Source organism: Gastrolobium bilobum, unplaced genomic scaffold, assembly GCF_033153095.1.
Source record: "Gastrolobium bilobum isolate Gb01-03AN ecotype WA unplaced genomic scaffold, APGP_CSIRO_Gbil_v1 utg18492, whole genome shotgun sequence".
Lineage (NCBI taxonomy): Eukaryota > Viridiplantae > Streptophyta > Magnoliopsida > Fabales > Fabaceae > Gastrolobium > Gastrolobium bilobum.
This window is the reverse complement of record NW_026896253.1, coordinates 1-71,608: the sequence shown is the minus strand read 5'-3', so window position 1 is coordinate 71,608 and position 71,608 is coordinate 1. Positions and strand designations below refer to the sequence as shown.

Below are 71,608 nucleotides of genomic sequence, written 5' to 3'. Positions count from 1 at the left end.
TCCAATCTTCCACAGGTACTGTAGCTTATATGGGTAATTCAACAATGTGTCTCTCATTCTAGTAACAATCCTAGGGTAACTAATTCTGGTGCCTCTGATCATATTGCTTGCAATAGTTCTTCATTCTCTTACCTATCAATACCTAAATTTCCTCATTTTATCACATTAGAAAATGGCTCTAAGGTTGCTGCCAAATGAATCAGTTCTTTCCAAAGAAAATATCACCTAATCAGTTAGCTCTAAAAATGCTCAACTAGAAGATATCTCGACAAAGTCTCTTAGGGGTCCTCAAATTGTCCTACATTTGTAACAAGCTTATTGCATATGATCTATATGCTCTAGCTTGAGGGGGAGTATTGAAAATGATAACAATAATTATTACATCTTCGGAAACAATAGGGATATACAAAGCATTCAAAACATCAGGATCTTAGAAAATAGTCCAGTTCTTGATAATTATTGTAATCGTATTTTAATTTTCCATGTATATAAATATCAGTATGCTGAGTGCAAAACACTCAAGCAATTTACTGGAGTCTCTTGAAATTTATTCTCAAGCACTAACAAGATCAACAATGCTGGTGAAGGCACTGACAAGGGCAGACAGATCAATGGTTGAAGGCTGGAAGCATTATGGTGTCAAATAGTGCTCCAGTCAAGTGCCATATTTCCAATTAGTTCCATTGAAGGCAACAATAAGAAGTTACCATGAAATAGTATTGGTTTAGGTAGTATAAGGGACAACGGCAGTACCAGCGATGCTAATGCATGATAGAAATCACTACAATAATGATAGTGTGGCAATAACTCAACGGAGGAGACCAGGAATACGTAACTGGGGTGTTTTGCATTTGCCAATCTGGTACTCTGAAGTACTAGCAAAAATTGTGAAAACTATAAACTAAAAGGTGTTTGACTTTCCATATCAAAGTTAACTCAGCCTAAATTCCCCTTATTTAAAGAAACACTAATTGAAAGCCCATTAAAAGTCCCCAAAACCGAACTCCAATTCTTATTCATGCTAAGTCTCTTTCCATTGACAAAGGAACCATAATACATTGTGAAATTCCATCCTGATTACATACATTTCATATTGGCCTACAAACATTATGCCAAAGGGTGCAAAGAAGAAATATATAAGTGCATTTGTTTTGTGTATTTCCTGTTTTCATTTTCAAAAAGAAAAAAAGGCTTGACAGCTAGTTTGGTTGGCTTTAATGAAAACTTTCCCTAAAATGGGATCAAATCATTTCTGGAAACAGAAAGTCGAAAACTCGGTCACAAATATGTAATTATAACAAAAAGCAATATTAGCTAACGAGCTTATAGCTCAACTGGTACCGGCCCTAGTCTCAATGCTGGGATTACCATGTAAGGGGTTTGATTCTCCACTAGGCCACCTATTCTCCCTCAACTACTCAGGTGCTGCATCTTTTTATACCAAAAAAAGGAAAAGAAAAAGAAAAAAGAGCACTGCTATTTATCACCCAAAAAAAAATAAAAAATGCTACACTAAGTTTACTATGAAAAAAGGGAATGCATACGGATACATAGATAGCCAAAGAAAAAAGGATACGAGAAATGAACAACACATGTTTCTCAACACAACAACGAGACATTAAAGCATCCACATTGGTTCTGCTACCCTTAAACTTCTTCATTCTTTGAATGATAACAAGCTATGTTACTTATTTCCAACATTACAGAAAAAAAAAATTGTAAAAAGGTTTAACTTTACTATAGACACTGCGTTGGAACAACCCTAACTGAAAAGTCAAGGTTATAATATAACACAACAAGAATGCTTGAATTTTCCGTACCTCAAATCCTGCAACTCCTCACCACCACCGTCACCGTCGGCATCACTGGGCGGTGAAGCGTTAATATCAAGAAGCTGCTTGGACTTGACACCCAACGGCCACCGCTTACTCTTCACCCCGCCGGAGACACACTCGCCGCACACCCACTCGCTGATGTTCGCTACCTGGCGACCACCGCCGCGAATCCCGGCGCAGGCCAAGTGGAAGCAGCGCTCGCAGCCGTCACAGACGACGTGGCTTCCGCCGCCGCCGCCGGGCTTTCCGCAGGCGACGCAGGGAGGGGAGCCTCGGGGGAGGTTGGCGGGTCCGCCGGGAGGAGGGGCGGGGTTCTCGTGGTAGGCGCGGACGATGTCGACGGCGCAGTCCGGTAGGGTTTCCGCGAAGGAAGAAGAAGGGGAAGGGATCTCGTTGAGGTCGATTCCAAGACCAGAGCGAGAGTCTTGCTGCTGCTGCTGAAGCGGCGGCGGCGGCGCGTTGTTGTTGTGGTCGCCGCCGGTGGAATCGTTGAGTTCCATGATCATCGGAGAGTTGGCACTGAGTCACAAGGCGACGAGTTAGGGCTTTGCGGAAGTACCATTGTACGATTCGGTAGATTGTGAAGAAGGGCGCGGATCGAAAGAGGAACTGAGATTGAAGCGAATGTGAAGAGAGAGAAAGAAGAGAAGACAGAGAGAGAGAGAGAGAGAGAATGAGAAAAGGGAAAGACAGGGATGGGACCGTATCTGTATCAAAGCGTAAACTCGTAAATCTCTTTCTCAGTTTTTAACTTTTTATTCTCTCTTCACATTTTATTTATTTTTTTTAAATTTTGTTTCTTTAACTGCGAAAGTTGCTATTATTTATTCTAAAATTAAATGGTACATAAAGAAAAGGCTAACTATGAAGAAATGAAATGTGTGTAAATTTTTTTTTTTTTTTTTTGGATACAATCCATTGGTTGATCAAAAGTTCTGCCATAGAATAGTCTCTTATCCTTTATCGGCAAAGGAAATGGTACCTCCGGTGCGTAAGAACTGAACGGATGAAATTAAGAGTGTGGGATTGAATTTTCGAAAAAAAATTTAAAACTTTAATCTTACACTCATCTTGGTTAGAATTGTTTTTCTTGAGAATAAATATGATTTATTCGGAAAAAAACAATACTCCCTAACATAGTTGTATTCTAGTTAAGTTAAGGTAGATCTTATCTTTTGTTGATTGATTTCATGAGTAAGTAATACTTCAAGCTTTTGTGAAAAGATTTACGTATCATTCTTATATAAAAAAGAGTAGATCCTATTATAAATGAAAGAGAGAAAAAACACCAACGAGACTCACTCTTTTTTATATGAGTATGGTTGAAAAAAAATTCTATAATAAAATAGAAACATTAAACCCATTTTTATAATTTTAATGTTTCTCAAAAAGAGGAATTGAGAGAAAAATAGTTTTATAAATTTTTTTATTAGAGTTTATTGATTACTGACAAAATCACATAAAAAATAACAATATTTTATTTAGATTTTTATGTATATGTCTTTTGTAGAGTTTGTTTGTATTTTTTTAAATAAAAAATATATTTAAAAAATTTACAGATAAATAAGCAAGCATTTTTTTTAAAAAAAAAAATTCAGTTAAAAAAATCTTACCTATGTAAACGGAAAAGTAGATTAAGGTGCGTTGGTGAGGATGTACTTTCTTTCAAGATGTACTCGCTGTTGTGGGGCGACACATGTAGGATTGTGGCCCTGTTTGTTTGGATGCTTCTCTTTTTTGTGTTTTCTCCATTTTGTGTCATGTAAAGTAGGGTTCCATCATCATCAAGGACTAAGGCTGCAACCACGTGTTTTCCTTGTGACTTCTGTGTTTTTTTTTTTTTTTTACTTTAAATTTTTATATGATAAATAATATTTGAAGTTATATTTTTTTATTTTGTTACATGAGTTATGTGTCCTTATCCTTATGTATTTTAGTCAAGCGTTTGTACTTAAAAACGAAATGTAAGCATTAACGGTCTTTGATGTCGAAGACTGACTAAGAAAAGAAAGGTTTGCGTGGATTTATTCTGTGAAATATTTTTCAAAAGTAATTTTCATAGATTGTGAAGTTGTCAAAAGTTAACTTGGAGTCTTAGGTCAAATAAGATATAGAATAAATAATCTTTTGTTTGTTTTTTTATTTAGTATCAATGTTGAAAAATCAACTTTTGATATATGATATGTTTTGTCCATGATACTAAGATTATAAGAGATATGAATAATCGACTTGTTTAATTCAAGGGATCGAGGATTAATACGTTGGTGAGGCCAACATTTTGTCTTGGCAAAATCTGATATGAGTTGGAGTTGAAACTAAATCATGGCATTTGAGCTAGTAGGAATAATTAAAAACATTTAAGCTCTAACTAACAACTATAGTTTTTACTAGAATCATGTGTTTGTTTAGGAATCTCCCTCTTAATGTTTTGAAAATGGGGTCTGCTTGGTAGTATGGACTTGAAGTTTTGAGTTTCATGCAGCAACTCTATTTTGCTTTTGTTAGAGTTCCAAGTTGTAAGTTTTGCCCAAGAGATGTTGTACCTGATTAACATAGTCATAGAGTTATCTATGATCAATCGTTCTTTTGGAGTGTCTAAGGAATCCTATCGTTTGAATTACATTGTTTGCTTTTTCTTTTTTCTTTTTTCTTTTTTGTGAAAAAGATGACATTGTTTGCTTTTTTGATTTAGTTGTATTTTTGCATTTCATGATAAATGTTTAGTGACATGTGAATTGCGGTTTTTTTGACCTTTTTGTCCTTCGTTAATTAATTAATTAATAACCATTTTGTCCCTTATTGAAAATTATCTATCAATTTGTCCCTCTTTAATCGATTAAATCGATTAAATGGTCAAAACTGACAAAAATCGTTGACTTGAAGATTTAATCGATTAAATCTTCAACTTAATCGATTAAATCTTCAAAGATTTCATATGTATCTTCACTCTCCAATGAAACAAAATTCAACTAAAACGATATTTACTCAGTGAAGTGTAAACCCCTAACAGCTAACAATACACCATTAACTAATTTTTAAAAGTGGAGTAAATAATGAATATAAATCTAAAACGAAAAGTAATGATTGATAGATGTATGATTGAACCACGAGAACCAGCTAACAATACACCGGATACTTTGTCCGCATTGGAGAGTGAAGATACATATGAAATCTTTGAAGATTTAATTGATTAAGTTAAAGATTTAATCGATTAAATCTTTAAGTTAACGATTTTTGTCAGCTTTGACCATTTAATCGATTAAATATTCAATTTGATCGATTAAAGAAGGGCAGATTGGTAGATAGTTTTCAATAAGGGGCAAAATAGTTATTAATTAATTAATAAAGGGCAAAAGGATTAAAAAGCCTGTGAATTGCCTCCGTTGATTTAGATGTTTTGAGTTTCATGCAGCAATGATGGTGATCATAGTGTTAATTATGCATTTAAAAACATAGATAGAGATTGATATTTTTTTACCATGTTGTTATAATCCTACTCCAAAGGAAATCCCATACCTTGGTGACGCTAGCATTGCAATGTTAGTCCGGGGCTAGTAAAAGACTAGCGCAAAGCTAACCCTTGCGGGCGCCGAGGTTGCGGAGTGTGATGGAATATTATGATCCTACTCCAAGGTATGAGACTTGGAGTCCCACATTGGTTATATGGGTAATTAATGTGGAGTTTATATGTACTTTGAGCTTTCCTATCTCATGAGCTAACTTTTGGGGTGAGGTTTTCTCAAGGTTCGTATCAATTAGTATCAGAGCCTTCCGTTATATCTACTGACTTCAATCGAGCGGCGCAAGTGGTGACGCTGACATTACAGTGTTCGCCCAGGACTAGTTAAAGACTAGCGCAAAACCAATCCGTGTGGGAGCCAGGGCTGCGGAGCGTAGTGAAATGTTTTGATCATACTCTGAGGTATAGGACTTGGAGTCCCATATTCGTTTTATGAGTGACTAATGTGAGGTTTACATGAATTTTGGGTTTTCCTACCTTATGAGTTAGCTTTTGGAATGAGGTTCTCCCAAGGTTCGTATCACATGTCTTTTGGCCTTCTAGGTATTTTTAAATGGGGCAGTTATCACATGGAAACCTTATTTTCAAGTTTCTCGTTCTTTTTACACTCTCATTGTTCTTTTAGTCTATCTTGTTTTTCGACAACTTGTTGTGCAGAGCAGCTGCATTCCAAGGCCATTTCTCAGTCCAGGGACCTTCATTCCTCCTTTTTCTTATATGGTACTAATTATCTTTTTTTCTTCTCCAATTTTTTATGGCTAGATGGCATAATGAGGGTCGTGGCAACCCTGGTAGAGTGTCAATTCAACCTTTACAGTGCCATATGTTGCGATGGTGATCACTCTCAGGTGTTAAGAATCACCTGGTGTTGGGTTTGAGGTCTAGTACACCCCTGAATGAACCTAGAGTTTTTTGTTTATAGATAGTGTGTGGGCCGCATTTAGGACCCTCCATACCATGTCCACGATTATAAAGGAACTCAGTAACCTTGGAGACTCTATTATATTATGACACCAAGTCGACCAACTTGGAAATTTCCTTTAGGTATCTCCGCATAGATCTAAGAATAATAAGGAATACTTTCCTTGGGCGATACTATATACCTCCCTACATTGTGTCATTGAGCTAAGTGGACCTTGAAGCCACTGAGGAGACCCATAATGCGATCTGAAGCTAAAAAGAGTTGTTGACCATCTCGTCATAAATCCACCTTATCTCGAACATAGTAAAGGAAAATGAATAAGGATCGTGGCCTTTAATGAAAAGGACCAAATCTTCACGCTCCGAGTTAAAGATGCTCACTTTGTCTCCCTGCATAAGACTTTATTATACAAGCTTAGGGCACATCTCCCTTTCACCGACTTGATGTGGCCATTTCTCAACTTGAACTTAACGCTAAGTATATCTTAAGTGCTTTTGAAGATTTTTGCAATATGCATAGTCAAGCATGCTCCATCCAGGCTTTCTTCTTGTTCAAGACCTTACTTGTATCAAGCGATCGTAACTCAAGGAGAAAATATTGGGTGTCATTCCGACCGTAATTTATGTGCATTTCTAAGAGTTATAAGAACAATTTAACGTCCCAGAGATAGGAGGAAAGTGTATCATGTGGCTAGTGACAAAGTGCCACATAGAACCGCACCTTGCATATATAGCGTGCTCATATGTGCAAGACAACCCCGATTAGATAAATTGTGTTTTAAATATATATTTTATGTAATTATTAAAAAGACACTTTGGTTTTTTTATTCAAGGAGAATTTGGGAAAAGAAACAAGATAATATTGAACCAAGCAAAGAAACAAGATAACACTGCAAAAATACTTGAATTAAATCAAACATAAAATGGTCACAAGACACAATTGATTCTGATGCCTATGCATAAAAACTTCAAGAAGTTATCTCATCTTATATGTCTTCCTAATCACTAACTATTATTTACAACTTCATAGTGTCTTATATATAAAAATAGTGATTGGTAAGAGATCAACTCATACAAAGTCACTAATCAATAATTATTGAAGTAACTTAAAACAAAACATGCAAGATGCCTTTTTCTTTTTGGACGCCTATTTATGAACGTAAGTGATTGAACTAGTAGTATATAACCTTTTGGTTTGAGTGCATCACTAGATGTAAGTCAAATCTTAATTGATGTACATGGTAGTCAAGTGAACAATATGTGATACACATACAACATAATTGAACTATAACATAATAGTTGGTGAAAATTTTGTATTTTCTTAAAAAATGTACATATCATTTATTGTCTATAATTTATCAATATACAACAACACTCTTTAAATATAACACAGGCATAAATCCCAATACACATCTTTGGGATAAGATTAATAGAGTACTCTATAGAGAAATAGAATTCAAAAGAAGAAAAGGAAACAACAAAAGGGATGACTTTTTCATATGAAAACTTTAACAAACACTAAGGAGGCTACCTTATTTTACAACTCGAGAAAGAAACAGGGGAATGAGAGAACTTAAATCTCAATTCTAGGTTTGGAAAGAGGATTTCAATAACATAAATCATCATGCACAATCAAGATCGCATTAAAATGTAACCTAAGATACTAAATACAAGAACTCATGAATCTCACGTCTAGGTATAGAAAGAGGATTTCAAACATAAATCATCATGCACAACCAAGATCACATTAAAATGTAACCTAAAATACCAAATACAAGAACTCGTAACCTAAATGCACATGTAACAATACCTTATCCAAGCATGAATTCTATTTTCAGAATCCACAGGGAACCAAAAATGAACAAATTCAAATGAAAGATAAAGAGAGAAAGAAATACCTGTTAATCCTGCACAACGATTGGGATCTGTAAAATTGGAAAAAGATTGGAATGTCCAAAATACACAAGGTGTCACGAGTATAGGCTTTAGGAATGGGACATCGAGTAGAGGTAGTGGTGATGCGAAGGGGAGGAGAAAAGGCTAAGGAGTTATGCCTTTTAGTTGTTGTGCGGCGATCTACCCATAATAGCTAGGAAAGGGTTAGACGATGACTATATAAGAAGGAAAAAATCGTAACTCACAGTGACTCGGCCCGAAGCCCATCTTGACCAAATACCTAATAAAAATTCTAACATGTAAACTAGTCCAGCCCTAACCTGTTACAATTCATATTTAATATGGGGCATGTTAAGCAACTTGGTGGGTTAATTAATGTAGCCCAACTTATAAAAAATAATGGGTTAAATGGGTTGGCCTAACAGGTTAGATCCATCAAATGATAAAAAATGCAATCATTAAGGATTATTTGTCTTAAATGAAAGAATAAATGGATAAAGATATTTACGAGAGGTTTTGCTATAAGAAATCAAATCCTTAATTTCAAATATTCTTCAAAACATCAAATTCAATTATATCGTCCAATATAAAAGACCTTGAACTAGTCCAAGATAAAAAATAAAGCAAGTATAAAAGGGGGACATTGTAAAATTTTGTTTAGAATCTTTTGAAAATTGTATGAATTAAATTGAATTGAATTAATTTGATTTAGAAATTGTTTTGATGTTTGGAACCCTTTTTAAAAATTATTATTGAAAACTACTTTTAAATTCAAGTTATGTCTTTGGAAAACATTAAGAATTACACATTTATCACTTGTAATCCTAGGATCTTTGTCTCCTATATAAACCTATACCAAAGGGATTGTATATATGTTGATTCTATTTGTTTTTGCATATGCCTATTTTTTTGTTCTATCGTATGCTGATTTAGTTCCACTAGAAAGTGTGGGCGGTGAAGGTCAAACTTGTGATTTTGTGGTCACAGAGACTCTGATATTATGATAAACAATCATCTCACCTAAAAAATCAAGCTATTAAATGATAAGTCTTCAATGATTTGAGAGTAAATATCCTTTTGGGTAGGGGTGTTCATAAACCGATTCAAACCGCAAAAACCGAAATAATCGAAAACTGAAAAACCAAAAACAAAAAAAAACTGAAAATATTTACTGGATTGGATCGGTTTTTGGTTTTGATGTTGAAAACTGATCCAATCCAAACTGATCCAAACTTATTTTCACCAAATTGGGCCTATCACAAATAATAGCCCAGAGTTGTAAACCCACCTGTTACCGTTAGCCCATCAGCTTGAAACGCAAAAAAATTCTAAACCTAATCTAAACCGAAGCGAACCGCGCAGGAGAAGAAGTCACGCGAGAAGCTTCAAGTTCTTGTCGAAACCCTAAAACCCATTCCCATTCCTATTCATGGCAATCTCCTCACACAGCTCATCGCCAGCAGCTACGTCCCCTCCTAGCGCTGCAGTTATGTCAATGAGGTTAGATCAATGTGGCTTTGAAGTGCTCTCTCAGTTTTGGTATAGTAGATCACGAATCATCAGGAACTGCAGTGGGTAGGTTTTTTTTTTCTCTTTTGGTTTTTGCTTTCTCGTGTTCTGTTCTTGGATTTCTGTTTCTTGGTATGGGCATTCTGAAATTATGATTTTTTAATTTGTTTTTGTCTTTTGCCTTCTGGGTTTTGTGAATCTCTGTTTGTTGTTTGCTTTTGGGGTGTGAGGGAGGGTTGCTGGGGTGGGTAAATTGGGATGCAAGGTTTGTGTTGTGTCCATAATTGGTACTTCTCTCTCTTTCTATTTCTCTTTCTCTCTCTGCATATGTTTTGGTATTTAATTACGGTTATGGATGTTTGCTGTATTGGTACATAGTTATGCTCATCTTGTATAATGTGCAATCGCTTATCCTCATTCGTATCTAATAAGTGAGGATTTCTTATCTCCTACTTGTTCGTTGCTTGTCTTTTATTTTTATTTTTTATTTATCTTTCGTGTTCAGTTCAGCTTGCAATCTGGCTTTCAGGAAAATTGAATATATTCATGTCTGTTGGAAGTTTTTGTTGCTTACGGAATCAAAGCCGAGGAACTAATCATATAATCGTCTCTAACCTGAATTTCTCAATTTCTTATTTTTTTTTTAAAGTTTATGGGGTTTGAAATTTAAGGTGGAAGGAAATTTTCAGAAACTTTTTTGTTGAACAATGAGTTTAGGAATTTTGGTGCTATAATATAAGCTCTCTTAAGAAATTGGAATAGAACTTAAGCTTGACTGTGCAATTATGTTTAAAAATTTTTTTGTTTCAATCCTGGAAGGACAGAGCTTAATTTTACCATATATAGTTTATTTTGTAGTTGTTCGTTTGATATAATCCTTGGTTTTCTTCCTTTGATTGTTTTTGGTGTGAAATTTTTAGTCTTCCTTTTTCAAGACTCGATTGGTTTAAGTCTTCTGATTTGGTGTTTGTTTCCTTGTTTCTTCTTCACTCAGTTTTTTAGACATATTAATTTGCAATTTGCATGCTTGTTTGATTTTTCTGAATGGTGAGATAGAGACGAATGCGGCTTCTGAATTTTCTTTCCATCAGATTTCTTTTCTTGAACATCAAAACATAGTTAAAGAAAGTAAACACAGACTTAAGAATAAGTTTCACCTTTTATTGTTAGTCTCACAGAATTAGTATATTCGGGCACATATTTAGAATGCTCATACCTACCAATGTGAGTGAGACAATTTAGACAGTATTAAATTCCAATGTTAGAATTCAGACAATTTAGAATGCTCTCACAAAATTACTCTCACAAAATTTTATTTATTTATTTATTTTCTAATTTGACAACGTTTACATCATTGTTAGTAAGCTACTTTGTTGAGTAGGCAACAACTTCATAGTAACAATGTTTGAAGTAAGTTGTAATTACTTATAAAGCATAAATTTTATCTTTGAATTTTAGTTTAACTATGTTTATTAATTATTTTATTTCATATACGTGCAGGCACAAAATAATGAAAATAGTGAAAGGGTGATTAGTGAAAATGCTGAGTCTGAGTCTAGAAATTGGACAACATCTGAAACTAATGAGCCTCAAAGTCAAACCAATTTAGTTCCAGTTCCAGAGAAGTCAAATGTGGATAGGAATGGCAAAAAAAGAAAGAGTGGAGAAGCTGGAGAAGCTTTAGCTGAAGAAGATGATTCGGGTAAGAGAAAACCTACCAAACCTAGGTCTTGGACTTGGGATCATTTTGAAAAAGAAATTAATCCAAAAACATTAATCCCGAGAGCTAAATGTAAATGGTGTGGGGCTACTTATGCATGTGATACACATAAAAATGGCACAACTAATTTGAAAAATCATTTGTTGTCTCAATGCAAAAAGTTTCCAAGAGATTCAAATGATTCTAGTCAATCAATTCTTAGTCTCCAACAATTTAAAAAAGAAGATGGGAAAGGAATTAGTAAAGCTTTTGTTGGTGTATCTTTTGATGTTGAAGCTGGTAGACAAGCTCTTGCTAGAATGATTATTGTTGATGAGTTGCCATTTAAATTTGTGGAGGGGGAGGGATTCCGACATTTTATAAGTGTTGTGCAACCTAAGCTGGATATTCCTGCAAGAATTACTGTTGCTAGAGATTGTTGGAATCTCTATTTAAATGAGAAGAAAAAATTGAAATCTATTTTTAGTGTTCCGAATCAAAGTGTGTGTCTTACAATTGATTGCTGGAGTTCTGTGCAAAATCTCAATTATTTGTGTCTTACTGCTCATTTCATTGATAATGATTGGAAATTGCATAAAAGAATATTGAATTTTTGTTTGATCAAGAATCGTAAGGGTGAGACTATTGGAAGGAAAATTGAGAAGTGTCTTCTAGGTTGGGGAATTTCGAAAGTTTTCACTATTACTGTTGATAATGCGAGCTCAAATGATCTTGCTATTGCTTACTTGAAAGCTAGAATGGAGGATTGGAATGCACATCCGTTGAAAGGTGAATATTTGCATGTTAGATGTTGTGCTCATATTTTAAATCTTGTTGTCAATGATGGATTGAAAGAGTTGCATGCTTCAATTACTAAAATAAGAAATGCTGTTAGATTTGTGTGTGCTTCCCCTAGTCGTATGGATAGATTCAAGACTTGTATAAAAGATTGTAGGATACAAGAAGGCGACATAGTTCAATTAGATGTTCCTACTAGATGGAACTCCACTTATATTATGCTTGAAAGTGCATTGAAGTTTCAAAAGGCATTTAAAAGGTTAGGAGAACGTGTTGCTGAATTTGTAATGATGCAAGGCGGAATTCCAAATACGGAGGATTGGGATAATGCACGGGTGTTTGTGAGATTTTTGAAAATTTTTCATGATGTCACTGAAAAAGTGTCTGGTTCTTTATATGTGACCTCTTCTCAATATTTTCATGAGTTTTGCATGATATTGAATAACTTAAAGACATGGAGCAGGAGTATGGATCTATTACTTGGGCCCATGGCTGAAAAAATGAGAGCTAAGCATGACAAATATTGGGGGAACATTAAAAATATCAACATGATGATTTTTATTGTTGTGATACTTGATCCCCGATATAAATTACGATTTGTGGAATGGAGTTTTGAGAAGCTTTATGAAAGGGATGATGCAGAATTTTTAAGCGCTAGAGTTAAGGAAACTTTAAACAAGATGTTTCACAGCTATAAAGATTTTCATGGAAAAATCTTTCTCAATCATCCACCAGAGATCTCCATGAGCTACAAGACACTGATTTGGCAGCATTTGACGACTCTTCATTTGCTAGTGAATTTGAAAAGGACATAACTGTGAGTGAGAGCTTGAATAAAAATGAGGTGGATCTGTATCTCATGGAGCCACTAGAGAAAGGAACTCAAAAATTTGATATCTTGAATTGGTGGAAGGTGAACTCTAGCAAATAGGGGTGTTCGCGGTTTGGATTGGATCGGTTTTGGAAGCAAAACTCATCCGATCCAATTCCTTCGGTTTAATCATGTAATAATCCATTTGGTTTAGATTTTTTTTTAAATCCGATCCGATCCAATCCAATTTTTTTCGGTTTGGATTGGATCGGTTTTCGATTTTTTGAATATCCTAAAATTAGTTTCATGATTATTGTACAAATAACATCTTTTGTATATATTGGCTTTGTAAATTTTTTTTTTTGAAATGCAAAAATATTAGAAAACAATACTATAGTTGATGAGACGTGACTAAGTTTTTTCTTGGGTTTAGTTGATGAGTTAATGGGTCTGAGTTTAGAAATTTTTGGGCTATGATTGGAGAAAGGACAAGTAGGTAGAGGATAATTAATATATTGGATCGGTTTGGATTGGATCGATTTTTGCGGTTTTTTTTCGGTTTTTGATTTTTCGGTTTTTGGTTTATTCAGTTATCGATTTTTCGATTCAGTTTTCGTGGTTTGAATCGGTTTGGATCGGTTGATGAACACCCCTACTAGCAAATATTCTACTCTTGGTCTAATAGCTAAGGATGTATTGGCTATGCCAGTATCTACAGTTGCTTCAGAATCTGCATTCAGCACTGGGGGTAGAGTTCTTAACAACTACAAGAGTACTCTTACTCCAAAGACAATTGAAGCATTAATTTGTGCACATAATTGGTTCCGATCCACTCCTTTTCCAATGATGTAGAAGAGCTTATAGAAGAATGTGTAAAGATGGAGAGAGGTAATTTATTTTATTCTAGTTGTATAACTTTTTAATTTTATATCATCTTTTTATTTTTTAATTGTTAAGTTACTAACAATATTTTATTATAATTTTAGATATTTCTCCAAATACAGAAGTTGATGATGATTCTGGTGAGGATTCTGATTAAAAATTGATAGTGTAAGTTGTTATTTTTTAATTTTAATTATTCAATGCTATATGATATAAAAATCAGTTTGTATATATTAGGGGGGAGGAAAAATCAGAAACCTTACTTGAATATATAGAGGAACCTCTAGGCTAATGACTCACGGATATTCGACTACAAAAGAACTATGGGATAATGACTCACAGATATATAATGCTCTTCTATATATAGTTTAAGCATAATTATTTTCCATATGTTTAAATAGTGAGTATCTGTACCCCTATCCCTATGTGAAGTATATGGGTTTTATTGTTGAAAGATAACTTAATTGTTTTGTACATGTACTTCGATTAATGAAAGATAACTTAATGTGAAGTATCTACTATCTAATTGTTTTATTGTTGATTTGTTTTGTGATGCAGGATATGGGTTTTAGTCTCTCTGATTAGTGTTGGATTGTTGTTCCTTTGTCTAGAACATATTCAATCTACAGCTCTTTAGTGTATGCCATTTTTTTTGTTATTCTGTAACAATTATTTTCATTTTGATCACTTTGGTTATTGCTAAGTTGAGTTTTGTCAAGTTTTAAGTGTTTGTTTATGCTTGGGACGACTCTGCTACCATTTGCATGTATTAAGCTGTTTCTTCTAGAATCTGAATGTGTTACTCCATCTATACTTGAATCGAATCATTGTGTGCTGAAAATCACGGATTTCTAAACCAACGTATCATGTTTTTTTGTCACTGCTTTGTTGATGATTTCGATTTTATTCAAAAAATTTTGCTACATTGTTAATATAGAAAACGCAAAGCTAGAGAAAATATGAAAAAAATGGAATGGAGATGATAAATTGTTTTCGAGTTTTGATTAAAGGGAAAGAAATTATTTGAAAATGAAAACCCTTTTCTATTCAAAAGCTGGTGGACTTTAGAATATAATTGGATGAGAAGTGTTTTTTTGCCTATTCGGAATTCTAAAGCTCCTTCTAAGGTCAAAGTTTTTGTTTTTTTGGCTTTTCAAAAAATCGAAAACCGATCCAATCCAAATCGAAAAAATTGGATCGGATTGGAAAAAAAATCAAACCGATCGGATGATGTAATGACCAAACCGAAGGAATTGGATCCGATGGTTTTTTGCTTCAAAATCGATCCAATCCAGACCGCGAACACCCCTATTTTTGGGTCCTCAACAAAAAACATGGAACCTATTTTAATCCCTTAGGAAAAAAAAGTCAATTTGTAATCCTTCTGAAATTTCAGTTCTTTGAAATTGTGGTCCCTCAGAAATTCAAAGAAGACTCATATTAGTTCCTCAAAAAAGACTAATACAAATATTTTTTTTAAGGGATTAAAATATGTTATGTATTTTTTGTTAAGGACCCAAAATAGTATTTTTTTTTGGTAAAAAGGACCCAAAAGAGTATTTACTCATGATTTATATTATATCTTTCTTAGAATTGATTTTCTAAGATATTATTTTATCACTGCTATAGGCCTAAGTTTTGATTGTTACCAAAAATTTATAGAAATATATATTTCATTTTCTCAATGCTTACAACATCTGTCTTTGTCAAGTTTTCTTTTTATAATAAAAAATAATAATGAAACCTCATGCTTCACCCGCATCCCTGAGTCCTATCAGTTCTACAAAAATATTTTCAGTGCTACGGATGTACCCAACACTCGGTACATCCTCTACCAAAAATGGCAAAAAGTAACTCATTTATATTTATCTTTACCTTTATGGTTATTTTCTTCTGTATCCCTTTCTTTTGTCTTTTTGGCAAAGGAATACCTATTTCTGGTGCACACAAAATATGCTCTAACTCTATACTTGAAATGGTCAATGTGAGGAATAATGGCTTATAACATGTAGGGTATTTGCAAAAAGGCTCTAAATCCAAGTCAATTGGGACTCTCTTGAATTCCAAAGGTGAGATGCTTGGAATTTGTTTGGGGATCCTTATTCAAAGTAAATAAGTAATAAATAAATTTGGGAGTGGTTATACTTACTACTGAAAAGTTTTACAACTTTTATTATTAAATTAATCACCGTTGATTTTCTTCAATCTTCAAATTATACTTTATTGGGAGTTAATAATTAATTAATAAGTGTAAATCAATTAGAATTCTCTCAAATTCTAAAGGTGAGTTGCTTGGAATTTGTTTGGAGATCCTTATTCAAAGTAAAGAAGTGACATAAAATTTTGGAGAGTTTCAAAAATAAGACCTTTGGATAAGGTGTTCAAGGTGATATTTTTATCCAGAATAATAAAAGTGAGACCTTACCATGAGATAAGGTGAGATATTACTCAAATGTAGAAGGTTAGGCATTTAGCTCAAAGTAAGTTAAGATAAAAAAATCAATCTTTCAATAACAACAAATAACTAAGGATGTATTTGGCATATGAAGATAACAGTTGAATTAAGTGAAGAAAAGAAGATATCTAGGGGGCGTTTTTTGGGGGAATTTTTTAGATTCCCGAAAAATTGATATTGAGAATTCTATTTACCCATGTTTGATATAAGAATTGCAAAAAAATTTCTGAGAAAATCAAATTTCCAGGATTAATTTTTGTGAGGTAAAATGCCAACTTAAAATATCACCGGATGGGTGGTATTTTTGGATTTTCTCCCGGTGGGGATATTTTCTAATTTTTTTTGGAGATAATTAACCCTATATCTTTTTCTTCGTTCTTCTTCTTTCGTTATCAGAACCTTTCCATCGCTGCAGTTATTCTAATCGAAACCATGTGAATCAATTAGATTCTAAATCGGAACGGAACAAATGCGCCTGAGATAGCAGTAGATTCAGCAGGAACCCTAGATCTTTCTGGTATTACGAGATCAATAAACAATATATGTTCAAAAAATGCAGTAGTGATGGTGATCCGACGAGAAATTTTGATAGAAAACATAATGCAATTGATAGAAAATTCGGGGGGAAATTTAGCAGAGATTCACGCAATTTTGTATGGTGGTCTTCTGTAGGTTGCTTATGGGGAAGGAAAAAATGATGGTTATGGGGAAATGTGGTTGATGGTTGAGTTTTTGTTTGAACTGATAGAGGTGAGGTTATTTTTTGTAAAATCTCTCTACGTTTTTAATAATATTTGATAATTAACTAAACTTAGAATTAGAAAATTTGAGTCAACATTTCTGATAATATTTTGACCTATCAAATATATTTTTGGTCATATTTTCAAAAAATTTATTTTTCTAGCATATTCTTAATATTAGTGATTCTCAGGTACAACTTTTTTTCTAACTTTTTTTCTCCCTCCACCAAAAGGTCTCCTTATAATCATAACTTAAGATATAAACTTATAAAAGAAAAAATGATGATGCGAACTTATGAAAATATCAGCTCAAATAAGGATAGTTGCCGGCTTTTTCACCCTTTTGCCCCTTATTAATTAATTAATAATCATTTTGTCCCTGATTCAAAACTATCTACCAATCTGTCCCTCTTTAATCGACTAACTTAATTTTTAATCGACTAAATGGTTGTTGACTAAATCTCCCTACTTAATCGATTAAAAAATCATACTGACTTGTTTTCCTTTGTTGTATGTTGGGAGATTTAGTCGACTACATAGGGAGATTTAGTCGACTAAATCTCCCAGAAGTCATTTTTGCCTGTTTTAACCATTTAATCGACTAAAAATGCAAGGTAGTTGATTAAAGATGGGCATATTGGTAGATAGTTTCGAATCAGGAGCAAAATAAATATTAATTAATTAATAAGGGACAAAAAGGTAAAAAAGCCATAGTTGCCCGATTAAATTATTTTTCTCGAAAAGAATAGCAGTTTATCATATAGGTCACATATCAACAAAACAAAACATATTAATAGGGCTAGCAGTACAATACTAGTAACAATTCGAAGGAGGGACATAAAAGTAAATCAAACAACTAACTCCGTTGATATGATTGATCAATCATAATTTGATAAACCCATATAATTTTAATACAATTATTTAACTCATTAATCCTTGTCTAAAATGATAAAGCATCATTTCAAAACTCAAAACTTGCACCTTTCTCGTGTTGGAGTGTCATTGATTGTTCCAGAAACAGGCGACCTAACTTTAAAAAAATAAAAATCAAAAAATAACAAATAAAATTTCAAAATTCAAAAGAAGCATAGTACTTAAGAGAATGAAAGGGTGATTGGTAATTTAAGGCAAAACGATTGGGCCAAATAGGAAAATAACTTTTTTAAAAAAAGAAGAAGAAAAAAGGTGAAATTAATTTGGTTCACCTGAATCCGCTGCCCATCACACATTCACATGCAAATTGCAAAATATAAAAAAATGCAAAATGCAATGTATTCTTATTGAAATTAATATTTATCATATTATAAGAAATAATGTTATCTCTTATATATACATAAAAATATATAAAATTATATATTTTTTTCTCTTCTCTTCATATGACTCTAATGTTTTTATGTGTATAAAAAATGAAATAAAACTATCTCCTGTAACATAAAAAGCATTAATCACAACTTTATTATAAGCCTCCAATTTTGCCGGCCCCCTTATACGGCGTCGTTTTTGGGCTCCACCACTCTTTGTCTATTTGCTTCCCTTGCCGGTTACAAAAAACCAAAGTTACTTCGTTTTCTTCACACTGAGTTGACTGAGTAATCGCAACTCGCTGACTCGCTCTCTTCTCTTAGTTACACATAGCATTCTCTGCATTTTCTCCTTCGATCACACTCTCTCACTCTCTCTCTGAATCTGGTAACCTCTCTCTCTCTCTCTAGTTTCAGTCTAATCGAACACGTGCTTGTGATCCACACGCGCATGGCGAGTACTGTGGTTTTGATTTTTCCATCTTTGAATCGAATGCGATGGTGGTAGGATTTAGGATTGAAATGCGAGTGCTTATTTATGAAGATTCGGGGAGTGTAGTGCAGCACAGACCGAGATCTTGCTATTTAGTTTTGTGCAACACCGATTTTTTTTTTTTTTGGGGATTTAGTTTGATTATTGCGCAGCTTCAATTTTGCATTGAATCTGTTGGTTTATCGCTTTTATATTATCTGATTCCTGGTTCTGTTTTGATCTACTTATTCATGCTGTGTTAATTGGTCTTAACTCTTCTTAGTCATGTGTAATGCTTGGAATTATGCTTTCTATTTTGTGTATAGAAGTGTGTGTGTGGGGGTGATTTGCAATATATATGGCTTGAGTGTTATGTTTGAAGTAGAAGTTCAGTCTTAAGATTGGAATTGGCTGTTGCAACCATGGATTTTCTTGGAAATTCAATTTTTGAATGAGGATGAGAACTAAGAAAGAAGGACAACGGTGTCGGGATTCGAAGTTTGGGAGAGATATGGAAAATCAGGAGTGAATCATTTTTGTTCTCTGGACTAATGGAGTGAGGCTTGTGAATGCATTTTTTTGTTGTTGTTATTGCACTGCACTGTATTTCACTATTTTGGTGACTGTTTCTTCGTTGTTAAGTTCAGATCTTATCTTAAAAGTTTGGTTTTGGTTGTTAAATTCATTCTTTATCTTGTTTTGAGAAATTAAATGGTGTTTTGAGCAGTTCTTAGTGTTGATCTTGATGAGATGTCTTGTTTTTTCATCTCAGCCTGAAGTTGACAGGGATGTCAGAGAAAGCTCTTAGGGATCTCAATACAATTCTTGGAACTGAAAGGAAGAGTGAGAGCTCTGGTAAGGCATGTTTAACCAAGCCTTCCGTTGATAATGCTGATGAAAATATTGAAGAATGGCAAAAGAAAAAAAATTGTTCCTCCTTAGTTTCTCCACCTGTTAATGGAAGTCAGACTGTGACTGCGAACTCTGCTGTAGAGATTGGAAATGTAGAAGTAGAATACATCGAATCTGAGAACTTGAATGATCTAGAAGATATTGATACTTGTCTCAAGGTATTATTTTATCCATTGTTTTTGGGTCAAGGGAATAGAGGTGTTTTTAAAGTTGATAAACATTGACATTGGTCTGGCTTAATACTGTCCGTGTTTTATTTTTCTTTTTAATTATTTACCTTTGATTATTAGCTTTATATAAGAAATTCAACACTTCATTATTTGAATATAGTTATTTGATTTTGTTACAGACCCTCTTAGCTGGACTTGACTCAAAGGATTGGATTCTGGTTTGTGATGCACTAAATAATGTACGCCGTTTATCCATATTCCATAAGGAAGCAATGCTTGACATGCTGTAAGTATGGAACTTGTTTAATTTTTTTTTTCATTTAAGTATTGTTTTTTAAATTGAAATATCATAGATTAATATGCTATGTTTTTGTTTTATTAAATTATTCATTTGTTATCTGGTAAACAGGGGGGATGTGATCACATTTATTGCGAAGTCCCTGAAAAATCCTAGAAGTGCTGTTTGCAAAACTGCCATTATGACATCTGCTGACATCTTCAGTGCATATAATGATCTTATAATAGATTCATTGGATCCTCTGGTAAGTTAATATTCCTCGTGTACAGGTAAATTTGCCGATTTAACCATTATGGAACTCGTCTTACACTTGATAGTATTATTAGCATATTAACATGTTCCATGTGAAATGAATATGGTGGATGCAGCTAGTACAGCTTCTTCTCAAGTCTTCGCAGGACAAACGCTTTGTATGTGAGGCAGCTGTAAGAGCCTTGGTAGCAATGACTACTTGGATTTCTCCTATTTCTTTGTTACCAAAATTGCAACCATACCTTAAGCACAAGAATCCTCGTATTCGTGCAAAGGCATCAATGTGCTTTTCTCGAAGTGTTCCACGGCTGGTACGTTATATTTATGACATGCTCATATTGATGACTTTTGCTTTCAATTTTATTCTTATAATTATTTGCTGTAAAGTGATTTTTTCTGCAGCAAAAAGAAAAGAAACAAAAAGGAAAACTTTAGGGAACAGATAAATGATGCAGGGAAAGAACCTTCGTCACCATTGTGATAATGACTGTAGTAGTAATAGAAAAACTTAGGCCTATATGTTGATATGTTTAATGCTTATCTGCTAGTGGTAATAATGATCGTAGGTCTATTTTAAGCTTACAGTGTGATGCACTGAAATTGTTCATAAAACAATCAATCAACATATATGTACTTTAGTATGTTTTTTTCTCTCTCTCTCTCTCCCTGTGTGTGTGTCCACACACGCACACGCACACGCACACGCACACGCACACGCACACGCACACGCACACACACATGATTTAAATGACTGCTACTTTTTAAACATACAAGGGCAATGAATATGGCCAGCCTATTTTTGCGACTGGATGCAGAGCATTAACATTTGCTGTTTTGTATGCTTGTACTTTATTTGAACAGGGTGCAGAAGGCATAAAGACATATGGGATTGACAAATTGATCCAAGTAGCTGCATCCCAGTTGAGTGACCAGCTCCCTGAGTCCAGGGAAGCAGCTCGAACTCTACTTCTTGAGCTTCAAAATGTGTATGAGAAATATCACGATCTCATGCCAGCTACAGAGGTTGAGCATCCAGAGATGGGATCTTGGGAAAACTTCTGTCAATCAAAACTTTCTCCTTTAAGTGCCCAAGCAGTACTTCGAGTGACCAGTATTGCTCGAGAGGGTCTTGTTTCATGACACATGCATGAACTACAGTTAGTGTACTTCATTATTTGCTGGTTTGCTTGTCCTTTTCTTCTGTAAATACATTGCGACAATTGAGATGATTTGAGTTGCTGTCGGAGCACGTATTCAGTCCAAGATTTATGATGATGTATTTTCCCCCCTAGCTGTGGTTACTTATGCCACTTTTGATTGATATTTGACATATATAAATTACGTTACTTCACTGTCTCCTTCCTGATTTCCCTCCTTTTGCAATACACGCTTGTAATTGGTTTGCTTTTATTATATCCACTCCTTCAATGTAGATGTCGGGGTCTAAGGACTCATTATGTGTTTCTCAGTTGCGTTGGTTATGATCACCTGATACCAGTAATCGTGGATCTCTCCATAGCAATGCCATTCCATAGCAATGCCATTCTATTTTGAATCGTTTTCTTATTAAATAACTCAGAAAGTTTTAGATTATGAGTGACCCACTTTTTAGATTTGGAGAATAACTTAGATTATTAGGAATAATCACCGGTAACGTCAATGATGCAGAACTGAACAACCATAGGTAGCCTTTGGTGCTTTGTTTTGTTTTTCTTGTTTTTATTCTTTTTAATAGAATTAAAATATATTAGTTTTTCAACCTTATGTTCTGTTGGGTTTTATTGTTGAGAATCTTGAGATGCACCAACTTTAAATGAAACTTTCATGTCCTGCTATATCTAGTTTTAACATGTCTATCAAACACATTCATAATGTTGGTTTTGATCATCCTTCCGTTTAAAATTGACCAAACAAGTCATCGATGTATCCATTTACACAATTGATTTATGTCTGCTAACTATCTTTTTGCTAGGTGGATCAAATTTAGTTTGGTGAAAACATACTGGAACTGAGTGAAAAGTTTTGCTATTAGATTTTGTTTTGCAATTATAATAGAACACATCTCAAATGTGCTGTTTTGTTTTTGTCCCACATTTCTTTTCAGGGGTTGTAGATGCTTGATCTTAACTTAACGTCATGAAATTCCCACATAATCTGTAATTAAGTTCACCAACTTTTGATGATTGATTATATATTCTATAGTAGATGTATCATCAAGTGACCTATCAATTTACTGTGCAAAAGCTGCAAATAGTGTGAAAAGATCAATTATTAGAACTGGTAGAGGAATTTTTAAGATTCTATGAAGGGAACATGACATACCGTGAAGATGAGCTGTAGTTGTTGTAAGCCTTATATTCAAATTTGGCCACACATATTTAATAAATGTTATCTTACAGATTTATTTAAAAAGAATAAAGTATTTGATTGGTTTGCTATACTGGAGATGGCTGGCTACTGTAGGGGTATCCAAATCATGGGGTATGAGTGTATGACTATTCAATGTTTGCACAACTTGTAACAGAACAATGTAACCGACGATATTAATTATTATTTGAAGAGTTACTTTGATGTGCCAAATGGAAAATTTATGTACCATTATATCTTTTAAGCAATGTTATTAAAATTGGCATGGTCATTGATCTGGTCGAGGTACTGGTGGTTCAATCAGTGGGTCACTAGTTTAACTGAATGATCCGGTAATTATATGTAATTTTATAATTTATATTAAAAAATTATAAACATACTCAAATATCTAAAAAAAATGACAAAAATCTCAAATATTTTAATATAAAAAATAATAAATCACATATTATTATCCAATAAAAGATCAAACAAAAATATAATGATCGTGATACGAGGCTTTAGGTTCAGAAAACGACATCTCTAACTATAAATCAAATCAAATTTTTCTGTATAGTGCATAATTGAGATAATATTAGTGTTGTAGGTACATAACTTATGTAAGTCAATAAGCAAAAAAATTCAAATATGTCCATTATGATTTTTATTTTTTAAAAAAAAATTGGATTTTTTTTTTTGAATCGGGCCGGGTCACCGGTTAACCGACCGGGTCACCAGTTTTCATGAAAACCGATCGGGTCGCATCGGGTCGCACTGGTTCTGATGCATGGCCGGTCCGTTGCTTCAACCGGACTGATTATATAATCGATTTACCGGTTCCTGAGTCGACCCGGCCGGGTCGGTCCGAGTTTCTTAACACTGCTTTGAAGGACTGTTTTTTTTTTTTTGGTAAGAAAGGACTAAGTGTTTATTTCGTAAAAATCGGGTTTGGGATTTACATTAGGGACATTTGAAAAAATAATTCTTTTAAAATTTAATTTGCAATTTTACTAATCCCTTCAACTATTTTATTTGGGGTAAACTGGACCCTTCAACTTTAAAATATGTTCTAATAGTTAACTTGTTGAAGATAATTCTTGTTTTTCATTTCATTTATGTTTAAATTTTCCTTTGAAATGGAAAATTCTAATTTTTAAGCCAAAAGTGAAAAAAAATGAATTTTATTTAATGGTTCAGTTGGATAAAAGGATCAACTCATACACAATACAAGTGTTTTTATTTGAAGTATAAAAGCTGATATTAGAATATGAACTCAAAGAAAGTGAAATAATATATAACACACATAAATCCAAATAATATGTCCAACTCATATTAAGCCGAATACTATATAGTACATACATATACACCCAAACGCACGAAAAAAAAAAAGTGTTGCATAAGTAGTACTCCTCAAGAGGTGAAAACAAAAATTGCAATTTTAAGGCTCTGTTTGATTGTTGTTTTTAAAAACAGTTTTTTAGTTTTCAGAACAAAAAAACAAAAAAACTCGTTTGGTAAAACCTGTTTTTGTAAAAAATGTTTTGAAAATTATAACTGTCTTTTGTTTTTAGAATCAAATTTAGAGAACATGTCTGAGTTGTTTTTGTTTTCTGTTTTGGTTTTTAACTTTAAAAAATTAAAAAATATAGAAAAGAACTGTTTCCATAACTATTTTACAAAACAATTTTAAGAACAAAAAAAACCAGAACACAATCAAAGAGACCCTAAGTTTGTTACGAAGATGCGAAAGTGCACAATGTGATTAAGCTTCAAATATACATTGATTTGAAAGGGGGCTACCAATGTTATTTAGCAGAAAAATATAAGATTATGCTTAGAAAATATCTAGTTCTGCTGAAGTGACACTTTCTTACTTTTAATCCAAAATAATAATCTTGGTGACTTCTCATCCAATGCCTAAAGCTATTGGTGGGTAAATTTAAAACAGACATTAGTGGATTAGTGTTTTTTACTTGATACTTAACCAAGAAAACAAACGTTAGAAGTCACCGACAAACCAGAAGAACAAGATGTCTCTGAACAACAGAGAAAATGCTGATGACATGTAATTGTCATTCTTCCCTTGATATACTGTATAATCTAACATCACTAATGATAATTATGCAGAATATGTAATAAGATCCTATTCCCATGTGTTGTTCCTTTGTTGTCATCTTTTTTTAATCGTAGAGTAATCAAAAGGCACATAACTTTCTCCAACGCATTGAAACCAAAATGGTAAAAAGGAGCATAAAAAAGGTTAAAAAAGAAGAAGATCTGAACTGAAAGTAACTCGTATATATAATAAAAAACAATGAAACTAACATTGGAAACATAAATTACGCACGAGATGGATCATATGGAAACTTCATAACAGAATCATAATCGGCACAAAATTCAGGACCTTCTCTCTTCATCCCCATTCTCCCCTCTCCTTCCCAAGATGAGCAGCTAAAGAGTACAACAAAGAGGTCTAAGAACACCATCCTACTGTTCTTTCTTGAGAGGCTGTGTAGATTGCTGATCATCTTTTGTAGACTCATTTATGCTAGCTTTGGCCTCAGCAAGAAATTTAGGATCAGGCTCATGCTTATCTGCAGGTTCTCTCATCGCCAAATATATGTAAAATGCTATGACTACATTAACAGCTATGACAGCAAGAAATCCACTAACTAGTGTCATAGAGTAGGGGGACAAACTGGATGTTCCTGTTACAAACAAGGAAACACAGTAAGATAGTTTTACAATTTCCACTCCATATTTCTTTTTCTGAACTGTAGTTGACAAACGTTGAAGGAAAGAAACAAAAACTGATGAGATCCATTCTCCCCAGGCAAAGAGGGTGAAGCATATTTTTCTGCCGTTGATTTCAAATTGATCCAATGATAAACAAACAGATTGTAAGAGTGGTAAGCCTAAAATGGTGGTAACTATAAAAACAAAGGGTAACTCTACGTTCGAAGAGCCTCAGTATGGGAGCATTTAGATGCCAGTCCAGGTAGACAAGTACATACAATTTAAAAAGTCAATAATTTGCTTAAAGAATTAAGCTGATCCGGGCAGAATTTTTGAAGTACTGACTTAAAGCAGCGATCACAAAAAGCATTGAAAAAGTACCATTTTCAAACGTGCTAAAAAATCACCATAAATTCTAAGTTAAAGGAAAAACTATCCATTTCCACATAGTCTTACATAAGTATTCAGATCAATATTCTAGATGGTTTAAAAAGACAAGTTCTAAGTTAGGCATTGTTTAAGAAACCATAACATTTTCCTTCAAGGTCATCAGTTGTCAGTACAAATATTCTCACTATCAGCATTTGAAAAATAAAATAAAATAATATGAGATACAATCTTTTCAACAAGAAAACAGAAAAACAAGTAACTTTGAAATAATAAGAAAACATAACATAGATCTTTCCACTAAAAGGAACTTCACTAGGTCTTCCCAGTCAAGTTAATAGAGAGAAAATATCAATCATACAGATTAGAGTACAAGCCAAAACCCCCTTCAAAATAAATAAATAAACAAATGTATAAAAGGTTAAGCACTCTAGAATCTTACCAGGAAGAAGATTATGGTTAAAACCATATAATATTGCAATAGGGGCTGCCCACATGAGCAGTGATGCAATGAAAAACTTCTGAATTACTCTCATTTTGTCTCCAATCCCTATATATAAAAAAGAGAGAGCAGAAATAGTAAAAAAAAAAAAAACTTTAAAAAAATAAATAAAAAATCTTGTTCAAACTTTACAATTCCAAACAGATTAATCAATAAAGTTTCAAATGAACTCACAAAAATCAAAACTTTGAATGAGGTAAATGCATACCACACTCCTGATCGAAACCTTGTTCTCCTCTGGTGTTAGAATCTCGTTGCTACCACCCCAATATGGAGCCCGTAGTCAAACGAGAAGGTATGTGACTATGCTTCGATCAAACACTTCACTAGCGAGCACTGATTCCAAGCTTCAATGGTTGAGCAGTGTGAATTGAAAATTAAAGGAAGATTCAATTGAAATGAAGAAACGGGATTTAGGGATTGGGGTAAAAGAAGAATCAGCAAAACGCACCGGAGAGCAAGTTCCGTAATGGGCCGGCCCATTATTTCAAGAATTAAAGAGCTGGGCCCGAAATCATGAGCCTGACCCATAGGCTAAACTATATTTTGACACCTATACTCATTTAGAAAAAAGGTAAATTTCATAAAAATAATGTGTTTGAATTAAATTCAAAATTTTCTCAATTTTTTTTAAATAATTATTTTCTAAACATTTGTCTACCAAATATACACTAGCTCTTTTTATTTTTAAATAGTAAAAATAATATCTAAATAGAATAGGGAAACCCACTTAGGACACACTTATAATTCTTTCAATATTTTTGGAGTCATTTATTTTAGGGCTATTTATCATTTTCCTCTTTTTGACATAATCATCTAATTATATCTTTTATATGTCATCACATTGGAAATATTTATGGTACAACAGTCACACACAACATTTCATGCGACCAGCCAATAAAAATAGAGTAATATCTGTGTTGTCTGTACGGAGAAAAAAAAAAATATTTTTTTAGTCTAAATATGATTTTCTGAATCGCAGATGCGTACGACAACTGTATAAAAAATGATCTCCACCACATTATCCTAATAGTTTAAATAAGGACTCAAAATCTTACTATTCTCACCCTTCATGTATGATGCATGAAAATGGATATGTTGTTTCTTGTATGATCCTCGGTCTATATGTCAAAAATGAAAAAAAAAAAAATCACAAAAATAAAGAGCATGGCCATTTAAATATGCGACAACCATTTCCAGTGGAAGCAGCAAATTACCTTCCTGCAGAGGGCTATATACTATAGGTTATAGGCAAAACTATCCATTTTCTCATAGGTTTACATAAGTATTCACATCAAATTTTTTACATGGTTTAAAAAGACATATTCTAACTTAGGCAAGTTAGTAAAATGTGTTTGTGGTGGTGTGACCCTATGTCTGTGTGGTCCACTTACATTGTTTGCTAATGATAATAGATTGCATAATGGAGTATCTAATTTTGGTTTTGGTCTTCCATCAACCTCACCTATGTTGTTTACTTCTAAATTCTGATAATGGAGAACCTATCTCATCTGCTTTTGGTTTTGGTCTGCAATCATCAACTAAGTTTTGTTTTTGGTCTGCCATCAACTGAGCCCATCTTCAGTGCACACTTGAACATACTCTATGATGGAGGAGTCTATAAAAAGATACATTTTCAGCTTCATGAGTCCCTGAGCTCACTCTACCACAGAGCTGCACACCATAGTTTGGAAGGTAGAAATTTTACACATCAGAGTTACAAAGCCATTCAAAGCATCAAGAAAAACAATGGTGGGGATATTTTTAATCTATCATATTTCGCATTTCATTATAAATTAAAACTTACAAGGCATTGTTTAAGAAGCAATAATATTTTCCTTCAACATCATTATATAAAAAAAGAAAGTAAGATACCATCTTTTCAACAAGAAAGCAGAAAACATAATAAATAAGGAACATAAAATACAGAAAAACAAGAAACAAGGATTGCTTTGAAATAATAAGAAAACATAATATACATCTTTACACTAAAAAAGCCTCACTAGGTCTTCCCAGGTCAAGTTAATAGAGAGAAAATATAAAGCACACGGATTAGAGTACAAGCCAACACCCACTTCAAAATAAATAAATAAACAAAGGGGTTTGATTTTCTCATGTTAAATGAGAATTCAATTCTCTTGTTGTAGAGATAAAAAGTATGTAGGACCCATATATTAGAAAAAAATTATATGTAGGATCCATGTCAGCACGAAAATCGAAGGGTGTGTAAGAAAATTTGAATTCTCATATTAAATGAGAATAATAAAACTCATAAACAAATGCATAAAATCTTAAGCACTATAGAATATTAGCAGGAAGAAGATTATGGTTACAACCATATAATATTGCAATAGGGCCCGCCCACATGAACAGTGATCAATGAAAAACTTCTGAATTACTCTCATTTTTCTTTCAATCCATATATATACATATAAGAGCAGAAGTATTTAAAATAAAAGAAAAGGAAAAGAAAAAAACAGAAACTTGTTTATGAGCACTGATTCGAAGCTTCAAGGTTGAGCAGTACAGGAAATTTGAACTGAAACGAAGAAACTGGAATTGTTATATAAAAAAAAAGGACTCTTCATGCTTGTTTATTTTAGAAGTGTTTTTTTACCAAAATTAAAGTTATTTAAATTTTAATAAAATATTTGATTTTTAAAAAAAATATTTGACTTTTTTAACTTCTAAACAAAGTAAATTTTTGAATTTTTTTTGTGATTTCTACTTTTTTAAATTAAACATCTAAAGTGACTTTATAATATAAGTATGTTTTTTCTTAAAAAAAATAACTTTCGGTAAAAAAATATACAAAAAAACCCATCTAAACGGTCTCTAAAAACTGGGCCAAAACGTTTCCATAAAATTAAAAGCTGGGCCAAAAATTTATTAAAATATAACTATTTCACTTAAAATAATATAAAATTATATTATTTAAAATGATAAATATTTTTTAGAATATATATATAAATTTTTTTTTGAAAAAAATATTTTTTTTCATTTTGAAGAACATAACTTTATGTTATTTTAAGTCATACCATTGTATTTTGGTAATTTTTTTATATTTTTTCTCCTCTGTAATACTCTCTTTTTCTCTTTTATCCTAATTTTGTGGCAGTGAGAGGATATAAAAAATCACAAAGTACAATCGTTTTATTTATAACGACATGATGTTGCATCTTTTAAATTGGCAAAACACTTTTTCTACAAATTTTATAAAAACACCTAGGAAGCCAGGAGAAACTAACTTCCCCAAACATTATTTTAAAAAAAAATAAAAAAACTTTGGAAAATAAGATTTAAATTGAACTAAAATGAATTTCCAATGTAATAAAATTTAGAGTATTTAAAAAAGCAATGTTTCATAATAGGTAGCTTGGGAAATAAAATATTAAAACGGGATATTTTGATATTTTTTAAATTTGTTTGAACGTTCATTTAAGCTATTAATATTGAATATAATATTTGTCATTTTTTTTTTTTTGATAACATTAAGGGGCGAAGCCCCAAACAAAAACAAACTAACAACCAAAAACAAAAAATAACTATCCAGGGTCTATACCCCTACAAGAGGAGATTCCCTGAAGATCGTGATCAAATAACTGAGCAAGGTGAAACGGCATAACTCTATGACTCCAGAATCCAGTATCTTTGTGAAGAGCAGACTTGGCTAACCAATCAGCACAGGAATTAGCTTCTCTTGGAATATGAGAAAGCGTTACCTCCCAATCCTGACCGATGAGTGCTTGTATCTTAGCCACTATACGAGGCTGACAAGCTGCATTGCAATCAGCAAGCAAAGAGAATACTTCAGAAGCATCTCCTTCTAGTTCCACCTTCTTAAATCCCAGTTGCCAAACCAATTCCAGACCTTTTAGAGTTCCCCAAAGCTCCGCCATTAAAGGAGTGCAAGCACCAATATGATACTCAAAGCCTCCCAACCAAGAGCCATCATCAGATCTGATAATCCCACCACAAGCAGCCACCTCAGTATTCCTTTCAACTGCCCCATCAATATTAATCTTCACCCAATTTAACCTTGGAGGTTTCCATAAACTCATACGAGTTGGATGAATGCTAGTAGTAGCCATAGCCTTCCTACCCATGCAGTTACGAACTTCCTCTATATACATAGCATTTTAAATAATATAAAGTTATATCATTCTAAGAGAGAGATAAACACAAAATAAAATTTTTTATTTAAAATTTAAATTAAAAAAACCACTCACTTTCTCCTCATGATTTTCATTCATTATGTTAATCTCTCTTTTAAAATGACATAATTTTTGTCATTTAAAATGACAAACATCAATTTACAAAAAATAAAATAAAAAAAATGACAAACATCAAACCCATTAATATTTTGAATATTACTGTAAAATGTTGAGTAAGTAACACTGTAACATACTAATGACAAAAGAAATATTCGTATCCGAAACTTACGAAGTAAGGGACGGTCATCAATGTTTATAAAATTTCAGAATAACAATTGGACACAATTATACGCATGGTTGTGAAAGAACTTTGGAAAATCAGTGTATCGACGTGTATAATTGGGTCTCTACTTGTGATTATAAAACGAATATCATGCATGAAGGAATTGATTTCCTAAGTCCCAAAAAAATGGGGCTCCATGAGGATGACCATAGGTTAATTCTATTATCTGTTGCTACATGTTACTTCTAAATATTCCAACTTATGTCAAAAGAAAAATAAAATAAAATAAAAATTCATCCAGTAATAAAATATAGAATAAGACCTTAATCTTTGACTTGCTGATATTAGTTTTATAGTAGGCTTAAAGAGTTGAAATTTGTAGGTATATCTGGGAGAGCCTACTCATCTCAAAGAGACAATTACTGTCGATATAAAAAAAAATCAATAGAGAAAGAAAATATTTCATTTTTGGCATGTAAATAGGAGCATACCATTAATATGTTTCAATTGGAAATACTTATGCTAATTGCCATGGTTGATAGCTTCAGCATTTGACCAAAAGAAACAGTAACAAAAAGCTTCTATCCAATGGTGACAAAACCAATCTTTTCCATTTGCTTGTGGGTCCAATCAAATTTGATTTGTGACTATTATTATTACTCTAGTTGAAATTAATCAAATTATCATTTCCAAGTTTTTTAACTTAGGACATGCAGCCAACTGGTAGCCAGCATTAACATAAAGTAACTTAATAACCTTGAATGTTTTTATTACCATTGTTTATGTAAATTATTGAATGAAAAAAAATCAAGGTCTACATGGAAAGTGAAAAGAAGGGTGATTTTCTATCTTTCTCTCTCAAAATATAAGATTTCAAGACATTCTATCTGTAAAATAACTGTAAATTTGCATTGGCCGGCAACAAGACTAATGGTATACAAGAAGCAAAAGGGTGATGTTAGTTTATTTTTTTTATGTTTCCAATTGGACTATGCACCCAAATCTTTGAAATTTTTTTCACATGAATGTTCTAATAACAAACAAAATAACAGGCTTTCAAACTCTTAAAAAGACAATCTACAAGACATTCCAATTATGTGCTTTCTTTGTGGTTGCACACAGACACACATGAATGTTCTACTACCAAACAAATGTTTATGCTTCTTCATTGCAAATGTTGCTCATTAGCACATCTCATAGCTACTGGTCACATGTTGTCAGAGTTGCATTTGGTGAACGCACCCCATTAAAACGTTTAGTTACATTCAGTTCTTAAGGTTCCTTCTAACAATCATAGGATGCATAAACTTCCAATGGCCTTTTGGAATTGGAACAGAACTTTGTTTCCAACATCTATCTTGCTAGTTTGCATTTTCATTCTGATCACAACTATGAAGTTTACAACTTCATGGTCTCTGGAGACAGGATGCAGCCTTAAAATTCAACTTTCACATTTGTTGAATGATTCATGTTGTCAAGAGGGAGGAGAATGGCATGAGCTCCTTCACAGTAAGTGCTGTGGAGTAGCATTTGATGCTTACCTCTATGCACTGGGTCAGCGAGCAAATCAAATAGGGAAGGTTTACTTGGATTCCACTGAGCAAAGAAATTGTCTGTCTGGTATAAATAGTTTTGGTTGTGGAATTGAGAACCTAACAAGTGGTGCTGGTGGATGTTCTGACTTCTTGGTTGATGATGTTATGAATAAATTAGGAAATGAGCTTAGAATTTTAGAAGAAAATTGTCAACTTATGACTTTAGGGAATGAGTGGGAACAACAATCATGTCCTTCCTGCATTAGGGCATGGAAAAATATAGGAGGGGCAGATTCCAAAAACACCAAAATCAAAGGTGAAAAAATTGATTTTGATGTCTGTAGAATTGCTGTACTTGTGACATTGATAAGCAGCAAAATTGAAAATGAGATGTATGTTCACACAGTTCTGAGATGCCTTGGAGCATCACATATTTATATAGGTAAATATAAGCATATACTTTGGATTAGTTGTTGAGTATCTTATATGTAAGGCTACTTAGTCTAATTTGTTTGTGATCAATCTTCTTTTCTCTAGCAGAGAATGAAACCGCAGAAGTCAATCAACAAATGAAGACTAATAAAGGTGCTTAAATGTTATAATATTAATCATGTTTCCAAATATGCAGATTGTTGAGTGCTCTTCTCTTCTTGACCATCAACGCCTTTATGTTGAATTAGGTATGTGGATTCTGATTGGAGCAACCATAGGGGTTATAGTGATAGTAGTTATCACTGTATACATATTTTTTCATAGATATTTCAGATCTGCCCCACCAAAAAACGAAGGTAAGACTTTCAAACTCATATTAGATAGCATCATAGTTAAAGGGTATTATATGCTTATGCAATCCTTTTTTCACAGTAACATTTGGAGACATGTTAAAGAAAACTGCTTGTCCAAGAGTTTCTATCAAGGAAGTGTATGCTGCCACTAAACATCTGAATGAAATGAATATCATTGGGGAAGGAAGTGCAGGTGAGATTCTTTTTCTCTCTTTGTTGAAAGCCGGTGGTGAGAAATTTTGGTTTAATATATTAATTAAAATTTTATCATCAATTGTATAATCTATACATAAAATATTCAAATAGTTTCTGTTGAGATATATAGTCCCACATTGGTTGTATGTGCAACTAATGCAGAGTTTATAAGGTCTTGGGTACTCCCACCCTTTGAGCTAGCTTTTGGGGTAGTGTATCCTAAGGTTCTTTACATGGTATCAAAGCCTCGCCTCCCCCCACTTTCTTTTGTGGCGTTTCTTAGCACAGGTAGGCTGGGCCTGTTGCATTGTCCACTCTTCAAGCCCAATGGGCTCTCGTGTGAGGGGGCGTGTTGAGATATATAGTCCCACATTGGTTGTATGTGCAACTAATGTAGAGTTTATAAGGTCTTGGGCACTCCCACCTTTTGAGCTAGCTTTTGGGGTGGTGTATCCCAAGGTTCTTTACATGGTATCAGAGCCTCGCCGCCTCCCACTTTCTTATGTGGCGTTTCTTAGCACAGGTAGGCTGAGCCTGTTGCATTGAGTGCAGAGAAAGCCTCTCGTAGAGGGTTTGCGTCCACGTGCAAAACCCTTGGAGACAAGGGCAGATGGGTCAATTGAAGAGGGAGCAGATACTGTAGGCTCCATAGCAGTCTTAGGTGGAATGCGAAGCAACGTAGACCAATCACAGTCCAGCGATGGAACAGTAGTAGAGCCCAAGATCTGATCCCGGTTGACAGAGTATTCCGAGGGCAAACCATAAAGAGCCATGAGCATGAAGAACGTGCTGCGTTGCTCAAGTTCTTTAGCAGGATCTGCAGCAGGCGGCAACAGTTCATTGAAATCATGAAGGAGGCCCTGAACTTTTCCCAAGTAAGCAGACATAGAGACATCAAGTTGTTGAGCAGCAATAGTAGTGATCAAATTTTGACAAACGCCATAGAGTCGCTGAGCGTCATTGGTATAAAGTGACTTGGCCTGACGCCAAACAGACTCACAAGTGACGTGAGCACGAAAAATCTGCTTCAAGGACGAGTGAATGGTAGACTTGATGATGCTACATAACTGAGCATCAACCTTTTTCCAATGAGGGCATACATCTACCGAGATGGACTCAGCCTTAGTAATGAGATGGTCAGTGCAGTCCTGTCCATCAAGCCAAAGTCGGAGATCAGAAGCCCAAGAATCATAATTGGAGCCATCCAACTTGTCGACGTGCAGCGGAACATTAACATAATTAGAAAAAACAGGCGGGTCAGCCTTTTGAGAACCCTTGGATGCATCGTGGGGTGAGAAATCAGCCATGGGTCACCTGAAACCAAAAAGAACAGCAACAAAAAAGCAAAGAGACACCTGTGAACAGTAACCAACAAGGGAAAGGACACCGTAGGAAACCGGAACGATGTCAAAACCACAAATCGAGGACAGATCCAGGGACGCAAGTCACGACGAGATGGACGGTGGTGGTAGGACCGGAAGAAACAGCCTCACGCGCCTCCACGCGCGGCTGCAAAATAACTGGACGCAGCCCCTTCGTGACGCGCGTGAGAGCGCGTGGAGAAGGATCTTCGAACGGGTCCAAGACAGACAAGACCGCCGTGTCTGGACGATCAGAACCGTGTATGGTTCGCCGGAAAATTCGTCAGAGACGGCGGTTCCGGACAGCGGCAGTGATCAGAGAGGTCCTTTGACGATGTATGGACGCCGGAAACTGACAGATATGATTGTCTCCGAAAAAAAAAAAAATTTACTCAGCGGACAGTGGTCCACCGAAAAAAAAAAAACGCGGATTAGGATTCCTCTTGTTAGGCTCTAGATACCATGTAAAGAACCTTGGGATACACCACTCCAAAAGCTAGGCTGGGCCTGTTGCATTGTCCACTCTTCAAGCCCAATGGGCTCTCGTGTGAGGGGGCGTGTTGAGATATATAGTCTCTCATTGGTTGTATGTGCAACTAATGTAGAGTTTATAAGGTCTTGGGCACTCCCACCCTTTGAGCTAGCTTTTGGGATGGTGTATCCTAAGGTTGGTTCTTTACAGTTTCTATCGTTTCAACAACTTAAGCTACAGGCATTAGATAAGTGTTCTAGAGTCAAAATCTTGGCTCTTCTCCTTACCAAATCAATTGAAAATATCAACTTATTTACTTAAATTGTCAAAGTTTGATTAATTCTGTACACATAAAGTGATCTTAAATCTGGACTTATCTTTTAGGTAAGGTCTATAAAGGCAAAATGACAAGTAATCAGCATGTTGCAGTAAAGCACATAATCAATGATGATGGAAATATGGATACTTTTGTGAGAGAAGTTACAAGTTTATCTCATGTCAGACACCCAAATCTTGTTGCTTTGCTGGGTTACTGTGTTAAGGGAGATGAATGTTTTCTTGTCTATGAACTATGTCCCAATGGGAGTCTCTCTGAGTGGCTATTTGGTAATTATAATTTATCCCTTGTTGTGGTATGATAGTTTGAATTTGTTTTCTCTTCTATCTATGATCTTTGAAGATTTGACAAGTGAATACATCAGGCAAGAACAAAGTGCTGTCATGGATACAGAGGCTAGAAATTGCAATTGATAGTGCTCGAGGTCTTTGGTTTCTACACACATATCCAGGAGGCTGCATAGTTCACCGTGATATCAAGGTATATCATAATAAACATCTCACACATTCTAATTTGCAGTTTTTCTTTGCAACATGACATGTTGCAGATTTACTATTATTAAATCTTAAGATACAACTTAAGAGAAGGTTCTACGTTTATACATTTAAAACCCAATGAATCCTGTTCAACTAACCATAAATGCAATGATAAGGTCAAGTCTCACACTAAGGACTTATGATCACATGCAATTGGTAATTTCTTTCAAGATCTCTGTCCTCATTATATAACCTTTGAAATAGTGACTGGATTTTGTTTCTATATTTTTTTTCTTTCTCATTTTCCAATTCTAAAGGTTTTGCTTTTAGTACAGTAGGAATGGGAAAAAGAAAAAAGAAAAAGAAGAAGCAAAGAAACTAGTGCTAAGAAATTGTAACTCAAATGCTCACCTTTGTGCAACTCTTAGATGATAGTGGAGTTTAATAGAATGACATACATTTCTCATGCAGCCAACAAATATTCTTCTTGGGTCTAAATTTGAGGCAAAGCTATCAGATTTTGGACTGTCTAAAGTTATTGAGGTGGGTGAAACGTATGTTAGCTCAGAAGTGAGAGGAACTTTTGGATATGTTGATCCTGAGTACCAAAGCAACCACCATGTGAATTCATCTGGTGATGTTTACAGCTTTGGCATGGTACTTCTACAAATACTCTCGGGAAAAAGGGTATTAAATTTGAAACTGAGGAAACCAATGTCACTGAATAAAATGGTCAGAAACCATAAGTCTTAAATCTCTTACTTTTGTTTCATTCATTTTTTTTTTATTTTGACCCCTTGTGCCAATTTTGTATGATATACTTCATTTCTTAGGCAAAAGTACTCACCAGAGGTGGCAGCATAACAGAATTTGCTGATCCTAAACTTCAAGGGGAGTACTCAGAGGAAGCATTTGATTTTACACTTCAGTTGGCTCTATCATGCACAGCCCTTAACCAACAACGTCCATCCATGGAGCAGGTTGTCAAAAGACTAGAAGAGGCCTTATTAATTTCAAAAGGGAGGATGGTTTCTACTACAGAAACTCCAGCAGACAATAAATCTATTCCATAGAGGAGTAATTTTTATAATTGGAGTTTTGGAAATTGGTTAACAATTTTTTTAAAGTATTTGTCATGAGAAATTTATTTCTTTGTACATGATTTATAATGGAATTTTGTTTTGAGATTCTGTGATCACTTGAAACTCTTTCTGTTACATAATAAAAATAAATGTTTCAATTTCTTGAGATGTTTAAAAAGGATGGCATCCGTAGAAGTTATTGTTTACTTATGCATTCTGGATGATTCCCATTTAAGGTCCATTACTTTAGAGTGAAAGCTAAAATGTAGGCCCTTTATTTTGGTACAAAAATCTAGGCCTATTTAATCTCCAATGTTTTGCAAACTTAGTCAAGTACAATTCAGCTATGCCTTAGGGAACATCAATACTTAGGTGTTGGAAAACTACAGCCATGTTGGATTCTTCAAAGAAGTGACAGCAGCTTTAACTTGAAGGTAGCTGCTAAGGCTGTAGATTCCCCTTACTCTCCCTTGTCCACTCATCTTAAACCCACCAAAAGGTATTGCTGCATCAAAGACATCATAGCAGTTGATCCATACTGTTCCAACTCTCAATGCACGCATCAAGGTGTTAGCAGTGTCCATACTCTGAGTAAAAACTCCAGCAGCAAGGCCATAGGATGTTGCATTGGCCCTTCGTATAACCTCCTCTAGATCCCTATGATTTGTTTCAAACACAAACAAAGAATAACTAGGATTTAAGAAGAGGAACTATTGAAGAATGTACAAACATGATGCCATTTTGACTAGTGATTCACAGCATGCTTACTTGAATTTCAAGATAGATTGTACCGGACCAAAGATCTCATCTTTTGCTATCAACATGTTGTCCTATGATAACAAACAACAAAGAAATCATTTTGGTTATTTGATTCTGTTTTATAATTATGTTGCTACTTGTCCAGAAATAGAAATATTATTGGAGGTACAATGCCTGAACATCTGAGAAAACAGTGGGTTGGATGTAGTAGCCTTTAGAGCCAATTCTTTGACCACCAGATTCTAGTGTAGCACCACTTTCAATGCCTGATCTTATGTATTTCAGGATCTTCTCGAATTGTACAGAATCAATCTGAAACATATACAACCATCAATGCCATCACCCTTTTAGATGCTACTTACTTAACATTTATCTAAACATTAGTTTAAAAGAAATGAGAAGAATTCTGTTTGCATGAATGAACAATTGCAAAACGATAGGTTCCTCTACTTATTGAAAACAAAGTTTTTGAAAAACTTGGATGCTATTCTTATTTGGAACAAGGGTTCTCCTTGACTTGAGGTTTATTGGAAAAGAGAAGATAGGAGATAGTCATAGATATCTACCTGAGGACCTTGCTCAACCCCAGTTTTAAAAGGGTCTCCAACTACACGTTTAAGGGCTCGAGCTTTTGCCTTTTCCACAAATTCAGCATATATGCTTTCGTGAACAAATGTGCGAGAACCAGCACAACAACATTGTCCCTGTAGAGCAAAAAACAAAAGAGCTTCAACCATATTGAATAACTATGCCATAAATAAAAATCTTGAAAATGCATTGTTCTCATAATGAATAACAAAAACTCAGATTATCAAACCTGATTAAAGAATAAAGCAGTGTGTGCAGCCTCAACAGCAGCATCAACATCAGCATCCTTGCACACAATGAAAGGAGATTTTCCACCTAGCTCTAGAGTTACTGGCTTCAGATTGCTTTGTGCAGACAACCCTAGTACAATCTTCCCGGTTGTACTTGATCCTGTGAAAGCAAGCTACAAAAAAAACAACCAATTTTTAGTTTTCAATTAGTTACTAGGCCATATAGGCATAAATTAAGAACTTAAAAGTTAATGCATATATGCATTGGAGTTATATCAACAGATCAAAACAACTTTCAAGTAGACAGAATCATGAAAATGAACCATATATTTTGTGATGTCTCATGGGAATTTTTCAAAGAAATCTTTTGAAGTACCTTGTCAACATCCATATGGCTACACAAAGCTGCACCAGCAGTAGGACCAAAGCCAGAGATAATATTTAGAACACCAGGAGGAAGTCCTGCCTGTTAAATCAATTCCATCAATGAGGACTATCACAAATGTATAGACACATACAAAACTGTTGAGATATATAAAACCATTAATGTAGCCTCACCCAACAACTTAAGCTTTTGGATTGAATTGGTTCTTTATATGGTATCAGAGCCTGTTCGATCCTCATCGCCCCCCACTTTCTTTCTAGTGAAATTTCTTTCTTCGCACAGATAGGTGGGCCTGTGCATTGTCCACCCTTCAAGCCCAATGAGCTCTCGTGTGAGGGGGCGTGTTGAGATATATAAAACCATTAATGTAGCCTCACCCAACAGCTTAAGCTTTTGGGTTGAATTGGTTCTTTACAAGAACCACAATCTCTTTGCTTAAAATCAATTTTGATATTACAAGTCTAGGTTCATTTCAAACTGCACCAAAAAATTTCCTAGAGGTTCAGATAATAACCGTGACAATAATAACATTGAAGACTTGTTCACATTCTCTCTGCTGGAAGAGTTAACCTTTTTTTAAAGCTAAGATCAGGTTATTGATCTAGTATTGGTAACAAATGTGTGGTAACATTTTTCTATTTTATTTTAACTAAGATTCTCACAAAACTGAAACCCAAGCCAGTATGCACATACATGGAAACATATATAAGTGTTTGTGGTAAACCTACCTCAAGAAATAGCTTTGACACATAAAGGGCAGAAAGAGGTGTCTGCTCTGCAGTTTTCAGTACAACTGTATTACCACATGCCAATGCAGGTGCAACCTTCCATGAATAAATAAGAAGTGGGAAATTCCAAGGAACAATTTGCCCTGCTACACCAATAGGTTCATGCAACGTTTGTACATGGTGTGGTCCATCAGCTGGAACTGTTAGACCATGAATTTTATCAGCCCAACCTGAAAGAAAACAAAAGGGAAAGCCAAAGAATGTAAAAACTTGCTATACAATACTATAACATCATGGATTAGGAGCTCAAAGATAATGTAATTACCCGCATAATATCGAAACACACGTACCACCATAGGTATCTCAATGTTTGCAGCCTGTTCATAAGTCTTCCCACTATCCCAAGTTTCAATTGCTGCAACTTCATCTTTGTGTTTTTCCAATAAATCAGCAAAGCGAAAAATTACACGTGATCTTTCCTAGAGGATATCATCAAAACATAGGTTAAAATTTTAGTATATGAAAAACATGTAGCATCTTGTACCCTCCAAAAAAAAATTTGCTAATCAAAAGAATGCATGTTAAGAAATTTAAAGAAGAAAAATGGATTTGACAATGTTTTACTACATAAGCTGACATCCTTGGCCATGGTCCCTCATCAAAAGCCTTGCGAGCAGCATGCACAGCACGATTTACATCTTCACTGTCACCTTCAGCAACGTTGGCAATTATATCTCCTGTCCTAGGATCAAAGGTTGGAAAAGTTTTCCCTAACAAGGGTGAAATTTTTAAATTAAGTTTATGTTTCATAGAATTTTTTTAAGCATTCGTTCATATGAATAAAACAACAATTATTTAAGATATTAACCAGAAGCTGCATCAACAAATTTTCCATCAATCAGAAGCTGACTATGATCAATTTGCATAATTGGTATGATAGGATCCACATCAGCAGCGGCAGCAGAAGCATCAATTCCACTTATACTTCTATGCCAGCGACAATATAGGCCTGAAAATTTAGTCAATAGCCATCCAATTTTTTAGAAAATCAAATTTAATAATGTATCTCCTATAGTTCTATGATATAACATAATGATATGTTCATGCAATTCATGTGACCCTTCTATAGATTTGTTTGTTAAGAAAGTATAGATTTGTGTTTATGACAGCATATCAAGTGAGAGCAATGCCGAGACAGAAATTTCTTTGGAGAGGGAACAAAGGGTCAATATACAATCAGATTCCAAAGACTCCAAATGTTTAGAGAGATATAATATAAAATCATTGAAGACCCATAAATTTGAGTTTTTAGGTGATATGGTTGCTTTACATGGTATCAGAGCCACCAAAGTGACCACGGGATCACAAGTTTGATTTTCACTGTCCCCACTTTCTAATGGAATTAAATCATCAAAGGTAGAACAAAAAACATGGACCTATGCAATATATACGCTTTAAGCTCAATACAAAGGGTTGAAGGTTCAATATAAATTCGGGAGGGGGAGTGTGAGAGAGATATAATATAAATCCATTAAAGGCCCATCACTTATTAACTTGAGCTTTAAGGTGAGATGGCTACTTAACACCAAAGTTTTCTGCATAAAGAATAATAAGATAAAAATTTGGAAGGCTCAGCTTGAAAGAGCCAACTTATATTAAATTTCATTTTATGTGTGAATGAGACCTAATACAAAAGGTTGTATGAGATTGAGGGGGTGATCGTCCTCCCTAGCCCATCCTTGGTTCCACAAATGAGTGAGAGTATGCCTCACAAAGTGAGAAGAGCATCATCATGCATGTGTGGTCATTATAAACATAAAATGTAAATTCAAAACCTCACTTCAAGTTTAGAAGAGTATGAAGATTTTCGTTTTACTTAAGTAGATATGCTCAAATACACATTATAAAGGGAGAGATAGTGCTATTACCTAAACAATGTTTAGAAGCTGAGACATACCGCAGAGAGGAAAGAATTCGATTAGCCATGACCTGCATAAATGTTCTCAAAGATTTCAAGTCTTTTTTTTTTTCAAATGCAGCCTTCAGTTGAATTCTCACCACACTTCTTTTAAGAGTTTTAAGTGTTACCAACAAAGCAGAAAGGAAGAGAAGGTGGAGAGCAACGAGTAGTTGGTACTTGGTACTAGTTAGTCATCATTTTGCTTGTACATGCAATCGAGTGTATAGTGTCTTAAGTGACTTACGGATGACACTATTTCTCATGAGTGAGACAGCAAACAAGTTGAAAGAGTCACATTCTATAGATAGAAACAATGATAGCCGCCATAATAGGGAATATGGAACATCAAATTGCATGTATATGTATATGATATCAAGCATAATTGACACCCACTTGGCTTTCTGAACTGACTAAAATGATCACTCACCAATTATTGTTGGGTAAGAACATGTTTGGTAAAAAATTTGGAGAAGTAATTAATTATTTAATTTTATTGTTTTTTCTTTTATAAAAAAACCAATTCAACCCAAAAGCTTAAGCTGTTGGGTGAGGGACTCTTTAATGGTTTATATTATACACTAACACGCCCCCTCACAAAGAGCCCATTGGTCTTGAAAGGTGCATCAGACGCAGCCTATCTGTGCTAAGAAATTCCACAAAGAAAATGAAAGGTGGCGAGGATCGAACTCGGGATACGAGGCTCTGATACCATGTAAAGAACTAATTCAACACAAAAGCTTAATAGAAACCATTAAAAAGGCCCTCATCCAATACCTTAAGGTTTTAGGTTAAAGTGATTCTTTACATGATATGATATCAAAGCCTCTGTGACTAAGTGGTCACGAATTCGATTCATCACTGCCCTCCACTTTCTAGTGGAATTAAAATAAACACAAGGTAAACAAAATTGGGCCTGTGTAATATCCACGCTTCAAACCCAAAGGACTCTTACGTGAGGAGATGTGTTAGAGAATATTATAAACCATTAAAAAGACACTCACTCAATACCTTGAGGTTTTGGGTTGAAATGGTTCATTACATAGAATCAGAGCTTCAGAGGCAATAAGGTCACGAATTCGATCCTCACCGCTCCCTACTTATGGAATTAAAGGTAAAAACCAAAAAAAAATTTGGGCCTATGTTTTATCCGTGTTTCAAGTCCAAAGGGCTCTTACGTGAAGAGATGTATTAGAAAATAATAGAAACCATTAAAAAGAATCATCAGGTCCGTTTACATGAACTTATAAAATGACGTTTGGTAGAAGAATTTTTTTTATCGGAAAAAATAATTTTCGGGAATATGGTGAGAAATTTTTTTCCCGAATAAGTTACTAAAAAGTGTTTGGTGGGCTAAATTTTTTCCAAAAATATTGGGTTAATTTTACTGATTTTATTGATAATTTTCGCACCGCTTGGGAATTTTCAATGACATTTCTTTGTACAAAAGCAAATGATGGGAATTTTTTTTTCCCATCTTACTTTTACTTTTCCTCCTTACAAACATGGACAAATAATTTTTCCCACCTCATTTTCTTTGAAAAAAAATTTCACCTCCTACCAAACACCCCCTAAAAAAGAACTTTTGTGACTTCTTTTTTTAAAATGACTCTTTCTAAAGATGAAATATATAAAAAATACTTTTAAATAAAAAGGCTATTGAATGTTAAAATTAATAAGCACTTTTTATATATAAAATTACTAAAAAAGATGTGTCATAATAGTTGTGGTAATGGGGTGGTCGGGTGGAGTAATTGGAGCGGGCTTGAGATAAAATTGGATTTTCAAAAAAATATTTAACTTTTAATTTTTAGAAGCAAAGAATCTTAACTTAAAAAAAATATCATTTAACTTTTTTTTGTTGTTGTAAATTCTCCTTTTTTTAAAAGATGCTATACAAACGTATAAAATTACTCAAAAGAATTTTTTTGAAAAAAAAAAACTTTTCTAAAAAAAAAATCTATCCAAACACACATATAAATATTTTATTATTATTTTCTTAGGCCACCTTCCGTTATTCTTGGCCAGTATAAAGCCTTGTCAGTTGGGCCTTTCTTCGTCATTGTACAATACAATGGTTCATGTTGTTCTTTAGAATGTTGCACTTGGTTCTGAAGCATTATACTTAATTGGCCAATTATTTGAAGAATATAAATTCTTTCAATAATGCAAGCAAAAATTCATGCACAAAATTACCTGCAGCTAAGCAATGATGGGTCCTCGAGCTTGAAAATTCTAGGAAAAAGTGTTTCAGATTCAGCCAAATTTTTTTTTAAAGGTAGAAGGGTTGCAAGAAGCTTTTCTCTAAGCCAGCAGCTTTTAATGGATCCTCACAAGAAGTTGATTTAAACAAAAAAAAAAAAAAATAGATTAGAGGAGATATGTCATCATGCAAGATTAAGGAAGAACACCAATTTCATTGAGCAATTTAAAACAAAATTTCGTATTGCCTACCAAAGAAGGAAAACTGAGAATCAAATCCAAATTGGAAGCAGTTGACTTAATGTGTAGTATTTTAGTTTTTAAACCAATAATCATTGATTCAAGTGATATAGAGTTTGCACGTAGTATAGACAATTTCACCAGAGTTTGCCGAAAGAAAATAGTATTGGAAGAGTCGCCTCTAATATAAATTCAAAAATACTCGAATTGAATTAAATTAGTTTAGATAAAAAAAAAATATTTGTTACCAATATACTAAGAAAAAAATTCTATTACCCAAGAGTTGTTAATCCATTGGTGATCCAGTTAGATTGAGTTCGATTCTTAAAAAGGGAGAAGAGACTCCAACTCGAAACAAGATTAGTCGAGTTCACAAGAACTCCAAACAATAGTTGCTATATAAAAAAAAAATAGAAAAATAGGGAAAAATTCAAAAATTTCTATGACTGTGGTATTGCTTTGAATCAGTTACATCTCTATACTTTTGTTTTAATCACTTAATCCCCTATCGTCTTTTTCTTCCATACTCCTCCCACTGTCAGAAACTTGATAAATATGCATACTTTATCCTTCTTAGATGAAGAAAATAAAGTGATTAAAAAAAGTAAGATCAAATGTTATGAAAACTTAGAATACTTAATAAAAGACTAATTAGAGGGTGTTTGGTAGGAGATTTCTTTTAGGATGACTGGAAAAGTTGATATGAGTTTACTAGTTGACCATGTTTGGTAGGAGATTTTAAAAAATTTGCCCATCATTCAATTTGCATAACAATCTTAGTTTGTGTGTAAAATTGAAAAAGTTTGTCGTTTCAGAATACTATCCATAAGGTGGTATTCTCATTACCCCATCAAACCAAAAAGTAAGAAAAAAAATAATGGACACAAATATCCCTTCTCAAAAAATGTGCCAAAAGAAAGTTGTAGAGAGAGAATCTTATTTATATTTAGTCAAGGGTTAATTTGATAATTTCATCCCATTTTTCATCAATATTTTATCTTCAACCAAATATAGACTCAGAAAATTTAACCCAATTTTTTCGGTATTATTTCGACCTACCAAACAACTTTTTTTTTTTTAACTTTCTTACCAATCTCACTTTTTCACCATATTCCTAGTAATTTATTTTTTTGGTAAAAAAAAACTTTCTTCTCTACCAAACGCTCTTTAAAGAAAAAAAATCAAATGTATCTACATAAAAAAATAGAATAAGAACAAAAAATAGAAGAAAAATAAGAACAAATATGTTTAAAATCACAATAGTGATATAAAAGACTAAAATTAAAGAAAAATAAAATAAAACATAAATGAAAAAAAATACACTAAAGACAAAAAAAAATAGAAGAAAAAATTAAGATAAAAAAATAATACAAAAAAAATCATAAATATGAATTTTCAATATATTTGATTTTTTTTTTCCGTTTGTGTCCTTGTCTATTTTATTCTTTTTATTTATATATCTTTGGACTTTTTTATATCTCTATTTTATTCTTTATCTTTTTTTTAAAAATTATTTTATGAAAATCTTTAGTAAATGGGATGGCACAAGGCTAAAAAAAATCAGAATAAAATAGACCAAAAAGTGAAAAAATAAAAAATAGAAAAAAACCAAATATATATAAATAAAAAAGAATTAAATAGAACAAAAAAATATAAAAAATAAAAAATATAACCAAATATATTAGAAACTCATAACTGTGATTTCTTTTTATTTTATTTTTTTATCTTAATTTTATCTTTTATTTTTTGCCTTCAGTATTTTTTTTTCACTTAGAATAATTTTATTTTTTTAATTTTAGTCTTTTCTGTGACTGTTGTGATTTTTAAATATTTGGCTTTATTTTTTCATCTATTTTTTTGTCCTTATTCGTTACTTTTGACTTTTTTTCTACTATTTCTTTTAATCTTTTATTAAGTGTTCTAAATTTTCACAATATTTGGTCTTTTTTTTTTTCTAAGAAAGGTTATATATATATATATATATATATATATATATATATATATATATATATATATATATATATAATTAAGTTCCTAACAATATTAAGGAGAGATGTGGACCAAAAAAACTACGGAAGGTTAAGTGTTTAATATATATATATATATATATATATATCAGAAAAATGTTTCTGCACTTATAAGTTATAAGTTATCTGTATTTACTTCCAAAATGATGTCGTCTTGGGATTGAAAAATTAAAATATTATAATTATAAAGACTATAGTAACCCTGAAATAAATTAAAACTACAAAAATACCATAATTTCTGTCGCAAAACGATATCGTATTGGACTTACTGTAAATAATTATCTGAAGTAATTATAGAAAAACGAACCCTATATATATATATATGTGTGTGTGTGTTATATATAAAAGGGTAAGTAATTCAAAGCAATATCATAGAAAGGTTTTTGAACTTTTCCATAAAAATTATTTACTTTATGAATTTACATTCTCAGCAAAAAAAATCAAAAATAGAAGGACATCGTACATCAAAATAAAGACATTGTCTTCTTTTGCTGCATTTTGCACTTTGCAGAGTGCATCATAACCTCAATTGCAGATTTGAATTTAATAGGTAGCACCACCACCAGGTTGTCAAATTCTGCACATAGCAAAAGCCCATGTGTTCGAACTGAGACTCCACTCTCTAAATTGTTGAGCACGTTAAAGTGTTTTACAATGGACCAGACCATGACAGGTTTTGCATGTCTACCCTATAAAATAGCCTAAATGTCACGGGGTTAAGTTTTTGGTAGAAACGTTTCTTCTTTTAAGGGATATAATTTTGTGTCATTTTAGATTTCAACCGTCGATTTTAATTAATTAATGAATATAATTTATTACGAATTATTAATTAATCAATAAATTTAAGTTTGACCTAATAAATTATAATCGTTAATATATAAAAATCAATAATTAAGATCTAAAATAATATAAAGTACAAATGTTTTTCCTAAGTTTTTCTCATATAAATAATGAAAGAGAAAAGTATTTCTTCAATCACCGGAGATAAAGTTATCTCCAGTGAGTTTAAAATGACGTCATTTTATGATTATAAGATTAAAAAATTATAATGATAAAAACTAATATAATCCTATAATATATTATAATTAAAAAAATATCTTGTTTTTCAACCAAAATAATATCATTTTGAGCAGGGAGAAATACTTTACACGTAATGAAATATGAAGAATAACGTACCCTCCTCTCTTTACAATGTAGATCACGCGGCAGTATAAAAGTCGCGAGGATCAAAGCATATATTTAACACTAGTCTTACATTCATAATAATTATATATGACTTCAAAAATGTGTATTGTGATGCCTCAATTAATGATATTTTATAAGTGTTGGCATTATTGATTTTTAAATTTAAAAGAAATTCTTATATAACATAGACTTTGTCAATAAAAACTGCCACGTTATTTTTTTTTACCATTTTTTTAACATAAAAGTTTGGATTAGAAGAAGACACATTCCTTGCAAAATCATCTTATTTTAATTAAATTTTAATTTTATAAATAAATAAATATTTAATGAAATCCAATTTATTTAAATTTTGAAAATTCTATTAATAATTATTGATAGAAACTTTTATTTATAAAAAAAGGAACTATTACCTTCATTATTAATTATTGATTCTATCTTGCGTATATTTCACATTAACTTTCATCTCTAATAAATTAAAATCATCAAATATAATATATATATATATATATATATATATATATATATATATAGAGGGCAGGATCCTTTGACACCGGTGTCAAATTTGAAGTTTGACACCTCAGCTGAGAGTCGTTAGATCAAAAAGATCAACGGTGTCACATACTTGCAAATCAGAGTCGTTGATCTTTTTTGATCTAACGGCTCTCAGATGAGGTGTCAAACTTTAAATTTGACACCGGTGTCAAAGGATCCTGCCTCATATATATATATATATATATATATATATATATATATATATATATGGGTTTGATGTTTGTCATTTTAAATGACATAAGTTATGTCATTTTAGGAGAGAGATAGACACATAAAAATAGAAATCACGAGAGAGAGAAAATGAGTGGTTTTTTTAATTTAATATTTTAAATAATTTTTTTTCTGTGTCTGTCTCTCTATTAAAAGGACAGAGTGTTATGTCATTCAAAATGTACACGCATATAATGACTTGGGGAACACACTTTCAGGTACAAAATTGTATTGTGGCGGTTATAAACCATGAATGTACATGTATTGCATAAATCTTGGTTTAGGGTACCCGAAACTTGTGTTCTTCATTTAACTCTCTTATGAGCACCTGTTCTGAATTTCATTGGACATTTTAGACCCGTTGGACTGTGATTAGACACAAATTGAAAACAAGAATGTAAAATAACCATGTTCCTTCATTTGGTAAACAAGAAAAATGACATAATTACGTAATCGGTTCTCAACATGATGGGAACATTAAATAGTTCAGCTCATAACCATAATATTACATACACTACAAATGTCAAATATGAAGACCGAAGTCAATTACATAACAACACACACTACAAACGTAAAGTAAAAAACATAAACCCTAAATCTAATCCTCCTCCTCCTCGGACGCCGTATCCTCGTCATCCTCGTCTGACACATCAGTCCCCTGTCCTGCAACATCCTCAACCTGCTATTTTCCTCTTCCAAGCTCTAGACGAGCAAGCCTATCTTTAACACCCTTGAACCGTCCCTGTATATGTCTAAATCTTTCATTCCCTTTCTGCACGTGACTCTTCCTCCATTTTTTGTGTTTCAGCGCCATTTTTCCTATTTTCTTCAGCGTGGCGTTTATGCCCTTCATGACATCACGCAATGAAAACCAACCCTCAGGCTCAGCTATCTCCTGCTGGTCACCCTCATCATCATCGTCATCATCATCCTCCACCTCGGGGTCAACCATGTCTACAACTGGAGCAACATCAGGAACCTCAACATCAGCCGCACCTGTGAACTGCCACACTCCTGTTTGGGGGTTCTTTGTCATCTTGCACTGCTCCAGTAGACGTTTTCCAAACTTATGATTATACCCTGTGGTCTTCTTCAAGGTCACATTACCCATGGGAACACCAAAATGCTCCAATATCCTCTGAACAAGACAAGCAAATGGAAGTGCACCCTTGTGTTTGGCCTTATACATCATCCAACAGATGTAGTGCCTCCAGTTCACCGAAGTACCATGTCGGATAGCCCACATGATGGGAATGTCATGCTCCAACACCCTGGAATGATTGAACGCTCGCGGAAACAGAATATGGGTGATGACATAGTGTAGTATGCGGGACTCCACAGTAAGCAACCCCACCGTATAGGCAATGTGTTGCCCACGGACTCTTCTCTGCTCCTGCACGACATCACCTCGTGTATATCCTGGAAGTATGGTCCCGCTGTCTGCGTCATATTCCACAGTCTGCGCAGAATCAAAGTCATACCCCAGTAACTCCAACCATACCGGAGCCGTCATGATGATCTCCACCCCGCAGACCCTAGACCTCAACTCACCCTGTACGTAGCTGAGGTTATGGTAGAAGGCCCGTACATGCAGCTCAGAATATGAACACGACAGTTCAGCCAAGGTCCTAAAATGTGATTCCTCCAACCACCTCACAATGTTAAAACCTTCTTGTTCAAAAAAGGCTGTGTCAAGTGATTTGGCCCCACATATCGGTCGGTTAACAAAGTCACGGACAAATGATTCATGAACCACGGGGTCATTCTCGAACAAGTATCCGAATGGAAGGTCGACAGCAGCGGGCTCTTCCTCTTGTGGCCTTGACGAAGACGGACGGTCTTGTCGTAGCTTCTGTCGTCTCTCATTTCCAGTGCTAGACGATCTTCTACGGCCAGCCATGGGAACAACTGTACCTACAATGCAAGTGGAAACCATATCAATGAACAATAACAATATCAAAAAATTTAAAATTCAATATAAAAAACAAAACCTAATCCTAAAATAAAACAGAAAACAGAAACCCTAACCCTAATCAAAAAACAGAAACCCTAACCCTAACCCTAGCACATCACAAAAAACCATTCCTAGCCCCTAACATAAAAACATCAACCCTAACACTACAACCCAAACAAAACAGCAACATAAACCCTAACCCTAACCCTATCCCTAACCCTAACCCTAAGCCTAAGCCTAAGGTACCACATCAACCCTAACCCTCACCCTCACAACAAACTTAACACCCTACCCCTAACCTAAATCCACAAAACCGCAAACAGAAATCAAATGCATGGAGAAAACAAAAAAAAAAACCTAAACTTAAAACCAAATGCAAGTCAGAATACGTTACCTAAATGTCGATTTCGCAAGTCTGAACCAAGGATGCTTCAATCGCACCTTCAAGGGTTGAGATTCAGACTTGGTTGGAGAGAGGGGACGGAATTGAGCGATTTAGTCGATTAGGGTTTGAAAATAACCCCCTTTGCGAAATGGGGGGTTTTTTAAAAAATCTGATCTGCGACATTTAGTCGACTAAATAATGTGCTTAGTCGACTAAAAGTGCAAAGAATGTAGTCGATTAAGGTGAGTATTTAGTCGACTAAAATTCGCGTTTCATGATTTCTGAGTTTTGCTCATTTAGTCGATTAAAAGTGAAACTTAATCGACTAAATGGGAGCAGGATGGTGGATAGTTCTGGGGGAGGGGCAAATTGATTATTAATTATTTAATAAGGGGCAAAATAGTCAAAAAGCCTAACTTGTATCTAAAATAATTTCAAAATACGATTATTAAATAATATACGGACACATTAGTGTGTTTGATTTTGTGAAGTTTTAAGCTTTCATACAAAAACTTGTCTCTTGACTTTTGTCTAAATAGTGATTTTGGAATGTAAACCAGAAAAATTGCTGGAAGAAAAATAAAATAATTAAGAGATCTTTCCACAATTGTTTATCGACATTTTAAATCACAATAGTCGGTTCGATCTGAGGACTATCAGCCGGCAGACGGCTGAATGATCATACTATATACAATTATACGCAACTCATACAATCAGTTGCACTAAATTGATGCACAACATAGCTACAACGTGACAACCTCAGGTGGATTGCACCAAAGTTGATGCGCAAGCATAACTAGTTAGGTATTAATTTGAGCTTAACTCACCAAAGTTTTTCATGTGGCAGTACAAGTTATCGTTTGCATGATATAAGGATATACTAGCTGCTACGGGCCAAGTTTTTGTGAGTTGATTCTAAATTAATGTACAACTAGTTGCGTGTCAATTTGGACGCAACTCGCCAGAGATTGCTATGTGGCAGTTTCGCTCAAATTGATGTGTAATTGGTTTGGTATCAATTTGAGCGTAGCTAATTGCATTAATTGCGTAAAATATTTGAAAATAACATTATTTCTGCTATTTATTATTTAAATTACAATTTTTAATTTTTTTTATCTACATTAAGCAATTTAGAATATAAAAAAAAAGCAAATAAACACATTTAGTGTCAAAAATCGACATAGTATGGAGAACGAAATTAATATTTCGAACTTGTATAGCATAATAAATATGTGAAATAGTTTTAATTTGAAAATAGAAAAACAACTTATCACTTTCACTGATCTAGACACACAGTTTGTGGACTCTCCTTCCATAGCAATTATAGAAAACAATATTTCATTGAATAAATCATTGGATTCTGACCTTGCATACACATATATATACATAAATTATATATGTAAAGATATTGATAGAAGTGTCATAACAAACCCGGATTTTTAGGACTCTCTTGATCTGAGTGAGATACCATAACATGAAAAAAAATGTTGGCTTAGTCAGCTTATCGTTGTTGACTGTAGTTTGAGATGATAATGCATCATCTTTGCACCATTAAAGATTCTCAATGAGATTCTTAATCAGTATGATGATGATAATGTCAAATGCTATGTCTATGTCTAATTTAGTGGCATCATGTACCCTTTCTGGCCTCCAAAATGGCTCTGTAGGACCCATTAGTTTGTGACCACATCAACCACTCGCAATTAGTGTTCAAGATTTGACCATGTGCCTTTCCCTTCTCCACCTGTAACGTTTCACCAATTTGTAATTTTCTCAAACTATGCATCCCCCAAACAAATTTATAGGTGAAATGCGATCAAATTGGATCTATCATATATATATATATATATATATATATATATATATATATATATATATAGGTAGGATCTTTTGACACCGGTGTCAAATTTGAAATTTGACACCTCATCCGAGAACCGTTGAATCAAAAAAATCAATGATGTCACATGCTTACAAATCAGAGTCGTTGATTTTTTTTATCTAACGACTATTAGATGAGGTGTCAAACTTCAAATTTGACACCGGTGTCAAAAGATCCTACCTCATATATATATTATATTCTTAATTTAAGAAATAATTAATATCAACTTTTTACCATGTAGGTAGATATTTTAATGATTTCTTGTGTCCCTTAAAATATGATATACCAAATAATTATTTCTTATAATTCCTTTTTCATTATTAATATTTCCGAAAATCTTAAGAATTTTTATATTCGAATTAATAATAATACAAAAATAAAATTTTATAAAGTGTAATACACAGCTAGAAAAAAGAGTGATAAGTTTTGAAGGAAGAAAGATTGCCTTATTGTAAGATTTAGGTAAAATTTTTAATTTATAATTATGCCTTCTTTTTCATACTTATTTTATCTATTTCTCTTCAACGTCATTATATCATAGTCTCAACTGACTTTTATCATTTCTCTTTCTTTTTATTAGTGGGTGAGATTATGATCTAACGATATTAGAGATAAGTAGATAAACTAGACATAAAAAAATAGACATATTATTATATCCTATAAAGTAAATATATCAAATTTTAATATGTAAATAGTTAATTAAGTATAAATAATGAAAATTTTAACTAAATTAATGAATATCATTTAAAATAATTAAAATCTAAAGTAATCGCGAAAGGTTATAATTAAATAAATAGGAGTATAAATAGCTAAACTCCATTTGTATTCGGTAGTAACATTGTTAAGTAACAAATTAAACTAAAGTGTTAACCTTTTGCTTTTCTTCTTTTGCGTTAGACAATATCCCACCATACACCCTGCTTCTAGTTTCTGCTTTATATAAACAAAATTGAAAAGTAGGAGAAAAAGGGGTTAGATTTTTGAAGAAAAAGCCAAAAAAAGAAAAAGGGGATTTGCTTCTTTTTAAAGCACAATAATTGGGATTTGATAGGAGGAGGTAACCAAGTTGATCATAGATATTCCAAAAACTTGAGAGACCATGGACATCCACAAGATTAGCACATAAAGAGAAAGTGGTCACCTGAATATGAAAGCATGCCATAGAAGGCCCATCTGTAATTGTAATGTGTACAAAATTTCTTGGCATTTTTCTAGCAATATAGCCACCTGTCTCAATTCTTTCCACATTCACAAGTTACCCTCTCATATAAGAGTTAATGCCCTTTAATTTCCCTAATGTCACTTTCACTTATCTTGCACTTTATAATATAGCAGAGAGGCCTGACTTTTCTTATCTCATCTTCAAAGTCTCTTATAATTTATAATTAACTCCCTTTTACTATAACATTGAAAGAACAGACCAAGCATTAATGGATCTATATAGGGTGTTTGATAGAGGAAAATTTTTTTAATAAAAAAATATAATTACTAGAAATATGGTGAAAAAATGAATTTGGTAAAAAAAAGTTATAAAAAAAGTTCTTTGGTAGGCCAAAATTTTATCGGGAAAATTAGGTTAGATTTTCTGAGTTTATATCTAGTTAAAGGTAAAATATTAATGGAAAAATGAGATAAAATTACTAAACTAACCATTGACTAAATACAAAGAAGACTCTAGCTCTCTGTATAAAAAAAGAAGATTCTCTCTCTTCAACTTTCTTTGACATGTTTTTTTAGAAAGAATATTTGTGTCTATTGCTTTTTTTCTACTTTTTAGGTTGATGGAATAATGGAATGACAATTTTTTTTTTAATTTTACACATAAACTAAGATTACTATGCAATCTGAATGATGGACAAATTTTTTAAAATCTCTTACCAAACATGATCAATTAAAAAACTCATCTCAACTTTTCCAGTGATGCTAAAAGAAAGTTTCTATCCAACACTCCCTAATAGTATTTTAATTGGAGTTGGTGCAAGAATGGTAGTGGGTTTTTTTTATAATCTTTCTTAATATTATATTAATGTGATGATAGGTTAGAGACATGCTTAAAATACATAAAAAAATTGGATTCTAATTCTACATATAGGACCTAAGGTCTATTACTCCATTAGACCCTTGTTGTAATTTGTAAAGAATATATCAAGATTAGTTTATGAGCCAGTAACTAACAAAGGATTGAGACAAAAAAAAGGCCCTATAAGGGTTTGTAGTTGTGCTGTTCCATCACACTCACGTAGCTTTCTTCACAAATTGCTTGCGGGATTTGGGTGGGGGGTTAAACTTCTCGAGGCTTCTTACGAATCAATGTGAAAATGATTTGTGCTCTATGTAATATGTTTTATGCGTGCTGAATTTAAATAATATGTTTTACGTGTGCTGAATTTAAATTCTTTATTCTACATGCTTCGCTCAATGATTGTTAAAATCTCCTTCAATGAAAGCTAAACCATTTTTGGTAAATTAAAGTTGCACAAATCATTACAATTTATACTTACAACTTACAAAATTTTAAAAAATTTATCATGTAGAACAATAAATTCTCCGACTAGGATTTTGGATGTTTTCGAGGGAAAAAAAATCTTTGTATTATAATTATATAAAACGGTATCAAATATTCACATTGATGGTTTATATTTCTTTGACCCAACCAAACATCCTCTAATAAGATAATGTTAATGAATCTAACATATAATAAAATTCATACAATTAATGGTATAATCCAACTACAACAATCATCTTCTGTTATTCATGTAGCATCCAAAACTTGCCATTCTTTCACTTATCAAAGATAACGGTGAAAAGGAGTAACAGAAGAGTTTGACATCATCATCCAAAACAAACTCTATGTCATTTAGTAGAACTTTGAGAATACGAAGTCTACTACTTTTTGTTTTTGGGTAGAGTAATGAGGTCTGCTAATTATTAAAACAGTAAATATGTATTTGACTAATACTTGTTTTAAAATGGAAAAAAGCACAACTCTGCATGTAACTTTTCAAATGAGTGTTTGGGATAACCTCCGCACTATAATGCATATTTACAATTATAATTATATGATATTAATGTTTCTCATGTTATATGAGATAAATTTATTTTTTACATATACATAAGAGTATGTGGGGTTCATATTTTTTTCTCTCTCTTCCCTTCCCTTCACATGGCCCTCGTACATTTTTAAATGTGTGTAGGAGATAAATATCCTACAACATGAGAAACATTAATCTCTACAATTATTTAATGCAAACTTACTCTAATGTGGACATGAAAATCACTGATATAAGTATACTAAAAGGGTTGCTTTTACCACCAAACACGTGAATTAACTGACACCATGTTATTCCAACTTAATCGGTAATCTTAAGTTCAAGTCGATTAATCGATAAACATGTTGATCTGGATAAATATTATACAAATACAAGGCCCAGAATTAAAGCTTTCACAATGAAGCAAAGCCTTAGTCCAAGAAGGCTGCAAGCTCCACAATATTAAAAGCACCATGACAGACAGGAAACTCCACAAACTGCTATAACAGCAAGCTCATGACAGCCATCAAGCTGCACAATATTAATGGCCTTATCTCATCAAGCTCCTCAACATTAAATATGGCAGCTCTAATACTTTTGCACCAAGACAAGCAAACTGCATTTTATCTCAGCCACCCATAAGAACCAATAGAGAGGAACCTTTGACTTCACCATTAAGAAAGGCACCCTCCAAGTTGCACATCTCTCCACTATAAATACATGTATCAACACTAAGGTACATCATTTTCTCCTACATAATTAAACCTGTTTGAACCATATCTGACTCGAGCGTCGAAGTGTCTTGCAGGTACACCCCCCATCGCGTTCCATAGAAGACCCATGGGTTAAAGCTGCTCCAAACTGCAAGATGCTCTGATCCAAGGAGGTTCCAGGCCTTTGTGTAGAGGAAGATCACATGATCGGCCCAGTTGTAAAAATCTATTCCGATCACATGTGAAGCAATTTTTTTTTTAAAAAAAGGATTGGTTTTTAGTGTCGGTTATTTTAGGCAATCATAAAAACAACCACTAAATCATATGTTTTCTCATAGTTTCCTGACTATCACATTACAGTCGTGAGAAGAGGCCATTGGCACATTTAACATATGGAAAGGAAAATATTTATCCTAATTGATTTAAAAATAAACCATTTTGTTAAAATAATGAGAAAAGACGCATATGTTGATATGCACATTTAAGTTATATATGCGATTATGCTCGATTTGGGCTTGCACGGGCTTTTGCACAAGTCATGCATCACCCCATGTTTTGATTTGTAGTGCATGACACATTGCAAGTGTGGATTGACTTTTGCACAATTCATGCATCATTTCATGTGCAATTTGAATGCACACACGTGTCTCATCACATAAGGGAATTAATTTAACAAAATATTTAATTTTTGAATCAACAAGGAAGAATGTTTCCCTTTTAATATTATTATGGTCAAAAGGCCATAAGATGTATGGAGTATTACCGGTTCAATCCAATTGAACTCTAAAAAATCAATTCAATCCAAAAATTTAAGTTGTCGAGTAAAGACCCATTAATATTTTTATATACTTTCCTAACAGGCCCGAGAAAGTGGAGGCGAGGTGAATCGAACTTATGATACCGAAACTCTGAAATCATGTAAAGAATTAATTTAACTCAAAAACTTATATTGTTGAGTGAAGACTCATAAATGATTTTATATACTTATATAAGATGAACAATATTAAAATTTTGGCGGGCAAGTATTTTTTTCAAAATTCGAATTAGTAAACTATTGCAATATCGAGAGGAACATTTTAAAGTCTGTGTCATTCCATCAGGGAAGTATCATATTCTTGTGGAACATGAACAACTCCGCTGAGTCATAACTTGGGGAATTGAAAAGTGCGACAAATTCTAGATGCAAAACTTCAGGGTTGCTCCAAAGTCTTCCTTTAGCCTAATTCCACTTAAAGATAAATAAATAACCTTTTTCTATTTAAGTATTATATCAAAAGCAGCAAGAATCTTTATGAATATAACTGGAAATTTGAGCTCGATCGAGGAATAAGGAAAAGATACATTTTATCGTCTATCTTTATACAATGTATGATGCAAATCGATAGAGGAATAAGGTGCAATCTAGCTTTATATCATTCTTTTTTTCTTTCTCTTTTTTTGGGTGTGGTTATATCATTCTATTCAGCACTGTAAAATGCAACATTCGATGTTTAGATTGTGCGAGGTGAATACAAATGACTCATTCTGATTTTGTATCTTATTAATTTTATAAAGAATATTTTGTAAAATTCTGATTTTTATTCTGTTGTTGAATAAAAATGACTCATATTTAGTTTTTTTTTTAGTTCAAATACAAAACAAAATTTTATCAATAATCAATTTTGTGATATATAATTATATATAATATGGAGTCTTAATGAAAAAAAAGAAGAAATTTTTTTCACTCATTTGATTTTAGGACACATTCCATTTTTTTACTTCAAAAATATTAACAGTACCGTTAGACTTAAATTCTTAAATCAATTTCTCATCATTACTTTTGTACATTACAATGTTTTAAAATTTTCTAAATCAATGAAGAAAAATAATATTATTTTTAATTAATAAAGAGATCATGGTTGTTACTGAAATTTAAATTCATTGAAGAAAATTTGATTATGTGTATTAAAAAAAGGGATTTATAATTCTTCTGTTGCAGCAAACTTACAAATCTTCTGCTACAGACACAATTTACAAATATGGCCAACAAACAATGGAAAAAGAAAGTTTAACACACGTGGGGTCCATTTTTTATTTTTATTTTATGCTAGAATACTGATCTGCTGTTACATAAGGGATATATTACTCTTAAAAAAGGTATATTGTTTAATATATTTTTATTCTATTTTCTAAATTTTTTTGTTATCATTATAGTAAAAATATAAATATTATTTTTTAATTAATTAAAGAAATATAATTTTATTACTTTAAAAATAATTTTTCAAACTTAATAAGGGAAATATTGGTTATATTTTCGTAAATATTTTTTCTCTTTTTATTGTTAATGTTTAAAATTATGGTCCTGGGATTTTATGGTATTGGTGTGTGTCATTAATTTTAGCATTTTGGAAGATTTAAAATTTGAGTAAACACCTTTTTTTGTCCCTGGCAATATCTATGAAATCTTTTTTAGTCCCTGGCAATAAAAAAGGACCAAATTGGTCCCTAACAGTATGTAAAAAGGGCCATGTTAGTGACGGAGGAGTTGACATAAGAACTAACGTGGCCCTTTTTTCATAATTTTAGGGACCAATTTGATCATTTTTTATTGTCAGGGACTAAAAAAGATTTCGTAAATATTGTCAGGGACCAAAAAAGGTGTTTACTCTTAAAAATTTAAAAAAAAAATAATATTTAGAATTAAAAAAATATATTTGACATATTAAAAAATATAATTTTGTGTTATTTTAAATAAAATAATAATAGAGAAAATAGAATATAAAAAATCAATAAATATGTACCAAAATACCGTCATTTTATTTAAAATGACAAAAAAAATTTCTAAACAAATCATCTAACATATTTTCAAGAATGAAATTTTTTTGACGAGATATGGAGAATTTATAAATTTTTTTGACGAGATATGGAGAATATTTATAAAATATTAAAAAGATAATATTACCTTAAACAAGGTTATATTAGAAAATATATACACACACATGGAAACTTAATTAACAAAAATATGGAATCTTAAGCGTTTCTCTTTTTTCGGAACGTATAAGATCTGTGGGATGAAATTCTGGATAGAAATGTCTTTCTATTTTTATTTTTTATTTTTTAATGACTAACACATGAAAATCATTTGACCCCAAGATTAAATGCAATTTCCATTGTTTACATCAAAAGTATTAAGGTAGCATAAGCCTTAACTCTTAAGTCAAATTCTCATCATTAATTTTACTATAAAATAATAATTTAAAATTTTCCAATTTATTCATAAAAATATAATATTATATTTTGATCAAATTCTGAAATGTTTAAACTTTAAAATAAAATAAAATTAATGACAAGGGATATGTAAAGAGATTTATAATAATACCTAGGTGACTCTTATAAGTTATATTAACCTCTTATCATTCAAACAGTATTTAATACTATTTAAAAAAATATATATATATATGTATTCAATGAAAGATATTAAATGCAAAAATCAGTTTCAGAAGTGGGCCATTACTGTTAGGTGACTAACTCCAAAAATCAAAACACTCACAATTACTGCATTTTGTTGTTGATTATTATCTCTCTCTCTTTCTCTTCAATGGAATTGGAATGGATGAACTCTCTCTTTCTCTCAACCATGACCCATCTCCTTCATACGTAGTTATCATCAGCATCTCTATCTCACAAACATCCATGTGTAACACTTCACTTTGATATTTCGTTCGCGAGAAAAATGATTATTTTAAAGGATATAAAGTTGTGTTATTTTAAGTGAGAGAAAGAGATAGATAAAAAAAAAAGAGCGGACAAAAAAATATAAAAATATAGATCCCACCTCTTTATAAAATTAAAAGGGAATATAAATTATGTCATTTAAAAACACAAACACTAACGAAAAAAATGTTCCTTTTACATATAATCTCAACTATGCTACATAACAACATAAGATAAAAAAAAAAAAAACACACGTACAAAAAGAAGCCAAAAACTCTCTCTCTCTCTCTCTCTCTCTCTCACTCACACACACACATAAACACACACACAAAACACACACACCACCACCCACTTATTATTCTATAATCTCATTCTCTCTCAAAGCTCCTACTCCAACAACACAACACCATTCTCTAAACTAATTGTTTTTGTGGTGTTCTGTGTTTTGTTCTTCTTTTGTCTGCATTTGTCCCTCTAGAGTTGAGCCATATCCACAAAATACACTCTTTTTATGACATATATATTAAAAAACCAGCAAAAAGAAGGTGGGGGGAGAAGAAAAGCAATAGGAGTTGTACTGTACAATCACCAAAGCCACTTTTTGTGTCTTAAATTTTGAGTTTTTTCATTGACTTGTGTTTTGAACTGGGGGAGGGTGTTAATTCAATTCAAAAGGGGTCCCCTTTAAAAGGGTTGAAGAAAAATGGCTTCTTTGTAGTTCTGAGAAATCCCATCATGGATCTTGAGTCTGTGATCCACAAGAACACAATTAAGGTAAGGCCATGTGGCACTTGAAGTTGACTGAGTATTGTAGAATAAGAAATATCTTTCAAAAATCTTTTCTTTTTTTATCAATTATATATCATTCATTCCATCATGCTCATTTTTCCTTGCAGGAGGAATCATGGAAGACAGTGTTGACTCTGGCTTATCAGAGTTTGGGAGTTGTCTATGGAGACTTGAGCACTTCCCCACTTTATGTTTACAAAAGCACTTTTGCTGAGGATATTCAGCATTCAGAGACCAATGAAGAAATCTATGGGGTCTTATCTTTTGTGTTCTGGACACTTACACTGATTCCTCTTCTCAAGTATGTGTTCATTGTGCTTAGAGCTGATGACAATGGTGAAGGAGGGACTTTTGCTCTCTACTCCTTGCTATGCCGCCATGCCCGTGTTAGCTTGTTGCCTAACACTCAGGTAGCAGATGAGAACTTAACTGAGTACACTATTGATGGAACAACACCTATCAATAAGAAAAATGTTGGGTGGGGCTTTAAATCATTGTTGGAGAAACATAGGGTGCTGCAAAGGGTGTTGCTTGTTCTGGCTTTGATAGGGACTTGCATGGTTATTGGGGATGGTGTGCTCACACCAGCAATTTCTGGTATTTGGGATTTGTGATACTCTTGTGTAATTTGGTTGCAAGCAATGAACTTGGAATCTTGGTAACTCAGTTTTGTGGTTTTTTTTTGTCATGGTGCAGTTTTTTCTGCTGTGTCAGGCTTGGAGCTTTCAATGTCTAAAGAGCAGCACCGATGTAAGTTTCGTGTCTAAAAACAACTAGTTTTTGTCCACAAAATTCTCTTTTCCTTTCATTTATTCTTCCTTTTCTTCTCCATAAACTTTTCATTCAGTAATAATGATCTAGTTTGTGTTCTAGGGAGGTTAAGCTTTAATTACTATGAGGGTTATTTGCAGCTAAGCATTAGGTCTTTTGGATAATAGGATTCAATTGGAGAAAGCTGTCCTATTTTTTAATACACAAGAAGATTCTTTTATTCTATCATCAAATTTTTTATTGCAGTTTCTATTTCTAGCTCACAATTGCAGATAAAACTATATATTAAGTTATGAATTTGTTTTCCAGAATTCAACTTTGATGATTAGATTTCAAAACGCTTGGTATCTAGAACAAATCTGGGGAATATGTTCTCACAATAATTTAGAAATTTAGAATGGTTCTCATTGATTGTATTTTGTAAGTTGTAAGCATTTCAGTAGGACTTTTGGCCCCTCAGTGGTATGTATGCTGTAAAGATATTAATATTAAAAGTATTTTTTTTTTTTTTTGAAATATTCCAATCGGTTCATTGCTTCGCAACTAATCCGATTCGGAGCGGGTCTAGGATTAAGGCTTTAAACCCCTCCTAAAGGTGGTACTGGGGATATTCGAACACATGCTCTCACCCCCACCTGCTTAGCTTTCATGCGTCAACTGAGCTATCACCATTTGGTAATAGTAAAAGTATTCTAGTTGGGTATCCAAATATATTTGCTTTTGAACTATCTGAAGCCTTGCTTTTCATGCATGCTATTGAAAGTCGTTTAAGTTAGTGGACTAAATGGTAAAACCAAATGACTGCATTTGTTTGCACAATTGTGGGTCCTCATAAACATAATCTGGTCAAATTTCCTTGCTTTGATCAAAGTCAAGTCACTTTCATGCCAGAACTTGTATTTGAATACGTAATTGATACTAATTTTTTTAGAATAAAAAAAAAAAAGCACGTATGAAATGTGTGGCTAAGATGTAAAGCTTAACGCCATTAATCAGAAGATCAAGTATAAAAAAGTAGTTCCATAAAGTTAAGCTTTCATTAGGTTATGATATAAAGCATGGTGGTATGGATGAGACTTTAATAAATCCCTGTGGATGAATCTAGAGCAGTTCTGATTATCTGATTGGATACAAAATTAGGTATGGCCACTATTGGACATGTCATGAATAGTGCTTGCAATTCCACTATGATTCATAAATAATTATTATCTATGGTACCTCAACTAAAACTTGACCTAATTCTGTCAACTTCGTAAATGGCAGCTGCTGAAATATACTATAATGAAGCCACTCTAATGATACTTTTATATATTGACCTAACTTTGACCTTGGATAATTTGACATCTGTACAACTCTTTTGTTTAATAGAAAGTCATTTGAATCACTAATAATAACAACTTCAAAGATAAATCTTTTTTATTACTGAATACTTCTTCCATTGTCCTTGTAATTCTCATTAAATGTTTATTGGTTTCTCTTACAAGTAGTCCTTTTGCTAGAGGTTAATAAATAACACTTGTCTACTTTAAATATTTGATCTCCCACCTTCAAATTTTACAAATTGCTAGCAATATGTTCTGAAGTTCTCACTTGATGATTTATGGACCAGGAAAATTACCAATTACAAGTTAATATGCTTATGATATAATTATCAGTCTTTGCTCTAAGCATTCAAACAATAATTGTAATTTGATGGTTAATGTTCGTCTTTATTCTAGTATATGTTCTTCAACAAACTTTAAAATTAGAAAACTTTCATTTGTTGTACTTTGCCTTTTACTCCCACTATTACATTGGAGCTAATTGGTTATGCAGATGTTGAGGTTCCAGTTGCTTGTGTAATACTGGTGTTTTTGTTTGCGCTTCAACATTATGGCACCCACCGCGTGGGATGTCTTTTTGCTCCTGTTGTGTTGACCTGGCTACTATGCATCAGTGCTATTGGTGTTTATAATATCTTCCATTGGAATCCACATGTTTATCAAGCTCTCTCCCCATACTACATGTTCAAATTTCTGAAAAAGACCCAAAAGAGAGGGTGGATGTCCTTGGGTGGGATTCTATTGTGTATAACAGGTATGGAGAAAGTGTAGCAAATTGTGTTCTAAAGTGCTGTATGCTTGACATATGCTTCATATTTCTCTGATATTATCATCTTTATGTTCCAGGTTCAGAAGCTATGTTTGCTGATTTAGGACACTTTTCACAATTGTCAATTAAGGTACACATAAAGCCTTTTTTGTGGAACTTTGAATTCAAAATTACGAGGGAATGTTGGATGGAAAATGATGAATTGTCTAAAGCATAAGAAATTGCTAAAGTGAGTTTTATATGCATAGGTTCAATCACACACACACACACACAGAGAATGTGTGCATCTGATGCATTCGTTACTGAAGAAATACATATCAGCACCATTATGTCTATGATTTTTACTTGTACTGTTTTACACTTTTATTAGCTAAATTAATCAATGTGAAGAACTATGATCATAACTTTTACTTCTTGAAGTTGATTGTACCTTCTCCAAAATGAAACCATACTTTCAATTTGTAGAAATGGAAAATAGCTTTGGTTGTAAGTAATGTCTCACTATCAATTTGATGTTAATGACATCTAATGCTTCAAACGTGAAATAATTATCTATTTGTTCGAGAATAATTTTGGTTTACCATTTCACGAGTCAGACTGAGCCAACTTCTTTATGATCAAAAGTTAATACTACACGAGCCAAGATGGAAAATTAGTGCTTGACAGCCAGATGCAATTTCTGTTAAAAAAACTAAAACCGCGTAAGAAGTTAAATCAAACCATAATTGAAAAATGGAAAGTGACATAGAATGGTGGATTTCTCTCTCACACTTGCTACACATCCATCTTGCGTTATGCTGGTATCAATATCAAAACTTAGTATGCTGGAAGCTTATGGTAACCTTTCTACTAGTTATCAAAATCCTTGATTTTATATAGAAGGAAATTCGTCTGCATTATGCACAACTAATTAAATTGCAAAAAATTTTATCATTGAATCCTTTATAATATATCAAGCTTTGGGGGATATTTACTTGATAAGAAGCCCAGGGGGAGTAATCAACTGGTTTAACAAAAGGTTATTTACTTGCAGATTGCTTTCACCTTTTTGGTATATCCTTCTTTAATCCTAGCGTATATGGGACAAGCTGCGTATCTTTCCAAGCATCATTCCCTTGAAAGTGACTATCGAATCGGGTTCTATGTATCTGTGCCTGGTAGGTTGTCTGTGATCTTCTCTACAGGCACATATTCATAAACAGATTAGTGTTTGCTATGCTGTTTGACTGACTTTTCTTTTTCCGCTTTTATAGTAAAACTTCGATGGCCTGTTCTTGCAATAGCCATACTTCAAGCTGTGGTTGGAAGCCAAGCTGTTATCACAGGGACTTTCTCAATAATCAAACAATGTTCTGCTTTGGGATGCTTCCCCAAAGTCAAAATCATTCATACATCATCTAAGATACATGGACAGATTTACATTCCTGAGATCAACTGGAGTTTGATGCTACTTTGCCTGGCTATTACAGTTGGATTCAGAGATACTAAACGCATGGGAAATGCAGCAGGTACTCTTATCTCCATGAAATAATTTCATCATGCATATGAAAATTTAGAGGCACCGAATCATATAGAATCAATATCTCATGACAGTGACTACACTATGTGCTATGGTATTATTCTGCATTTTTGGTGACCAAATATCTTAAGTATTGTTATGGATTTAATCATATCAATTCTGATAATGAAAGAATTTGAAATATTTTTTAAATGAATTTTTGTTTTCTTTCCATAAACAGGTTTGGCTGTCATAACTGTCATGCTGGTGACCACTTGCTTAATGTCTCTAGTTATAGTCTTATGCTGGCACAAAAGCGTCTTGCTAGCTATTTGCTTCATATTGTTCTTTGGCTCCATTGAAGCACTCTACTTCTCTGCATCCCTCATAAAGTTCCTTGAAGGGGCTTGGGTCCCCATTGCCCTATCCCTTATCTTTCTTCTTGTCATGTATGTGTGGCACTATGGAACACTTAAGAAGTATGAGTTTGATGTTGAAAATAAGGTCCCCATCAACTGGCTCCTCAGTTTGGGCCCCACTCTAGGAATTGTCAGGGTTAAGGGAATTGGCCTCATACATACTGAGCTTGTATCTGGGATCCCAGCTATCTTCTCTCACTTTGTTACCAACCTACCAGCTTTCCATCAAGTTGTAATCTTCCTGTGCGTCAAATCTGTCCCAGTGCCACATGTCAGACCTGAAGAAAGGTTCTTAGTTGGTAGAGTTGGTCCGAAGGAATATAGGCTATATAGGTGCATAGCGCGATATGGCTACCGCGATATTCACAAGGATGACATTGAGTTCGAGAAAGATCTTATTTGCAGCGTAGCAGAATTTATCAGGTCAGATACTTCTGAGTATGGCTTAGGATTTGGGAGTTTTGAAGATGATACAAAGATGACAGTTGTTGGGACTTCAGCATCAAACTTAGAGGGTGTGAGGATGTCTGAAGATGATCAAGATAATTCTCAGATGGAAGGCACTTCAGAGTTGATGGAGGTTAAGTCTCCCGAGAGAGTGAAGAAGCGAGTGCGGTTTGTCGTGCCAGACAGTCCACAGATTGATTTGGATGCAAGGGAGGAGTTGCTTGAGCTAATGGAAGCAAAGGAGGCAGGAATGGCATTTATAATGAGTCACTCATATGTGAGAGCAAAAAGAGGATCAAGCTGGATAAAGAAAGTTGTAATCAATTATGGGTATGATTTCTTAAGGAGAAACTCTAGAGGACCAACTTATGCTTTGAGTATACCTCATGTATCTACCTTAGAGGTGGGCATGATCTATCATGTCTGAGTTTTGGCCAGTAGTTTTCTAGTTTAGTTTTGTAACTAGTGATCTTCTTTGTTAGATCAACCTTATACATGTGATAAATGGTGGCATTTTGTACAGTGACCCTCCAAGTTTCCTGACAAGTAAAGTGCTGCCAACCTATGGTTCTTACCTTTTATTTTGTATCTTCTTGGTACATAAATAAACTGTCTGGATATCTTAGCTCTTCTAGTCCTAGCATGAATCTGAAATGTAGATCAAGTTCCAAGTTGTCAACAGATACTGTATGTAGTGACTAGTGAATCTTTTGAATGAAAAATCAAAACAACAGTTTGAGAAATGACTTGATGTGTTTTTTGTATTGTGAACATCAAGCTATGAAGTGTGAACACATCTAAAAGAGTTTTATTCACGTTTTAATATTTCAAATTCTAAAGGAAAATGAGAAGTGCTTTTTTTCAAGAAAAAAAGCAGCTTTTTTTCTTGGGTTTCTCAAAAAATTAACTTTTATCTCTTTCTTATTTTAGAAGTGTTTTTTATAAAAGTTAAAGCTATTTATATTTTTATAAAAATATTTAGTTATTGAAAAAAATATTTGACTTTTGACTTTTGCTTTTCATAAAAGTTAAATTTTTTAACTTCTGAAAAAAGTAAGTTTTTGGCTTTAACTTGCTACAAAGTATGCTTAAGGAAGCCATGTAGTGGTGGACTCCAGGGAATGTTTGTTTCACCTCCTCAAAAAAATAATTTTTATCTCTTCCTTATTTTAAAAGTGTTTTTTACAAAAGTTAAAGTTATTTATATTTTTATAAAAATATTTAGTTTTTGAAAAAAGTATTTGGCTTTTGACTTTTGTTTTTTTTAAAAGTTAAAATTTTTAGCTTTCAAAAAGAGTAGGTTTTTAGCTTTTTTTATGACTTCTGCTTTTTTTTTTAAAAAAAAAAAACAGATATCCAAACGAACTAAAAGTGATAAGTGCTTTTTTTAAGGAAAAAAAAACAGCTTTTGGAGGAAAAAAAAGCTCATCCAAACGGAATGTCCCAAATCCATGTTTCTTAGTTGACAATAAATGAAGCAATGCATACAAGTTATCTAGCACCGATATCGACTCGTGACACGATACGATACGACACTCCGACACTTAATTTTAAAAAATGTTAGATTTCGACAGATTTTGATATTATATAATATTTTTAATTTATGTAGTGTATATTATATTTAATATTCAATAATTTAACAAAAAAAATGAATCTAAACTTATAATATTATAAATTTTGGAAAGATATCACAAATATTTATATTAAACTCAATAAAATATAATTGTAATCCACTAAAACCGCTTTGCCTTTATTAATGCTATTACTCTCCAGATTGCCTTCCTGGTAGGAGTGAAACTGGGCCGGGCCGGCCTACAGGGGCCCACGGCTCGGCCTATATCAGGCCATACTTGACCTAGTATAATTTGTATAATATGCCGGGCTTGGGCAATAGAAAAGCCTGTTTAATAAAAAGGTCGTAGGCCCATTTTCAAAACGTCGGGCCTATAAGCCTATAGGCCGGCCTATATTGTACTATTTATTTTAAATCTAATAAAATAGAATAAGTATGCCTTGAAGAAAAAATAAAAGATATAAATTTAATCAATTGCAATTATTTATAACTTAATTATATTCGATTATATTTTAATAGAAATCTTACTTTATTTCTTATATAGGAGGAATCAACATCTCAACATGTTTGATTGTGTATATGAATATATTAAAAGATTTTTGAAATGTTATACTTACTACAAGCATCATGATGTGGTTGTTGAATTCATGTAGTTATTTTAATTTACATAGTATGGATTTGTTTGTTGGATCTGATGAAATATATATTATTTAGTTTGAGCATTTTGTTTTTGAAAATGAATTAAATGCATATTGTATGAGTTTTGTTATGATTCATGATTCTGTTTAGACGTTGAAATTATGATTTTTGGTTTAGCAACCGAATTTGAGTACTTTGTAAAGTTGATTCATGGTTCTGCATGGAAGTTAAAAATTAACAGGCTAACGGGTCAAGCCAGACCATTTATTTTTTATAAACGAGTCGAGTCAGGCTAACAGTTAGACTCATACTAGGCTTGGGCCAGGTCAAATTGAAATTTTTTGACATAGGCTTAAATTTTTTGGGACAAAGTTTGGTCCAAGCCGGCCCACTTTTACCCTTACTTCCTGGTGTACATGCGCAAGATTATGCGTTTCTGCTCTTGATTACCGCTAATCATTGATGTTGTACCAACCGTTTTAATCACGTTATTATTTTTCATTATTGCACCCTCCGTAACTCCATCCGTTGTACCAACCGTATTAATCACGTTATTATTTTTCATTATTGCACCCCCGTAACTCCATCCGTTGTACCAACTGAATTAATCATGTTATTATTTTTCATTATTGCACCCTCCGTAACTCCCTCCGCTGATTTCGCTAGGGCTGCAAACCTATATATGTATTCTGTGTAAGAGAATACATACATAGACTGTGCGGGTAAGAGAAAGGGATACGAAGATTGTGCGTTTGCGGGTAAGAGAAAGGGATACGAAGAGTGTGGAAGTTTAACGATTGTCGATCTTCATCATGAGCTATTTCCTGGTATCTATGTATTCTGTGCTTTTATTTAATAATCTAAGATGTAACTCCGTTTGATTTGGGACGTGAAATGTGTGGCAGAAAAGGGTTGCAGATTCTAAGCGAAGAGTTCTCGATCGAGCTGTGGCTATAGCTGCTGCTGGTTCAACACTCTTACTGAAACCTTCCTTTCATTATTATTATTATTTATAATCTTTGGTAGACGCTTATTAACCTGGCTTCAAATATAGGAGCATCTGTGACAGCGCGGGTCCCTTTTCCATTACAAGATTCTCAAGTGCTGCATGATTTGCTTCCACGACATTTACCTTATTTCGACCAAGCTGGTCTGTCTTTACTTTGATTTGAATTTGGTGTGTTTGTAGATATGGGTGTGTAGATTTATGTATTACGTTTGGAATTGGAAATTTGTAGGAATACTTGGGCTGTCTTGGTATAGAGTCAGTCCGGTTCCTTCATCCGACATATCTAAGGAAACTTCTGGGGCTGTTGGGTCAAAGTCAAGTGATTATTTTGGCAGACATACTGTTGGACCTGCCGTTGTTAATATTGCAGGTATACATTTAGGGTTCTTTTTTAACCTTAAAAAGTTTTGTGCTTTGATGCCCTTTTAGTTTATTCTGAAGGAGTGAAAGGAGTACAGGATCGGGAACCATCATCAACAAGGATGGTACAATCTTGACATGTGCTCATGTCGTGGCTAGAGGCACCAGAAGATCCAAACGGAAGGTTTGTGTACATGCTAGGTCATATCTTTCCAACATAGACTTGTAACATTAAAGCTTTCTGTGATGCAAATTCGAGATCTTGTACAATATGGGTGTTTCTCAAACATATGTCTCGAGTACATTGATATGGGTGTTACGATTGTTGCTTGCTCTATAGCTTTGGGTGAGACAAAGCTAGGGTGGCTTAGGATATGGTTTGGGTAAGTCAGAACTTTCTAAGTCATGGTTTGAAAATTCATTGGTCCATTCCCAACAAAATAGGGTACTACTAAATTGTTATTCAATTAGTTTTGATTGCCTACACAACTGAATGGAAATGATTCTTTGGCACACTGATAGAACCCAAAGTAAAATTACACAAATTAGAGCTGAAAATGATATCAGTGGCGTGCGTATGGAGAAGTACAAAAAAGAAAATGATATCCGGCATTGGAGGCCATTCTCTCCCCCTTTCGATTTCTGTCTCAGTTATTGTTACCCCTCTTCCATCTCTTCCCTGCTCTTATGTACTCCTTCCTCAGAAGCTGTTATAGCATCATCAACCATCTTTCCAGCCTTACATCTAGTCACCCTTTCATAGGCCTGATTCTCTATGGTTCCCCCTGGCGTACACCCTATTTATGGGTGGGTTCCTATCACATACCTTAGTATTGCACAAGCACAACAGCTCCTTGCAATCATATATGATATTTTATTATTGAGTGTAAAGAGTGACAGACAGGTGAGTTACTCCTTTAGTCGTAGGCTTTGTGCTTAAGCTTACTTGGCAGAATGATTGGTTTAACTTGAATGTGTAATCTTTTATAAATTATCTCCACCTGTATATTATTTTAGTCTATTCATATGCGAGTTTTTGTATAAATAGCATTTTTCCCATTCTCACTATTTTGACTTCATGAAGACATCAGATGTATATATGACAAAGTATGACTATGGACACTCATTTTTGGGTCTTACAACCAATGGTTGATTGTACAGGTTGAAGTCACTTTGCAAGATGGAAGGACATATGAGGGTAAAGTGGTAAATGTTGACATGCATTCATATATTGCTATTCTGAAGATCAATTCTGAAACCCCACTACCAGAAGCAAAACTTGGTTCTTCAAGTACGCTTCGTCCTGGGGATTTGGTGATAGCCATGGGCTGTCCGCATTCTCTTCAGAATACTGTCACTGCGGGCATTGTAAGGTGTGAAGAAAAAATTTCAGACAATAATAGATGGGTCATTGTTTTAAGCTTTTTTCTTTTGTTTTAAACTTTGCCATCTCATATAATAGATTTTGGAAGCTAAAGCTATATGGTTGTTTGGTGCAGTAACTTATTATTTGACCATGAAGCTTATTAAGTTTTAAAAAAGGGACTCCTGGTTTTCTTTTTGACTAATGAAATTTATGTCTTGTTTGATTTTGGCATAGTTGTGTTGACGGGAAAAGTAGTGATTTGGGTTTTAGTGGCACGCCAAGAGAGTATTTACAAACAGATTGTGCAGTCAATGTGGTATATTTTCCTAACTTTCTCCCCATAAGCTCCCAATGTAACCCAACTTGGTTTGCATTTGTTGTACGGACCAAATCTTCACCTGCATGTTTATTCAGTCTGCTTGTGTATTTTTATCTGCTTCTATGGTATAGGGAAATTCTGGAGGACCTCTTGTCAACATAGACGGAGAAGTTATGGCTGCTGATGGGTTGAGTTTTTCTGTACCAATCGACTCTGTGTCTAAAATTGTAGAGCATTTCAAGAAAAGTGGGTATGTTATTGGTTTTATCCTTACTATTTTTATTGCATATGCATTGGAAAATAGGATGTAATTTGTTGTAAAATATTGTCAGCTTGTCATTTGTGTTATGTTACATTCAGAAAAGGATGTTTTACATTCTGAGATGAAAGTTAAATTATGCAAAATATTTTACATTTTTTTCATTTTTAATATATTATACAAATAGTCCATAAAACATTAGTGATTTAAATATTTTTATGTCAAATTCATAC

General features: G+C 33.4%; 7 protein-coding genes across 12 annotated transcripts in view; 4 read left to right on the top strand and 3 right to left on the bottom strand.

Moving 5' to 3' along the window:
• LOC133298477 (methyl-CpG-binding domain-containing protein 9) overlaps positions 1-2,474 on the bottom strand; it is a 15,223-nt gene extending 12,749 nt beyond the window's left edge. For all 4 annotated transcript variants that reach the window (XM_061497766.1, XM_061497767.1, XM_061497768.1 and 1 more), the window contains exon 1: positions 1,821-2,474. In XM_061497766.1, coding sequence (XP_061353750.1) covers positions 1,821-2,341 — 521 coding nt within the window. In that variant the 5' untranslated portion in view covers positions 2,342-2,474. The remainder of the gene's footprint in view (positions 1-1,820) is intronic.
• Positions 2,475-18,654: 16,180 nt separating this feature from the next.
• On the top strand, positions 18,655-21,825 carry LOC133298484 (uncharacterized). The gene is made up of 6 exons (XM_061497779.1): positions 18,655-18,755; positions 19,612-19,909; positions 20,101-20,207; positions 20,331-20,463; positions 20,588-20,782; positions 21,333-21,825. The coding sequence occupies exons 2-6, from the start codon at positions 19,628-19,630 to the stop codon at positions 21,609-21,611; spliced, it is 996 nt and encodes a 331-aa protein (XP_061353763.1). The 5' UTR covers positions 18,655-18,755; positions 19,612-19,627; the 3' UTR covers positions 21,612-21,825.
• A 3,093-nt stretch (positions 21,826-24,918) lies between these two features.
• LOC133298483 (uncharacterized) lies at positions 24,919-26,821 on the bottom strand. 2 transcript variants are annotated; one of them, XM_061497777.1, is made up of 3 exons: positions 26,614-26,821; positions 26,380-26,487; positions 24,919-25,522 (listed from the first exon to the last, which is right to left on the bottom strand). In XM_061497777.1, the coding sequence occupies exons 2-3, from the start codon at positions 26,471-26,473 to the stop codon at positions 25,302-25,304; spliced, it is 315 nt and encodes a 104-aa protein (XP_061353761.1). In that variant the 5' UTR covers positions 26,474-26,487; positions 26,614-26,821; the 3' UTR covers positions 24,919-25,301. The 2 variants fall into 2 exon arrangements, with proteins under 2 accessions (XP_061353761.1, XP_061353760.1); XM_061497776.1 differs by having other exon boundaries at positions 24,920-25,522; positions 26,648-26,821.
• A 5,446-nt stretch (positions 26,822-32,267) lies between these two features.
• On the top strand, positions 32,268-37,110 carry LOC133298468 (probable receptor-like protein kinase At5g18500). Its single transcript, XM_061497757.1, has 7 exons — positions 32,268-32,816; positions 33,040-33,091; positions 33,276-33,389; positions 35,609-35,830; positions 35,926-36,041; positions 36,509-36,769; positions 36,871-37,110. The coding sequence occupies exons 1-7, from the start codon at positions 32,268-32,270 to the stop codon at positions 37,108-37,110; spliced, it is 1,554 nt and encodes a 517-aa protein (XP_061353741.1).
• Positions 37,111-37,432: 322 nt separating this feature from the next.
• Positions 37,433-41,845, bottom strand: LOC133298478 (benzaldehyde dehydrogenase, mitochondrial-like). The gene is made up of 11 exons (XM_061497771.1): positions 41,738-41,845; positions 40,678-40,818; positions 40,437-40,579; positions 40,135-40,288; positions 39,810-40,039; positions 39,073-39,162; positions 38,696-38,869; positions 38,445-38,582; positions 38,053-38,190; positions 37,888-37,949; positions 37,433-37,776 (listed from the first exon to the last, which is right to left on the bottom strand). Exons 1-11 carry the CDS (start codon positions 41,802-41,804, stop codon positions 37,503-37,505), a joined length of 1,611 nt encoding a protein of 536 aa, XP_061353755.1. The 5' UTR covers positions 41,805-41,845; the 3' UTR covers positions 37,433-37,502.
• An 18,310-nt stretch (positions 41,846-60,155) lies between these two features.
• LOC133298466 (potassium transporter 8-like) lies at positions 60,156-66,576 on the top strand. Of its 2 annotated transcripts, none has more exons than XM_061497756.1 (8): positions 60,156-60,609; positions 60,735-61,221; positions 61,321-61,374; positions 63,211-63,471; positions 63,564-63,616; positions 64,520-64,643; positions 64,740-64,994; positions 65,226-66,576. In XM_061497756.1, exons 1-8 carry the CDS (start codon positions 60,571-60,573, stop codon positions 66,275-66,277), a joined length of 2,325 nt encoding a protein of 774 aa, XP_061353740.1. In that variant the 5' UTR covers positions 60,156-60,570; the 3' UTR covers positions 66,278-66,576. The 2 variants fall into 2 exon arrangements, with proteins under 2 accessions (XP_061353740.1, XP_061353739.1); XM_061497755.1 differs by having other exon boundaries at positions 60,157-60,609; positions 60,732-61,221.
• Positions 66,577-68,734: 2,158 nt separating this feature from the next.
• Positions 68,735-71,423, top strand: LOC133298482 (putative protease Do-like 14; the record flags this gene model as incomplete). Its single annotated transcript, XM_061497775.1, has 8 exons — positions 68,735-68,889; positions 68,968-69,028; positions 69,117-69,212; positions 69,301-69,475; positions 69,522-69,615; positions 70,593-70,804; positions 71,032-71,113; positions 71,248-71,423. Coding segments are annotated over exons 1-8 (911 nt in total), but the record flags the coding sequence as incomplete, so codon positions are not given.
• Between the last annotated feature and the right edge of the window lie 185 nt (positions 71,424-71,608).

Coding starts and splice junctions, on each gene's coding strand:
- LOC133298483 (XM_061497777.1), bottom strand. CDS start 26,473: ATGAGAGTAATTCAGAAGTTTTTCATTGCATCACTGCTCATGTGGGCA. Junction 25,523..26,379: donor TAACCATAATCTTCTTCCTG/GTAAGATTCTAG, acceptor TGTTTGTAACAG/GAACATCCAGTTTGTCCCCC.
- LOC133298466 (XM_061497755.1), top strand. CDS start 60,571: ATGGATCTTGAGTCTGTGATCCACAAGAACACAATTAAG. Junction 61,222..61,320: donor GCTCACACCAGCAATTTCTG/GTATTTGGGATT, acceptor GTCATGGTGCAG/TTTTTTCTGCTGTGTCAGGC. Junction 63,617..64,519: donor TTTCACAATTGTCAATTAAG/GTACACATAAAG, acceptor ATTTACTTGCAG/ATTGCTTTCACCTTTTTGGT.
- LOC133298484 (XM_061497779.1), top strand. CDS start 19,628: ATGTCAGAGAAAGCTCTTAGGGATCTCAATACAATTCTTGGAACTGAA. Junction 19,910..20,100: donor ATATTGATACTTGTCTCAAG/GTATTATTTTAT, acceptor ATTTTGTTACAG/ACCCTCTTAGCTGGACTTGA. Junction 20,464..20,587: donor TAGATTCATTGGATCCTCTG/GTAAGTTAATAT, acceptor TGGTGGATGCAG/CTAGTACAGCTTCTTCTCAA.
- LOC133298478 (XM_061497771.1), bottom strand. CDS start 41,804: ATGCAGGTCATGGCTAATCGAATTCTTTCCTCTCTGCGGTATGTCTCA. Junction 40,040..40,134: donor TGTGTTTCGATATTATGCGG/GTAATTACATTA, acceptor GTTTTCTTTCAG/GTTGGGCTGATAAAATTCAT. Junction 38,870..39,072: donor GCCATATGGATGTTGACAAG/GTACTTCAAAAG, acceptor TTTTTTTTGTAG/CTTGCTTTCACAGGATCAAG.
- LOC133298468 (XM_061497757.1), top strand. CDS start 32,268: ATGAAGTTTACAACTTCATGGTCTCTGGAGACAGGATGCAGCCTTAAA. Junction 33,092..33,275: donor ACGCCTTTATGTTGAATTAG/GTATGTGGATTC, acceptor CTTTTTTCACAG/TAACATTTGGAGACATGTTA. Junction 36,042..36,508: donor TAGTTCACCGTGATATCAAG/GTATATCATAAT, acceptor TTTCTCATGCAG/CCAACAAATATTCTTCTTGG.